The 72089-nt window shown below is 37.5% G+C and overlaps 1 protein-coding gene across 1 annotated transcript; it reads left to right on the top strand.

Annotated features, from left to right (window-relative positions):
- Positions 1–36623: 36623 nt before the first annotated feature.
- On the top strand, positions 36624–66719 carry CPO (carboxypeptidase O). The gene is made up of 9 exons (XM_007501853.3): positions 36624–36780; positions 47848–47947; positions 50130–50231; positions 52080–52184; positions 52930–53040; positions 55362–55452; positions 57442–57644; positions 64855–64939; positions 66349–66719. The coding sequence occupies exons 1-9, from the start codon at positions 36701–36703 to the stop codon at positions 66609–66611; spliced, it is 1140 nt and encodes a 379-aa protein (XP_007501915.1). The 5' UTR covers positions 36624–36700; the 3' UTR covers positions 66612–66719.
- Positions 66720–72089: the final 5370 nt, after the last annotated feature.

Below are 72089 nucleotides of genomic sequence, written 5' to 3'. Positions count from 1 at the left end.
CCATAGGCAAAATAAGAATTTAAAGTCTTTATTTGTGCTCTCCTGTGCCTTTTTTAATTTCTAGCTCCCTTCTCCCAACCTTCTTTACCTCTCTTTTTTCCTTTCTTTTTTCTTTTCTTTTTTCCTTCTTTCTCTCTCCCTCTCTCCTTCCATCCTTCCTTATCTACACATGTAAGCTGAGCACTGCATTGGTAGTCAAAAATATCAGACATTAATCCCACACTTGCCAATAACTAACCCACCATTTTCTCTCTCTTGACCTCAGTTTCTTCATCTGTAGAATAAGGAAGTTGGACTAGATAATTTCTCAGAAGCCTTCTAGTTCTAAGATTCTGTGAGTTTGGGCTCATATTTTTGTCATAGGTCAACAGATTCATATGTTTGCTGCCAGTCTAAAGGAAATGGATTTGAGAACAAGATAGATCATTTTTATTGATTAAAAACCTCAATGGTCATTCTAACCTCTTACCTCACTCAGTGTGAGAAGTAGTAACTGACATTTCTAAACCATTTGGACAATATTTGGTAATGCCTTCCCCGAGGACCCAAAGTGTGATTTTAGAGTAATCCTTGTTATTTTTACATGATTGTGTTTGGGGGAAAGGATGTGGAAGACTCTAGGAAAGGGTAAAAGCTTTCACCGGTGATAACTATCCTCTCACAGAGTTTTCTCCCCTTTAAAGGAAATACAAAGTATTTTAGCATCAGTTCCTCTAATAGCCTGAGCAAGTTGTGGCAGGAAGAAGGGTTGTAGAACTGTTCATTTCAATTGGGTCTTTCACCCACCTAGAACTGTGGCAACTTGTGCTGCCTGAAGACACCCAGGATGCAGAGGCTCCACCTTACAGTTTCAGGTTCTCCATTTATGAAGAAGAAAGGTAACTTAGAAGAGTTCTGCATCCACTCTAAATAGATGCCCATTTTCTTATGTGAATGAACTTGAGAAACCTAGTGTTCCCTTTTCTCTAAAAAACAACCTTGATGTCCCTGAAGGTAAACACTGGATGGATCTTTACAATACTTAGTGGGGAGTCTGGCTCCCAATGGGGGCTTGATTGCATAGCAATTGGATGAATGGAAGGATGAGATTTCAATATACATACCAGCTTCCTTCAGTCCCTGATGTAACTCATACCTCCATACTAGGACCTGCAGAAATATATTATTTTTATTTCAAGTTTTTCTTTTAAGAGACTTTTAATGTAATTCCTCTAACTTCAAAGAGTCTTTATAAAATTCTAGACAGCACCCCCAAACAAGGAGAGCTGGAAATCACTCAAGGAGATTGAGAAATGATAACTATCCTAGATATCACATTTTGGAATTGGTGAGAGGTAATTTAGGTTAGCTTACAGATTTCTGAAAGGCTTGGTTTCTGAGCTTTTGCAAACACTGGGATTGGTAGCAGAGGGAGGGTTTAAAGCCTTTGCCCCCTTAACAAGAAGTAACTGTAAATGATAGGGAAACAAGATTTACAATTCCTTTTTGTGAGAAGTTACTCATGGAAGGTTATAGAGGATGAAACTGCATGAAAGAAGAGTTGGTGGTAGGTTGGGAAGTTAGTTCTCTAATTTGCTAGGTTTAGGGAGAGGATAGTTATTTACACTGAAAGTAGTCCTATGTTTCCAGTGGCTTTTACAGGAAATTGGACTAAATTGGTTAATCTAATAGGAAAGGGAAGGAGCCTTATGGGTTGGGTCTCCTGGGTTATAGTCAGGGATGCACCAATCTGCTAGGAAACGGGAAATTGCTCTCCATAACATTCTAGATAGAGACATATCAATATAAAGGGATTTTAGGATAGCAGGGCAGAAGACGAGGGGGTATGAGTCAAGAAGAAGGGATGCGATTGAGAAATAGACAAAATATTGGTCAAAGAAGACAAGTATATTTGTTCTGGACTAGAAAGCAAGAATAAATTCCATATTTCTGAATCAGCTACTCGAGACTTCTAAACTTTTTCATGAGAGGCTAGGAATCATTAAGAACTGATACAGAGGGCATTAGCCAGGAAGCTTCTGATGCTATGTTGCTACCGTAGGGAATCTCAAATAGTTAAAGTTAGACTAAGGAGTATTCTAGTCCGTTATATTTCAGCATCAATGTTACTAGTGCATGCTGCTGAAATTATGAGAAATCTGATGTGATTTAATTTTATATTTCATTTACAGCTTTCAAATTTATCTTTTAGAGGCATATCTTCCTCCAGCCTCAAGATTACATATTTTTATTTAAGCAATGACACATCTCAAATCAATGGTGTGTATGAAGTAGGGGAAATTCTTTGCTTATATCAATAGCTCTTTATGGCAATTTCACATCAATAAGTGCAATGAGCCAGAGAAGAGAGAAGTACTGATAAGTGGTAAGATGGCATTTTGTAGGCATGACCTCTATATGAGATAAAGTGAGTGCATTCTTTAAAGATGAGGAAGGCAAAGGGAGAGAGTTGTCCTCGTAATGAAGGTTGCATAACCTTCCCTCAGAGACACATGAAAAAATTCTTGGCTGATTATCTAAAATCACTTGTCTTCTTGTCAATGAATTAACTTGCAATACATTTAGGGACATTTTAAATAACAAGCTTCATAACAACTTTCACTTCCACAGACAGTATCACTACCAAGGTATAAATACTAAATAATTTTTTCAGACTCTAATAGCACCACATATATTAATAATTAATTCATTTTAAATATTTTTCCATGGTTACATGAATCATGTTCTTTCCCTCTCCTCCTCCCACCCCCATCCTGTAGCCAACAAGCAATTCCACTGTGTTTTATAACCACATATAATTCTGCTTATTTGAACAGAAACAAAGAGGGAGGAAATAATAGATTAAGGTTTAAAATTTGGATATGGATAAAAAAAGAGATTGAGGTTTTTATATATTTTTTCCAGGTGAAATATAAATAATTTCTCACAAGTGCTAATTCCAAGATTAAAGAACTCTTTTTGTTCATTCTTATTTACTTTGCTTAAAAAATGGAAATAGTTTTCAAATATTTACTCAAAAATATTTGTTAAAACTCCATTTTGAAAGCAGTATGGTATATTGAAAAAACAGTAAAGCTTTATCCTGCTTCTAAATCACCAAGCTTCAGTTTTTCTTATCAGTAGAAAATGTGAATAGTAATTGCAATGCTAGAAACATCAAATCCTAGAGTTAGAAGGGACCTCAGATAGATAGATAGAAGCTATCTAGCCTAGACGATACCAGATATGGAATTTCATCTCCAACATCTGCAACAAGAAGCCATTCAGTCTACACTAAAATGACCTCTAGAGATGGAAAACTCATTTCCTCCCTAGATAACCCATTCCACTTTTCAATAGTTCTTATTTTTAGTAAACTTTTCCTCACATTGAGATTCTCTAATTTTCATCCTTTGATTCTATTTCTGTTCTCTAGAACTAAACAAACAAAATGTCCTCTCCATTTTCTACATGATTGTTCCTTAAATGAACTAGGACTAATAAACACCACCATTTACCAAATAATTGTGCTTTCAAGTCCCATCACCATTCTGATTGCATTCCTTTAGACAGGTTTCTGCTTAAAGATGTTCTTTACTGATGGATTGATTAAGTGAAACAAAGTACTTTATATATTCACTGTAATTCAGGAACCTGTATAATGGGGATATAATTTTTTTATTCCAAATATTATGCTTCTTAATGCAATTTAAGAAAAAAAAATCTTATTTTCCTACTATGTTAGCACACCAAACAGCTCAGTTCCCAGGGGAACCTATCCACATAAACTTTTGTCTGGCCATCAATTCTATATCTTGCATTTATGCCGTCGATATTTTGAATCCTAGTATAGTACTTTACATTTACCTTATTAAATTTCATCTTATTCAGTTTGATGCACTGTTTCAGTGCACTGAATGTAAATTCAGCACATAATATTTTGGGACGTTAGTTCTATTCTGCTGAATTTCATGCCATCTGAGAAAGCATATCAGCTATGTCTAAGTAATTGGTTACTGAGTAAAATAGGGCACAGTGGAAATACATATATATATATATATATATAATCATATATTTAAAGCTAGAACCATAGAGAACCATAGAGGTTATTAAAATTCCAAAACCTGCATTTTATAGGTGAAGAAACTTAGACTGTTGAGAGATTAAGTGACTTACTTTATGTCCCACAGCTAGTAAATGTCTAAGGCAATGTTCGAACCCAGATTATGTTGCTTCCAAAGACAGCATTCTATCCATTTCACCACCTAGTTACCCAACTTGAGTTGAAGGAATGGAGTTTAAATCCTACCTCTGATGTTTGCTAGCTCTATGGTCTTGGACAATTTACTTACTTTCCTTATGTCTAGGTTTCCTCAATGAGGGGCATGGACTAGATGGCCTGCAATGCCCCTTCCCATTCTAGTGTGGTTCTTTAATAAAGATCTTCTAAGTTGATGTCAAACTATTGCTTTCTGGTTCTTGTCATTCAATCTATTCTGAATCTACCTAAACGGAATCATACCATGCATCCATATTTCTTTATCTTCCACACAAGAATGCAATGAATAGATTTGTCAAATGCCTCTATTATAGCATACTGTACTTTGACATTCTGGAAATGCTATCAATAAAAAAGTGAGGTAAGACTGAAATGACTTATTGTGGATGAATGCTTGTGTTTATTGTAATTACCACTTCTCCTTTCAAGAACTCACAAATCATGCCTTTAATAATATACTTGAGAATTTAGCCAGGAATTAGGATTGTTTGTTGGCCTTGAGTTTGAAGAATTTAATTCATTTTTTTTTGAAAGTCAGAAAAATATTTTCCCTTTTAAGTCCTGCAAAATTATTCCATTCTCTATGACTGTTTAGGGATCATTGACAGCATCTCACAATTCACAACCATCAGTATTTTTAGTACTTTAATACATAATTTAGAATTTGTTGTAGATAGACAATATCTCCTCAGTTCTTCTGGGTTTCAATTACCATTTAACTATTTTTGTTTCATTCTTCCAAGCCTTATTGATTCAAGTTTTGAGTAGTTCTACCTTCTTCCTTTCAGCTGCTATTTTGGTTCCAGCTACTCCAAGCAGCATGTTCTATTGCTTATCTCCAGCAACATCAATTTAAAAAGTCCTTTTTTATTGTTCCTATGTTTGACCTGTAGCCTCAGCTCATTCTTGCCTTTACTCTTCCTGGTCAACCTGAGAGATGACCTATTTAGCAACCTAACTTAGTTCTTTGTGTTGTTGTGAAGATCAAACCAGATAATGCTTAAGAAAATGAATGGGAAAATTATATATATATATGGTAGGATTTATTTCTTTTTTCAATGAAAAATGAAAGCTTTGTCAATGTCATCTTGATTAACCCACAGATTTAGGGGAACTACTGATGAAACTAGAAGTTAGTGCTATTCTAGTCAGTACTATTGGCCCACATCCAACCCTACTTGGAAGCTCACTGTGGTGTATCAATGACTTTGGGTTCTTGAAAGCTATGCCAGGATAATAAAAGCTCTGGTAGTCTGAACCAAGTTAGAAAGACTTTAAGTATAGCCCAGTAACAAACTGGCAGTTAGATGGCTTAGTAGACAGAGTACCTGTCCTGGAGTGGAGAAGACCTGAGTTTAAATTGGGTTTCAGACACTTACTAGCAGTGTGACCTTGGAGAAGTCATTAAACCCTGTTTGCTTCAGTTTCCTCATCTGTAAAATGAACTGAAGAAGAAGAGGGCAAACTGCCATAGTATCTTTGCTGAGAAAATCCCAAATGAGGTCATGCAGAATCAGACATGACTGAAATGACTAAACAACAATGACAGAGTGTATACCTGTTATCTGAGAGAGTCTAGGAAGATTTAGAAAGGATCTCCCAAAGAAGGTTGGAAACCAGAGAATGATTTTTTGGCTGTAGTTCCTCATGAGGAACTTCCATTAAGGTGCTGAGTTAAATGTGATCTTTACAAGAAGACTTAATAGTCACTCAAATCAAACCATTGTTTCTCGAAGTTTAGAGGCAGTGAGGTGGCATAGTAGACAAGCCACTGACCTAAGTAAGAGTCAGGAAGGTTTGAGTTCAAGTTCATTTATTAGATGTGTGACTTTGAGTAGGTCACTTAACCTCTGGCTACCTTAGTTTCCTCCCATGTAAACTGGGGATAACAATAGCATCACAAGATTGTTGTGAGGACCAAATGAGATAATACTTATAAGGGGTCTGCTATGCAGCAGATAGTAAATGTTTGCTTTCTATATTAAAGTACTTAAAGAGAATGCTGTAAGCCACCACAAATTTCTTGGTCCTTTACAGAGTTGAATTTTTTTAATCATCTTCTTTCCCTTTTGACACTTCCCATCACAGACTATAGATATTTGTAGTTTCTCTCCTTACTCTTAACTGTTTCCTAGAATCTAGTTGTAAGACCTGGTTGGCAACTTCACTTTCCTGGGCTTTCCTTTTTTAATCTATAAAAAGAGAAAGTTGTTCTGGATGACCTGTAAAACCCTTTCTAGATCTAATGATTTATTATATTCCAGGCACTCTACTAAGGGCTGGGGGGGGGGGCAGAGGAAGGTACAAGGCAATCCCTCCTCTGAGGGAGCTTAAGGTCTTATGGGGGAGACAACCTGAAAGCAATGTACAAACAAACTATATACAGGATAAAATTGGAAATACGCAGCAAAGAGAAAGAATAAGGGGGTCAGAAAAGGTTTTCCATAGATGAGATTTTAGCTTGAAGGAAGGACTTGAAGGAAGCTAGGGATACCAGGAGGCAGTAATGGAGTGCAGGTGTTCCCTCCAGGCTTGGGGAAACAACCAGTCAAATGCCTGCATTCTAGGAGTAGAGTGTTTGATTAGAACATTAAGCATACCAGTGTCAATAGAGTAGCATTTTATGAGGGTAAGAAAGGTGGGAGGGAAGGAAGTTAAGAGTAAGAAACCTGGAAAGGTAGGAGGAGACCAAGGTCAAGTTTTTTTTCTCCTGTATCATGGACCCCCATTGTTTTTCAGGAGAATACTATGAACTCCTTCTCAATTTAATATTTTTAAATGCATAAAGTAAATCAATTAGGATTACAAAGGAAGCCAATCAAAATGTCATTAGCAAATGATTTTTTTTAAGTTTCTAGATTCTAGGTTAAGAACCCCTTTTATAAAGGGTATTTTTATTCAGGAATAGGCTGGACTAGATGACTGCTAAGGTCCCTCCCAACTCTGACTTTCTATGATTTTATCATTCTTTCCCTATTTAAATATTAACCATTGTGGACCTTCTCCCCACCCTATTTTTTAAAAACCCTTTCCTTCTGCCTTAGAATGGATACCAAGTAATGATTCCAAGGCAGAAGAGTGGTAAGGTTTACACAACTGAGGTTAAGTGACTTGCCTAGAGTCAAACAGCTAGGAAGAGTCTGAGGACAGATTTGAACCCAGGACTTTCCATTTCTAGGCCTGACTCTCTGTCCACTAAGCCACTGAGCTGCTCCTTGGACCCTTTCTTTTTATCCCTTTTGGAGGCAGATTTTTTGGTTTTACATTCATCTCTGATCAATCCCTTAGAAAACCCTGTAGTTTCTCTTGAAAGAGCATCGCCTTTTTTTTTCCCCCTAGATCTTAAGATTGAACTATTTCCTCAAGTTTCTAGCTCCTAAACTTTGGGAAGATCTTTAACACCTTGATCTTTTTCTCAGTTTAAATGGTTGTCAAATCCTCGTCATTGCTGCTAAACACCATCCCTTCCATATTCATAAAACCTCCTTCTTATTCCATTCATCACAAATATGGTTTATTGTTATGCCTTCCTTTTCATCATTAGGCTACTAGCTTCTCTCAGTTTGGTTTGTCCAGATCTGAGCAACCTGAACCATTTAATTTTTTTTCTGCTTGGATCATACCATTGCTTTCCTAAAAGCACTTTTCTTGTTCTCTTTTTCAATTATGTACACAGATAGCTGCATTTATATGAAGTTACTTTCTTTCTTGGTGTCCCTATGGTCACACTCCACCATGAATTCCTTGGAAGACACTGACCATCTATTCTATTCCTTATGTCTCCAATAATATGTAATTTGGGGGTTCTTTATCTAGTATAAGATTTATTAGGTTGGGGTCAACAACCTTCACCCCCTCCCCACATAATGACTCCATGCATGGGTTTCAGAGGTCCACAAATTTGTTTGATATGTTGATAATTGCATTTCAACATAATTGGTTTCCTTTGTAATATTATATGCTTTCTTTTATACAGCTAAGAAATTTATTCTGAGAATCTGTGGAAAAGAAAACAGTGAATCAAGCTTTGGCATTTCTGCCCACTGAGGTGGAGCAGACAGAGGTTGGAATGTGATGGGAGGGGGAGTGACAGTTGGAGTGAAAGAAGAGGATTGTGGGAAAAACTGCTAACAGAAGAGTCTTTGCCCTCTGAACTCAGCTGAGTGTGGACCATAGACCAGGAGCTATGTATCCCAAGCTGTGGAATACTTTGCCTCCATTCCCTTACCTTGGAGAAGAAGATTCCCATATGTGTGAGAGCATCCATTAGAGGAAGAACAAGACAAAATAAGCTGCTGAAAGGGGTTGATCCCTTAACTTCAGGGGGTCACCCTGAAGATCCTTTCCATCCCTTGACCTTCCCAAGAAAGACACTTGCCTTTATTTTAGTAGGATAGAGATAGTGATTAGTTAGGAAGAAGATAGATAAGCAGAAGCCGAGCCAACTTGACTTAGCTGAAGAAGAAGCAAGGGTTTCCTATTCCCACTTACCTATCCCCTTTCTAGATTACTCAGATTATTAAACCATATTTAACCCACAGTCAGATAAGAGGAGGACTGTCATTTCAGGGAGACATAGAGGGAAAAGAAACTACGGACAGCCATTCAACCATACACAGTCCTTATCGGACCCCTGCCAGGTGACCTTGATGGGGGAAGGCTTGTCCCTCTGGAGGGTCAGTGTTTACCTGCCCTGGGATATCTTCAGCATCAATAAACAGAGATGACATTCCCTCAGGCTATTATAGTTGGCCCATTTCTTGGGAACTTCATCTTTTCTGAGAATTTACCCTCTTGTCCCAGCCCTTTTGAGGTGCTGAGGGAGAGACCTGGGAAACCGTCAACTCCTCCATTTCTGATTACCAGCCCTTCCTTATCCCCTGAACTTCTTCAATCCTGTCAATACCTTCAATATTATAAATCCCAGCACTTAGCACAATTCTAATACATTATTCTTTTCAGCATGTTTTTACTTTATTTTAAAATTTCCTAAAAACTTAATAGTGAACATCAATTTGCTAAACTTGCTTTCTAACTTCTTGCATGAGATAAAATTATATTTAAATTGTCAATTTATATGATATTGTTTAATCTAATTAAAGCACTTTTACATTCAGCATGGATTAGATTTTCTCTTTTTCCCCTGTTTTAAAATTTTAGAATATTTCCCCATGGTTATATGGTTCATGATTCCTCCTCACCTCCTGCTTTTTCCTACCCCCTCCCAGAGCTGACAAGCAGTTCCACTGATACATGTATCATTGTTCAAAACTTATTTCTCTGTTACTCATATTTGAAGGAGAGTGATCTTTTAACTTCAAAACATGGATTTGATTTTCAAACCAGCCTTGTGAAGGACAGGCAGCAAAGATGTCAATATTTCTATTTCATGTGAGAACAAATAGAGGGATAGAGAAGGTAAGGCACTTGTCCAAAATTATACATCTAGCTAGTGGTGAGATCATGACTCGATGAAGATTTTCTGAGCCCTAATAGTAGTCTTTATATTTCCTTCCCACCTTCTACTCCACCCTTGCCACCTCCTGACCCAGGAACACTTTGTAGAATACTACAAAGATCATGTCATCGACTAAATGGAAAAGCAGTCATTTTGATTTAGATAATTTGGGAGTGAGATGACTCATTAGAACCTACAAATATAGGCTGAGAATCTTGGGGAAGAGGGAGAAAGAGGAATGATATGACTATCATCATTGGTTATAAGGCTCAAAGATCCTTAATTAGATATTCCATTCTATTGAATATCCGGTTACAGTAACCATCATTAGTTTCATGACCATACAAACTTTCCCATTAAATCACATGAAAGATTTGTTTTGTTTGGGTCCTGAAAGCAGAACTGAGAACAGGGAGTAGAGGATAAATGTAGAATGGCAGGAAAAAATTTCTAATGATTAGAGCTGTTCCAAAGTAGAATGGTTTGTCTTTGAAGGAAGTAGGTTTCCTTTTTCTGGAAGGCTTTCTTTTGAGGGCTAGAATAGCTTGGAACCATTTGAGAGACAACTCTTCTTCCTACACTAATTGAGAAAGGTGACTTATAAGGTCCCTTCCAAGTCCTAGAGTCTGAGACCCTCTTTTTCTTTTATTCTCCCCTCTTTCTCACTCTTCTTTGGGGAGATCAATTGCCTTTCTGACCTCATGAATTTCCTTTCTAAAATACAATAAACATTCTGGATGGAGAAGTAGAACTTAATAGAAAAGGAGTGTTCTGAAGAACTTTGGTATTGATTGTGACACATGGGAGACACTGGCACAGGACCATCCAGTATGGCATGCCTGCCTCAAAGAATGCTCTGTTGTCTATGAGCAAAGCAGAACTGCAGTAGCTCAAAAGAAATATGAGAAGCACAATTTAGAGACACCTCCATCCCAAGTGTTCATACCACGATTTGTGTCTGACCTGTGGCAGAGCCCTCTGAGATCCTATAGGTCTGATCAGCTATAATTGGACACATGGTACATTGACCACTACAGAGTGATGCCATTTTGGTCCTCTTTGAGTAGGAAGGACAACAACGCAGCAATATATTTATATGTACAAATGTATGTACTAATCTTGGAGGAATATAGACCTGTGATTTCATCATTCATTCATTTAGGTAATTTTCGACACAGAAAGTATCTCTACCTTTGCAGATTAGTGGCTTCTCTAATATCTGTTGTTTAGATAGTTACCTAGCATCCTGAAAAATTAAAGGACCTGCACTCATCTTCATAGAACTAGTAGGTATCAGAGACAGTACTTAAACTCAGATTTTCCTGACTTCTCTATCCATTAAAACAAATTATCTCTCATGTGAATTATTGTTATTGTTTTTTCCCCTTTGGCATGATGCATTATATATTTTTTTCATTAATGAGTTGTATAAAAAGGATACTTCAAGTCTTAGTAGGTATCTACATGAACCCCAGTAAGTAATTCCCTTTCTATAAAATTAGAGAATTGGCTTAGAGAATCATGAAGGTAATTTAATTGGGATGGCATTAAATAAATAGATTAGTTTAGATAGAATTCATTATTTGGTAAAAATTATCAGGAAAACTGGGAAGCAGTCTGGTAGAAACTAGATATAGGCCAATATCTTAAATCATTTATCAAGATAAGATCAAAATGGATATTATGACCTAAATATAAAAGAGTTTATATCATAAGCAAATTAAAAGAGCAGGGAACACATTACCTATCAGATTTGTGGATAGAAGAATTTATGAATTAATAAGAGATAGAAAACATTATGAGATGTAAAATGGATGATTTTGAAATTATTAAATTAAACAAATAAAATGAATGTATCTAAGATTAGAAGGAAAGCAGAAAGTTGTGAAAAATATTTGAAGACATTTTCTCAGATAGAGGTCTCATATCTAAAATATATAGAGAACTTTGTCAGTTTTACAAGACCATGAGCCATTCCCTTAAAATGATGAAAAGATAAGAACAGATAGGTTTTGGATGAAGAAATCAAAGCCATATAGAACTATATGAAAAAATGCTCTAAATCATTATTGATTAGAGAAATGCAAATCAAAGCAACTCTGAGATATCTCATACCTACCAGATTGGCTAAAATGATAAAAGGGCAAATGTTCAAAGGGAATATGGAAAAATGGGGACACTAATATACTGTTGGCATAACTATGAATAGATCCAAACCATTTTGGAGAGCAATCTGGAATTATTTCCAAAGAGTTATAAAACTGTGTACTTTTTGAGTTTATTTCCTAAGGCATTTGGGGTGGGGGGAAGGAAAATAATCTGTATGTTGTAAAATATTTATAGCATCTCTTGTGGTGGCAACGAACTAGAAATTGAGGGTATGACCATTAATTGGGGAATAGCTAAACAAATTGTAGTGTATGATTGTGACGGGATACTACTGTGCTGTAAGGAATGATGAGGAAATTAATTTTTTTAAATGTAAAGATCTACATGGGATTATGAAGAGTGAAACAAACAGAATGAACCTTACATACAGCAACAGAAATATTGTTGAAAAATGACTTGTGCATGTCTACCTTCAGAGAAAGAACTGATAAATAGAAATAAGCAAGACAAAGTAGTTTTATGTATACATATATCTTTTTGTTAAATGATGTCTTCTCTCATGCAGAGGAAGTAAGAGATCGTGAGAGTTACCTGGAAATTTTAATATAATCAAAAACTAATTAATTAAAAATAGAGAGTATCAAAGTTCTCTTCCATCTCTAGCACTCTGTACTTCTGAAATCTGACAGGAGCTAGAACATTCAAACTCTATCATCACACTACCTCACAATCAGTGGTTAAAAATCAGTCAACTGTATTTTATCATTAGAAAAGTGCTTTTTATTTTCCAATGGAAAAAATGTCAAAATGGTTAGTGAAAAGCTAACATATGGCAGTTTCAGTAACAAGAGAACTAAAAGATTTTTCACACTTCCCCTCAGTGGGAGACAGATATTGTTCTTCCCCCACTCCCAGAATCAAGGAATGTGTTATAATGAATAGTGGGTACTTGTTAGTGTAACTAGTAATTATATCAGGCAAGTTTTCACAACAATTCAGGAACAAACAACCATTTACTGAACACCTACTAAATGTAAGCCTTTGTGTTAAGTGCTGGGCATGACACAGAACTTCTCTCAGAGAGCTTACAATTTAACTTGGGGGGATGGATTCAAGTAATTCCAAAGGACAGAGAAGGAGATATGGACAAAGGAGACATCCAGGAAGAGTGGAAAGAGAAATTTGGGGAAAGAATTGATTTTATCTAGTGGGTTAGGTAGGGAAGAAATGGGAGAAGAATGAGATTTCCTCAAGGGGAGATTGGTACAGGAAGGCAGAATTTTTCCTAGTTGTCTGTACTTATCTAAGCCAAAATACAGAGAAAGGAAACGTCAGGAGAAAAATACAGGTTGAAAAGGACTGATTTGTATGGAATTTGGAGTACATGAAGGACAATAGTATGATATTAGTTTAGAAATACATATTGGAAGGGGATTCTGGGAAATTTAAAACACAAGGTAAAGACTATGCTTTTGCTTAGAAAGCAGGGAGGAGATGTTTGAGAAGAACGACATCACAAGAGCAGTGTATTAGAAGGATAACAGGAGAGTGGAGGAGAAAGAAGAGTAAAAACTGTCACCATCTAATACCAAAAATATGTCAGGGAATGATGGTACCAATAATAGAAATGGAGAAATTAGGGGAAAGAAGAGTTTGGGGTTGAAGTTTGATAAGTTCTGGAATTCTGGCAGAATGACTGCCAGATAGAAATAACAATATCAATATGTATGTAGCTATCTATCACCCATCTAGTGTGAAGATTAAAATTAACTCTCCCCTGACTGTGAAGCTTAAAATTGTAATCCCTGCCCATTTTTAGAACACTCTACTTAAAGTTGAGTGGGAAGATCTGCCCATTTTTTAGATCTAATCACCAAAAGTGTAAACATCCCACTTAATCATTAAGTGGGAGGTCTGTGACCCACATGTGCAACTGTGGGTGATGAATCAGAATCGACTGACTACCTCCTGGGTTGTCCTAAGCAAGGTTTTAGACTATGATTTGTCCATGTAAAAAGTGGAGGAAGACACAGGAAGTGACACAAAAGAAGCATCTTTAAAAGAAGTGGGGGATTTCTTCATTCTTTGGAGTGGAGGCTGAAGGAGAAAATCTGCTCACTGAACCTTAGACCCTGTTCCTGATGATACTGTTGGACGGACATGTGGTGAGTGAAAGAGCTGACTCCTTTCCTGGATATTTTCTGAAGAAACTAGCCTCAGGAGAGACTAGCCTGTTGAGTCTTTGCCCAAGTCCTTGGCTTTGCCAAGGCCAGCTAAGAACTAACTCTCCCTGCCCTGGTTAGCCTAGGGGCTGGGAGTAAATTAGTGCTTAAGCTAGATATCTTACCCTATCCTCTCTCCGATTTTCTTATTTCACTCTTTCTACATTTTTGTAAATAAATTGTAAATAAATCTCTTTGGAATAAATTAAATTCCTGGTGACCACACTCTTAAATAATGTAGTCCAACCCTTTCAAAAATAACCTCTTCTCCCCCTTACACGCTCTATCTTTCCATCTCTATCTATCTATCTATCTATCTATCTATCTATCTATCTATCTATCTATCTATCTATCTATAACAGAGACAGAGATTCCGAAAGGAAGATAGAGAGACTGAGATACAGAAGATAAAAGGAATAAGGACAAACCCTTGAGCAGGGAAAACAAATATTTAAGGGGCAGGAGAAAAAATGAAAAGCTAGAAAGAGACATGAAGAAGGAACAGCTGGAAAGGTAAGGGGAAACTTTTGAGAATAAGATGTTATGGAATCCAAGGAATGAGATGGTATAATGATAGTAATAATTATATCTATTAAATTATGTTATAGTTATATAACATAATTTCATATATTATAATGATCCTTCTGTAATTCACAATAGAGCTTTAAAGTCATATACTTCTTTTTAAAATATCATGGAAAAGAGCATCAATAGTCCCAAATGCTACAAAAAAAAAACAAGGAAAAAAGAAGACATAAAGAATAAGTGCATCTGACAAAGATGACAAAGATAAATCTTTATAAAAGGCTTTAACATATAGGTCTCATGATCCTTGAAACAACCCTATGAAATAGATAATAAGACTATTATTATCTCTATCCCAAAATTATTCTTTTCATCATAAATGAAGAAAATAAAATTCAAAGAAATTAAGTGATTTGTCCAGTGGCATAACTAACATAACTAATTAGAATTGAAGGTATAATTCAAGCCTAGGTCTTCTCTGATTCCAGGACCATTGTTTTTTTCTCCCTATGTCATATTGGATCCAATTCATATTTGATTTAGTCATAAGGATGTTGTTAGTGATGAGATAGTTCTGGATTCAGTAGATTTATGGAGACAAAAGGCAAACTTGTAAAAAATTGAAGAATGAGTATGAAGTGACAAAAAAGTGATGTTGAGTGGAATATAGAAATTTGCCAGTGAAAATGGGAGAAAGAGCAATAGTTTTAGGAAGTGATAAGGTCAAGCAAAGACGTTCTTCTAGTAGAGATGATGAGAAGTTTGAAGATTGTGTAAGAATTTAGTAAAGGGTATGAGGTCCATGAGAGAGGGAATAAGTTTATGAATTAAGGTCATGAAGTTAAGATTGGATGAGTAAGGAAGTTATAAGATTAAGGGGAATGAAATTGAAGAAGTTCATGCAGGAAGGCCAAGTCTTTTCAATAAAGTAGGTGGTAAGATTTGCTGAAAATGAAAGGGTTAAAGGGATATGGGGATTTATGGGGGAAATCTGTCTGAAACAGCCATATTGGAGAATAGAGAATATGATAGTCAATAAAAAAAATGTGGTTAAGTAACCTGGCCGGGATGGAAAGTCTTATATAAACTGATGTTGAAGGGTGTAAGCATAGTCAAGAAAACAATATACACAATGACCACACAATAAATGGAAAAAGCAACCACCACAAAAGAGAAACAATTGAATCTTACAAAATTACAAATAAAAAGTTTGTCCCCCAAAACAAAATATTTAGGAGACATTTCTAGAAACTTTTTTTTTTTGTAGAGACGAGGAGTCTCAGGGTATGAAACATTGTGATATATTGGTTGATTTAAAAAATTAATTGACTGATTTTGCTGATTTGTTCTCTTCTTCCAATTTTCCTTTAAAAAATTTCTGTATGAATGCCTGCCCTTTGACCCAGCTATACCACTGCTGGGTTTGTACCCCAAAGAGATAATAAGGAAAAAAACCTCGTACAAGAATATTCATAGCTGCGCTCCTTGTGGTGGCAAAAAATTGGAAAAAGAGGGGATGCCCTTCAATTGGTAAATGGCTGAACAAATTGTGATATCTGTTGGTGATAGAATACTATTGTGCTCAAAGGAATAATAAAGAAATGGTGAAATTCCATGTGAAATGCAACAACCTCCAGGAATTGATGCAGAGTGAAGGGAACAGAACCATGAGAACATTATGCACAGAGACTGATACACTGTGGCACAATTGAACTTTTCTAATAGTAGCAATGCAATGATCCAGGGCAACACAGAGGAACCTGTGAGAAAGAACTGTGGAACCAGAAATGCATTAGAAAAACATGCGCTTGATCACATAGTGTGATAGGGATGTGATTAGGGTTTTGATGTTAAAGGATCACTCTACTGCAAATATGAATAACATAGAAATATGTTTTGAACAATGATGCATCTATAACCCAGTGAAATTTCTTGTTGACTTTGGTAGGAGGCAGGAGGGAGCAGGGGAGGGGGAGATTATGAATCATGTAGCCATGGGAAAATACTCTAAATAAAATAAAAAAATAAAAATAATCTCTTGTTACATGGGATCAATTTCTTTAGAGAGTAGAGGTAAAACTACAGAGGAAAATTTAAACTATGTAAAAAGAAAAGTTATGAATAAAATTAATTTTTAAAAATCTCTTGAATTGACTATAGAATTCATATAAGATAATGGGTCGCCCCAGTTTTCTGCCAGTGGGTTGTGAAAGAAGACAGTTTTGCCACTATGAAAGAACTCAGTGCTGAGCTGTTCTAATCTATACAATAACATATATAGAAATGCTTGGACATAATTATAGACTTTTCCTTTATAACTGGGATACCTACCAAGTGTTTTTGGATGAAGCTGAATATGAATTTTTTTCTCTCTCCATAGGTATCAGCAGAAAATGGACCTTTACAGCTTCCATGTCCTTCTGTTGTTTATAAGTGGGATGCTTACCAAGGATTTAGGGATGAACTGAGGCTGAAAAAATGCAGTAGTATTTAGGTTGCTGCTAAAAACCACATTCTTTCCCCTGAAGGAAGTAATATTTCTATTTCTCATTCCATAGTTCCTTAAAGATAAATATATTCTTAATCCATGTTCACTTCCTTTCACGTACCCTTGTCAGAGCCAGAGAGTCATGAATAACTTCCTTTTATGGCAAATGCATGAAAGTAGTTAGTCATTGATACTTAACTTTTCATGGAGACTAGTAACTCTGGCTTTTCTTTTAAAATTATTCTAAGCTCTCAAAGGTCAAGTTACTTTTAGATCTTAGTTTGAGGAGAGAATGGGAAGATCTGCTTACTTTCCTGAGTGGGTGATCTTTACTGGAAAACTTGTAAGGAAATGACCACATAGCATTGGTAGGGACTGGCTAATCATATTATGCTATGGTAGATGTCCCTTGAGGCATAGTTTGGCCTTACAGAACTAAACATATTTTTTCTGGGGAAGACATGGAGGGAGAGAAATACCTGAGAATTTTAATGTGACCAACAATCAAATTAATTTTAAAAAGCTAATTAGTTCACAAACATCTATTAAATGCTTAGCAACATGGTACAACTGACTCTAAAATTAGAGGATCTGGGTTCAAAACCTATATTTGACATATACTATCTTTCTAATGTTGGGCAAGGCACATAATTTGAACCTCATTTTCCTCATATATAAAACAAGGAAGATGGACTAGATTAGGGGCTCTTTACCTTTTTTTTATATCATGGATGCCTTTGGAAGTGTGGGATCCTTTCTTGAGTAATGTTTTGAAATGCACAAAATAAAATATGTAGGATTACTATGGGGAATCAGGAAAGGTGTCTTGAAAGAGGTAGCATGAAACATATGATGATTATGTAGAATTATACAACTGTTGATTATTTCTTTTCCCCTCCTGGGCAATGTTTTGGCTGTGCTCCAAATAGACGTATGAGGTGGGCTAGATTCAAGACCACCAGAGGTTCTGTGAATTTTTAAATATCTTGAAAACCACAAATGCTCTATGCTTTCTAAAAATATCTTGAAAACAAATGTTCTATTACCCATTTCTCCCAGTTCTCAAAGCATCTATGAGTGAGGATGTTTCAACTGTATCCCATTCTCTTAACAGCAATAAGATGAAATCATGACTGGAAGGATCAAATGATCAAGGGGTCAAAGAAAGGAAGTCAGAATAGGAGTAGGGATTCAAGCACAACAAGGAGGAAATAGATATGAAGTGGACAGAGTCAGCTTAAGAATCCAAGAGATCAGCACAGTTATTGGGGGACAATTGGATTTGTGCAAGGAGGTCCACATGGGTCAAAATCATGAGAGATCAGGAATGTAGGCTCGGAGTCTGAAGAACACAGAGCCAAGGACACAAGTTCTAGAGTATACAAAGTTGAAGACTTGAATTTGAGCACTAAGAGGCTGGAAACCAAATAAATCATGGCAACTCAATTTGATTCAAATTAAAAAAAAAGCAACAGTTTACTAAGTACCTGTTATGTTCAGAGCACCATGTTAGGTCCCAGGGTACAAAGATAAATTAGCGATTATGCTTGCTCTCATAGAGCTTATGATTTAGAAAGACATTGACAAGTAATTGATATAAAAATGAAACATGTTGTATATGAGGGTGGTATGGATAAAGATCATTCCAGCTGACTGGATGAGAGGAGGCGCAATAGGACTGGTTTTAACTAATCCATAAATTCAATGCAGCAAAAAGGAACAGGTTGACAAAGGATTGTCACTATTATTTCTATGGTAGAGGCTATTTGTTTCCTTAACTTAGTTTTGAGCTTTCTGTTTTAATGCAAGGTACTGTGATGTGATGGGACAAAAAAAATTGCTGATTTTTGAGGAAGATCTAGATTCAAATCCTGTCCCTACCACCTATTGTCTTCATGACCCCATTGATTAGACAAAAGTTTCACTTCTTTCATCTGTAAAATGAGAATTTGGATGTGGATTTCCTATTTAATAGGAAATAATTTAATTTCCCAACAGATAGATAATCAAATTATATGAATATATATATTTTTAAGGAAGATGGTGTTGCTATTGTTCAGTCATTTCTGACTTTTGCTGACCCTGTGGCCATGGGGGTTTGCTTGGCAAAGATACTGGAATGGACTGTTACTGCTGGTTCAAAATCTATGATTTTAAGAGAAAAACAAGGGCTGTGTGTGGGTGTGTACAGACAAAAAGGCAGAACTCTTCAGGGGATTTTTTCTCCTGTTGCTACTGATATACAGAACTGGTCTTCTGAGCTAGATGTGTCAAATATTCAACCCCTTGATGGCATTCACAGCATACCCAATTGTAGTATAAAATAGATTTTAAAATAATTGAGAAATATTTAACAAGATAAGAATACAATCAAACACAATGTTAATAATTGATTTATGAAGTTAATATGTGACCACAGTGATTCTTCTGTATGGTTTAGTGGACCCCATTTCTCTTTGATTTTGACAGAATTGTTCTGGGTTCTAATATCCTAGTACCACACTGGTTCCTGATCTGAACACCAAAACTTATTTTGGAGAATCTTGAAAGTGATCAGCTCATGTTCTCCATTGATATCCACATTGTTCTAAGGCAGTATTGGCAAACCTCTTAGAGGTCACATGCCCAAACTCTACCTTCAAGCTGCCTGTGAGCCCACAGGTTACCCCACATAGTGAAGGGAGGACATGCTCACATTAGGCAGCTGAGCAGAGTGATGGGACATGCAAAAATGTTTTCAGGCATGATGAACATGGGGAACAGTGACCCCCTCAAGCATGCTGGTACACATGTGCCACATCCTTGCCAACACAGTTCTAAGACATTGCTGGGAAAACCTGATCAAATCAGGTGCACCATATCTGAAGGATTATGAAAAGATAAATAGGGACAGAATTCACCCAGAATAAAAAGGAATAGTGGATGATTTGTGATCTACTCCATCAGAATACCTACATCAATGAGATCCTGCATCACTAAAATATGCAATGTGTATAAAGTTCTGTTTCCACTAATGTTATGGTCTTTCCATAACTGTGTACTTCATATTGATTATTTTAAAACATTCCATATATCATCATTTATTTATTAATATTGGACATATAAGTTCTTTCCACATTTTTTTTGCTAATTTATTTGCCAGAGATTGTTTTGTGTGTGTGTGTGTGTGGTGTGTGTGTGTGTGTGTGTGTGTGTGTGTGTGTGTGTGTGTGTGAGAGAGAGAGAGAGAGAGAGAGAGAGAGAGAGAGAGAGAGAGAGAGAGAGAGAGAGAGAGATTTTTGACAAAAAGTATCAGGAGCTTTGTGATTCTAATTGTATATAGTCAAGTCACATTTTTCTCTAAAATGTTTCCACTAGTCTACAATGCTACCAACAATATAAACATTTCTCTTTCCTCAACTTTACCGCTTCAGGCCTTTTTTCACTACATTGCTGTTAAAGTATATATCCTCTATTCTTTACTTGTACAGCTGATTTTTTTAACTGGATTATATGATTTTATATTTATCTCATTTAAATGAAAGTGATCTTGTTTGATAAATATATAGGAGAAATGAAAACAAGAATATTTCAGACACACTTGATATATATCCAAATTAAAAATGAATATTATAACATACTACTCTAAAACCTTCTTTATATCACTGCTTAAATCAGAAAGCTTTATTGATTATATCAATTTCCAAAAAAGTCTAAGTATTTTCAAGTGTGGTTATTAGTAGGCCACAGGAGGTAGAACAGAGTATTGAATTTAAATTAAAAATGCTTAAGATAATTATTATGTTGCATCTATTTAAAATGAGATATTAGGAATTGATATTCCTAATTCCTTGATAGTCATGCTAGACTTTGGAACTACAACCTAAATCTTATTTTAAAAAACCTTGTTTATAGGTCAGGCATGTCTTCTAGCAGTCAGATGAGTTTGCAAAATGTTTTTCTTTCTACAATTTTTAGTGTTACAATGACAAAAAGAAAATATAATATCCAGGATGTTTAGGACATAATGAAATACAAACTTGATATGAAAAACCAGTAGAATCCATTCCCCAACAGATAAATGGTCAAATGATATGAATAATCAGTTTTCTAAGGAAGAAGATATTGTTATTATTCAGTAATTTCTGATGTTTGGTAACCCTTTGGACCATATAATCCATGGATTTTTCTTGGCAAAGATACTGGAATGTATTTCCTTCTCTAGTGGATTAAGGCAAACAGAAATTAAGTGACTTCCCTAGGGTCACACAGCTATCTAGTAAGTGTCTGAGGTCAGATTTTTAACTCAGATCTTCCTTTCTTCAAGTCAGTGTTCTAACCTCTGAGCCATTTAGTTGCCTTTAAGGGAGAAGTCCAAGCTATCAGCAATATGTACATATATATACATATATATATGTATATATATATATATATATATATTTAAAGTTCCAACTCCAGTACAGAATTGTATATTAAAGCACTTCTAAAATTCCACTTCTTGTCTATCAGATTGACAAAGCTGAGAGAAAAGGAACATGACAAATATTAGAGGAGCTACAAGAAAATAATTCTAAGATTAATGTACCGTTGGTCAAGCTGTAAATTCATATGCAATTCCAGCAATTTGGAATTATGCCTTAAAAGTTAGTAACCTGTGAAAGTGACTCAGCAATACCACTAGTATTAACTTAAATCTGAAATATTAATAGTGACATTATAATGCCATGATCAGTGAGGATATTAAAAAGATCCAAGAAAGAGGAAAATACTCAATGAACCTTCAGAAACATTTATTCCATAAAAACCCCCTCTGGAAACTAAGGGGGTGCCCATCAACTGGGGTATGTCTAAACAGTGTATGACATATGAATATAATGGAATACTATTATGCTGTAAGAAATAATGAAAAGTAAAGTTTCCAGGAAATCTGGGAAAATTTATATGAACTGACACAAAATGAAGTGAGAAGAAGCAGGAGGACAATTTCTAAAACAATGTTTTATGTAAAGACAAATAACTAAGAAGAACATTCTGATCAATGCAATGACTGATGATAATTCCAGAAGATTGATACTGAAACATGCTGCACACTTCCTGGCAGAGAGGTCATGGATTCAGGATGTAGAATGGAGCATTTTTAAAAATATGGCCAAGGTGGGAATTTACTTTGCTTGACTATGCAATTTTTTATATTTGTATGCTTATACTTTTCAGTTTGATGAGAGACATGGGAGAGAAAATAGATTTTTTAAATAAAAAAATTATCGAGAAAGAAATAAAATCTAATTTCATACTTGGTTTACAGTTCAATATTACACAAGAGCTGACAGCTCCAGCAAGGTAAACTGAGTCAGAAGGAAGCTTAGCAGAGTCCAACCAGGACTGTGCTGGCACATAGATGCCAACCATGAACAGGAAACATCTGTAGCTTTGAAGTTTGGGGGGTTGAGGTGTAGGAATCAGTTACTTCCCTTGCACTCCCCATAGTTTGATACTGACTTTCCAAATATGAATTTCTCCTTTGGCACCCTATTTTCCATTTGTGTCGTCCTCTTGGATTGCAACCCTTTAGAAACTGATACTAACCCAACCTATATTTTCAGTTCATATTTGCTCTCCTTCAAGCTAAGATCTTTACCTGTTCCTCTCACTCACCCACAAAGTGAGAATACTTCTAATGATTTTATCATTGATATATGCCCACTTGACCCTTGATGAGGTATAAAGCTTAGGATCTTAGAGAGAGATGGATAATTTGCATGAAAAGGTTTTACATCTACCAAGATGAGGGCAAAGATTGAATGATTTATTTTCTTTTATAAAATAACTTATCTTCCTCTTAGAATCAATACTATGTATTGCTTCCACAGCAGAATAGCAGTAAAGACTAGGCAATGGGGGTTAAGTGACTTGCCCAGGGTCACACATCTGAGAAGTGCCTGAAGCCAGCCTCCCATATCTAAGTCTGGCTCTGAATCCACTGAGTCATCTAGCTAACATTGAATGATCTCTTAACAATCTATCTAGCCTTGAAAAATTGCAAAATAGGCAAAATTTGCCTTGAGGATCACAAATCTTCCTTTTTTGATCACATGTTTTTTCTTAGTAGTGATTGCTATCCACAAGCATCCTGTCAAGGAAGAATCTTACAAACCAATTCACACTGCAGTGTATATGACAGCTAAGTTTTATGTTATATCTCTCAGAGATATAAGCAATTAACAGGACCAAAAGTCAAAAGTCTGTTTGGAGGAGCAAATCAATCAGAGACTTTTTTCCTTTTTGCAGAAGAATTCTTGTGTGTTCTGAAATCATACTAAAGGGTAGCTATCTACTGCACTTAGCCTTAAGGCTAGTCCTATCTAGTACAGATCTCCTTCTCTGTTGGAAAATAAATCATTCAATCTTTGCCCTCATCTTTGTATATAGTCAATAGTGTCCCCTGAAGGTCTAGATTTCTGGATTCCTGATTCATTCAGTTCCTAATCAACAGGAATGATTTAGGGGTTTCTGCTGGTTTGAAAGGAAGGTTTTTTTGATAGTTATTGCTGCTTTCTTACTTCCCTTGATGCTATAAAATGCTTTGAAGATTTCTGGGAGACACTATTTTGTGGAACAGGACCTGTGTCTAAATCCCAGATAAGAACTATAGCTGGCTTTCTTGTAGAAATAAGGAAGGCTGAAATGTAATCTCCAAGCAGAGAGTTCTCTGTACCAACTCCTAACATGCAGAAGCTCCCAAGCTATCATTATGGATTGGCAAGGTGATGGCTCTGATGCACCACTCCATCATGATTAGAAATGCTCCATTTTTCTCCCTTTAGGGTGTTTTTTGGAGTTTACTTCACTCTTTTTCTCTGTCTCTTGTACACGTCTCCTTCTGTCATTTATTGATCTCTCCAGTTCCAAAGTTGGGTGCACTCCCAAGGAAGCTCAGACTTAATCCCTTTTTACATCCAGCAAATTCTTTTAAGTATTTGGAAGGAAGTCTGGAAAGTCCATCACTAACAGGTAACTTGATCATATTTCTTAAAGAGAGAAAGTCCTCACCCAAGCCTGAATCACATTACTTAGGTTGAAATAGATTTAAGGCTCAAAAACAGATTGCTCATTTGGACAAGGACCTTGGTTTTCAGCACTCATCTTTCATGTAAATGTGATTGATGAGCCAAAGTTTTTTTTTTTTAGGGGTATTCTTTTATTTACAAAATGAAAAATACCAACTCAAACACAGAAGGTTTTTGGTATTTGAACCTGGAGGCATTCATTAAGAATAGCAAAATGTATATATACAATATATTGGAAGGAGTGTAGAGGAAAGACTAATATACTACTTCTTTTTAAACCTGTTTTGCCTTCTATAAAAAAAAAGTCAAAAAAGCCTTTGCTCTTAAAGAACTCACATTCTTAAGGAGAAAGACAACATGCAAACAACTTTGTACCTGCAAAGTATATGGAGTATAAATGGGGAATAAATCTCAGAGAGGTGGCACTGCCAGTTGGGGTGACTTGAAGAAGGTGAGATTTAAGTGTAGTCTCTAAAAAACTAAGAAAGTGAAATTTATTTGTCATCTTTTCATTCATCTGACAGAATTGCAAGTAATAGTTAGTGGGGCAGTAAAATAACACAGACGATCACCAACTTTGGAGTTGGGAAGACCTGGGTTCAAATTTGGCCTTAGACATTTATTAGCTGTGTGACCTAGGCAAGTCACATAACCTTATTTGCCTCAGTTTCCTCATCTGTAAAATGAACTGGGAAAAAATGGCAAACCACTCCAGCATCTTTTCCTCCACAAAATAAAAACCATAAATGGGATTATGAAGTGTTGGGTATTACTAAAAATCACTAAACAACCACAACCACAACCACAACAACAACAACATTTACAATGAAGGATAAGAGTGGGTGATTTCTAAAATCCCAAAATCTATATGCCTCTGAATACTGCCTTTATAAAATATAAAAGCTCATGCTTTTTCTTGTAGTCCTAAATAGCAAATAGCTATTTAAAGCTTGGCAACTCTGGTTACTGTGACCCCCTTGCTACTTCTTGAAAATATTTCCTAGAGTTCTTCCTTCCCCTCATCTTCTAAAAAAACCTGCCTCTTTTAAAAACATGTTTTGCATAGAGTAAGTGCTTAATATAAATTCTTGTTGAATGAATAAATAGATCACCATAGAAGAAATATATATTTTTTATAAATGAAGATTCAGGTTCACTGACATGAGTAAAAAAGATTTATGATCAATCTTTAACACTATATACGTTGAATCTAGTAGAAAAAGTAGGAAGGGGACAAAAGTCACAAGAAATGGTAGAGCTGGTTAGTTCATAGAATTTCAAGCTATAAGGGACCTTAGAGGACACCTAGTCTAACCCATTCATTTTACAGATGTGGAACCTGAGGCTAAGAGGGCATGAAATGGCTTTCTCAAAGTAACACAAAGAACACATAGCAGAACTGGGTTTCATGACCAGATTTTCACCCTTAAAATTCAAGACTCTCTCCCTTATACCATCTTATGCCTCATGGATTTCTGGATGATGAAAAAAAAAGCTTCTATAATGTACTGAGTCAATTTGTATCATTTATCTTATTTCAAGGCAATTTGAATTAGTCTCATTAAAAACTAACTCCTAACAATTCCGTGGGATTCGATAATACAGTATTACCCTCCTCAATGAGGAAAGTGAGACCAAAGAAGCTCAGTGACTTTCTCATAGTTTTGTTGTTGAATCATTTTCAGTCATGTCTGACTGTGACTTGACCCCATGTCACAAAGCATGTTAGCAAAGATACTGGGAATGTTGGCCATTTCTTTCTCCAGCTCATTTTACATATGAAGAAATGGAGGCAAACAAGGTTAAGCGACTGTCCCAGGATCACACAACTAGTAAATATCTGAGGTCAGATTTGAACTCAGGAAGACGAGTCTTTGTGATGTCAGGTCTGGTGACGTAAACCTAGGTATTTCAAAGTCAAGGTTAGGGCATTTCCTACTATACCACACATTCTTCCCCATTCTTCTTAGCCTTAATATGTAAAAAAAAAAAAAAAACAAAAACCAACATTTCATTTGAAGTAGCTAGGTAGCCTGGGAGATAGAGCACCAGGTCCAGAGTAAAGAGGACCTGGGTTCACTTAGCCCCAGTTGCTTAGCCCTTGCAGCTCTTCTGCCTTGGAACCAGAACTTAGTATCAATTTTAAGACAGAAGATGAGGGTTTTTAAAAGCCAAAAAAAAAACAAAAAATAAAAACAAAACAAAAACAAAAACAACCCCAACCTTTTGCAGGACTAATGCAATACAAAAATTAATTAATCTAATTTTTCTCAAATTTGAAAAATATATCATCTATTCCATGGGTCCATGTCATCGATAGAAGTGTTAAATAATATGTATGTATAGTTTATATATATATATATATATATATATATATATATATATATATACATTTTGTGTGTGTGTATAATCAATGGTCAACATCTGGGCATTTATCTTTCGTGACTTCAATAACTCATGTAATTTGATTAGTGGCCTCATTTTCACTGTCATGTTAGCAATTATGCATATTTGTGGCTATAAACTCAATAGAGAAAAAAAAAAGAGAGATTCAATGCATGCAAATCTGTGGAGTGACTGTTGTACTCTACAGTCACGAAGAGCTCCCCATGCAATCATTGCTTGCCTTTAAAATTAAGTTTTCTTCTGTTTCTGTTGTTTGTTCAAATTCGCCCCTTCTTTCCTCCCCGTATTTGTTTGTGCTCTTGTTCCTCTCATTTTTTTTTTGTTTTTAAGGGACTTCTATCAGTCTCCCCTCTTGGAGCTTTAACAGAGGATCTCTTGGTGTAATCTCTGAGGGAGGGTTGTTGGGGGTTTGAGCTTTCCTGTCCTCTGGAGGCTTTTGATTGGCTTAAAGTCCAGCAGTCAATGAGGATGGATGGGGAGCCTGGGTTTCCCTGTGTTCTGGAGACTTAATGGGATTGAGTTCAGCTTAGTTGGGCTGGGTTTACTCTGAATTTTAAACTTCCTGGATGGCTGGAGCAGATATGGAGGATCTCTAAAGCTCTGGCCAGGCTGCCAGGTCTATGCTCCTTCTAGGCTGCCATCTTGACTTCGCCTCTATGTTTCTGTTTTTTCAGAAGACCCAGCTCTCTAAGGGGAGGAGGGGTTGTGGCTTGCCTGGGCTCTGAGGGCTCCTGATGGGATTAGGTTCAGGTGGTATGGGCAGAATGATCCCGGAGCCAAAAAAAGGAAGAAAAAAAAAGCAGCAACCTCCTCTTCCACAGTCTGTGTTGAGTGCCCAGAAACTGGCCCGGGTTACTTTTAAGGTAAGCTCTTCGGAGCAACCCTTTTGCCAGCCCTGAGTTTTCTGTCCTTTCAGTAGCTCTGAGGGCTCCTGATGGGATTGGGTTCAGCTGGTGCCCTAAAGCTGGGACCTCCCTTGAGACTCAGATGGAAGGGCCCAGCCAGGGGTCTAAAGGCTTCCCCCTCCTCTCTATGTTTCCCTGCTGTCTGTGTTGGGCGCCCCGGAGACTGGCTCAGGTTGCTTTCAAGGTGAGCCCTCAGAGCCCTGAGGTTCCCACTGCTGCTGTGGGCTCAGCACTCTGGGTTGAGGGGGATGGGTCCTGGGACCTTCCTTCTGTCTACCCCTTAGATCCGAGTGATCTAGGGTTCTGGCTTTTGGGGTGTGGTACCTTTTGATCCAGGTCCAGGAGGAGGTTTCCCCAGGTCTATCCTGTTGTTCAGCTTGAATTTCAGTGGCCTAGGAGCACTCTGTTTGCGATCGGTAAGGAAGGGTTTCTGAGGTCTGAACTTTCGCTGCTTCTACACCGCCATCTTGACCGGAAGTCTCAGTAGCCTTATTTGAAAGGGGCATGCAATCAGCCTGTGCTGAATAAAGTTTTCTTAATGTGGCTAAGTGATGTATTTAATGAAGACTCAGCAGAATAATGATTCTAATAATATCTGTGTCTGTACATATGTAATTACACTGCATACTCAACTTAATCTCAGAACCCAAAATGGCCTATGTAGCGGTCTTTTGTTTAGAAGCTGTCATAGGAATTACCCTTGAAATCGAGGAGCAACTCATAAATTAGTAGATATTGGTATGCAACAATGTAATTTTTTTAAGTCATAAAATTTGAAGACTGTATCTTTTTCAAACAATCATATGGCCTTAGGCACGACTTTTAGGCTCTTTAGGCCTCAGTTTCCTCTTATGTAAAAAGAAAGAGTTGAATGACATGACCTCTATGGTCCCTTCCAGAGATAAATCTAGAATCCTTTGATCTTTTATCTGAGGCAGCTAAGTGGCACAATGGATAGAATGCTTTGCATGGAGTAAGGAAGACCTGAAATCAAATTTAGTCACAGATATTTACTAGCTATGAGATCTTGAACAAGTCACAACTTCTGTCTCAGTTGTATAACAGAGATAATAATAGCCCTTACCTTTCATGTTGTTATGAAAATCAAATAAAATATTTGTAAAACACACAGCAAACTTTAAGGCATGATATAAATGCTTGCTATCATTATTATTATTTGATATAAGATAACATTTAAGTAGACTAGGTATAGCTCACTTTAGGCAGATGTATCTTTGAGAAGTTGTACAGAAATTTAATTTTTATCAAATCAAGCCCATTTTACACACAGCAGGAACCCCCCTTATTTAAAGGGATCCCATGGTGAATCTTCCTTGAAAGGAAAAATCCTCTTGTAAGGCAGATAATTACTCCCTAATTTATCTGTTTGGTAAGTTTAGATTTTTGCATAATGGGCTCCTTTTCAGCAATTCACCCTCAGCACAGAACAATATTATAAATACAACTAAATTAGGAAAATCTCTTATATTCTAAAGGCTCTCTTGGGTAAATGTGTCAAAAAAATGAGAGTGACAAATAGAGTAGGATATGGTTGTCCATCATCTGGTAGTCAAAACTTTATTCTTATATATGTCCATGTTTCCTTCTTCCCCTGATAAAGATGTAAGACCCTTCAAGGCAGGCATTGCTTTTGTTTTTGTCATTGTATTCTCAGTTGCTCAGTGTCTAATATGCAGTAGGTGCTTAACAACTGATTGTGGACTGATTATTTAAGTCTGTAATCATCCTAATGGGCTCACACAAATATAGGAGAGGAGGATTGGGACAGAGATTGAGGGACTAAACTAGGACCCAGATTGAGAAGACACTAATGAAAGTGATGGTCATATTAGAATGGTCTGCAGAAAAAAACAATCCATTTGCAAAAGGGAATTCCTCTACCTCAGTTTCCCAAAGCCTCTCTTGTTGTCCTCTTCAGTGTACTTCATCAGTTTCAGACTTGTGTCACATTCATTGGTGAACATATTTTTGCCACAGTCCCCTAAACTGAGGGGTAGTTGGAAGGTAGGACCTGTGCTGGAAAGCAGTCGTGGCATGATGCAAAGAATTCTGGACTTGGAGTCAATAGACTCTCACACTTATTAGCTAGAGGTGCTGGGGTAATCCAGTTTACCTCTGTAATGTTGACTTTCTTACTCTTCAAAACTGAGAAAAGAATATTAATCTCCTTATATCAGGGATGACTTTTTGTAAGCCCTAAAGAGTAGGCACCGTAACTGTGATTTTATTGTTATAGGGAACTCCTGGAGGAGGAAATTCCTTCTATTGTTGGAGGTCAGTACTTTTTCTTTAACCTAGAATCTTAAAAAGTTGCCTAGAGAACTGAGAGGTGTGGCAATTTCTATAGGGTCAAATGACTAGTAGTGTTACAGATGGGACTTTAACCCATGGGTCTTCCTGATTGCCAGTCTGGCTCTCTAGTCTCTATATTTGGCTTTCTAGCCTTAAAGAACTTTTAAAACCCCTCTTACTTTCTGTCCCAGTAACAATTCCAAAACAGAAGAGCAAGGGCTAGGCAGACAGGATTAAATTACTTGCCAGGGTCATACAGTTAAGTGTCTGAAGACAGATTTGAACTCAGGTCCTCCTGACTCCAAACTTGGCACTTTATCCAGTGAACCACTTAGTTGCTCCCCTTTGTATGATTGCTACAGGGTTCACACACTCAGAAATGTCAGAAACTCAGAAACTCTTAAAAGAATCCAAAAGTTTCTGGCTGTTTGAATTAGAAAAAAGGGTGGAACTCTTCTAGGATCTTGCTGGCTTCTCATCTAGCACTAGATAGGCTATGAATTCACTAAGTGGTTTGTGAGCTCCTCCACCTAGTTCAAGCTTCTGTTGATTCAATCAAAAAGAAGACAAAAGAGAGTTAATCCTGTCTTCACAATCTAGTGGGTACTTAAATTAGTGTTAACCAGAGCTTCAACTCCAACTAGGCAAAGAGAACAAAGGATTCTCTTTTCACAAGTGCGAACTCAGAATAGACAAAGAGAACCAAGAATTTCCTTTCATACATTAAAACTCTTTTTAAGAGTCATTGCTAATCTAGTGCCTTGCCTTGCACACATCATAGGTACTTTATAGATGGGTCTTGAATTGTAAAATTAAGTCAAGTAAAATATAAACAGGCTAAATATGAAGTTGGAGAAAACTACAGAGGAAGACATTGACATAGACACAGAGAGGGACAGAGACAGAAAGAAACAGAGAAGGAAATAGAGACAGAGAAGAAGGAAAGACAAAAATGGAGATAGAGAGAGAGAAAAGAGATGGAGACATAGAGAGATAGTAGTAAAACAGTATGTGAGGGTCTCCAAATAAGAGTGCTACTGAGACTTGTAAATGTTACCAGGTAGGTATTATATGGGACCCAATTAATAAGATTTAAAAGGGCTATGCAAAATCTTCTCCATTTTGTCCAGAAATTCCATCTCAGATGAGCCCTATGTCTAGTCACTGAACTCAGGAAATAAAAATTCCCAAGTTTAGAAATTCTGAGTTCTGATGCATAAAGTGAGAAACATAATAGAAGCTACCATGCCCAAGGCAGCTGTAGTTTATTCCCCCCAAATCCTTCCTCTCTTGTCTGAGAACAGCATTCCTGATGCAGTCGGTGGTGTAGTGGATAGAATGTAGAACTTGTGAATCTGGAAGAAACGAGTTGCAATTGTTCCTCAGATACTTACAAGTAATGTGATCCTGGGTAAGTCACAATCTCTCATCCTTGGTTTCCTTATCTGTAAAATGGGGACAATAATAGGATTTACCTCTCCAGAACTGGTATGAGAATAAAATAAGATATTATTTGAACAGTACTTTTATAAACCTTAAAGTGATGCATAAATGTGAGTTATTATTATCATTATTATCTGTAAAATGGGGGCAACATTAGCTCCTCCCTCCCCGATTGTCCTGGAGACAAATGATAATGTATGTGATGTTCTTTTCCAATCTTAAAGAACTATACACATACTAGCTGTTACTATGATGCTTTTAATTAGGAAACATGTCATTCTCTTGAATGATTTTTATAGCAGAATGCTGTATACTGGCTATGTTTCTCATGCCCCATTTTGCTATTCAACTATGTAGCAAAAGCCATTCCCTGCGAAAGTTGAAGCTGCTCTCAGCAAGCAGCTTCCTAGTGCGCTGATAAATCCTTTCCTCTTTAGTCCAACTTCTCAATTTATTTGATGTCTAGCCTCCCCAGGGATCTCCTTAGTTGAGAAATTTCCCAATAGTATCTTCAAGGATATTCTTTTTATGGATTCTGCACCTGCCCCCTTTCCCTGTTTCTTCCCATTTCACCAACCAATCAATCAATCAATACGCCAACAAAACTGGATGAATAAATGAAAGCATGAATACACAAAAAATAAATGAACTAATAAATAAATAAGCTCTTAAATGAGACCATATGTCAGGATGAAACATTTTGTTCCACAGGTGACTTGAGCTGCTGATGCATAGCTTTTGATCATCAAACAGGAATATATTATTGTTTTATTGCCCTAAATGAAGTCCCTTGCTCATGAACCTCAGAGCCTTTAATTCCATAACCTATGCGAGAGCATTTCCTCTGACTCTTTCCCCCCAGAAGTTCCTCAGGACAATAAAAGGCAAATGAGTTCAACTGGGATTTGGGTCCTTTGCTTCTTTCTGCTCTAGGCTGATAATTTAGATGCAGGTGGCTTTACTGCTGAGCAAATGATAAGTTTTCTCCTCTGTTCCAATTTTACCTAAGTAAACCAACTAAAGGCTGACAGTCTGAAGCACAGGATTGGAGAGCCTAGATAGATCTAAATAGTGACTAAGCCAGGTTACTTTCCCCAAACCCAATGATCCTTGCTCCCCTAGAATAAAGTTCCCAATCAGAGCAGAAGAAAAGATGACTTCACCAAATCATTTCTCTGAGGGAAAGGGATACAAGACTCAATTCTTTCCCACCTCCTAGGTGAACTCTCCTCTTTTCATCAATGGTTGCACTTTCACTCATATCCCAACTCAGTAATGATGGTGGGAGTTGGAATACTCCTTGCTTACTACTGCCATTTCCAGGTTCTTCCTGTATCACCTATATTCACTAGCCTTTCCTCCTTTGAGATTCATTCAATATCAATATTCAATATCCATACTTATTACCTAACTAAGATTCTGGTAGGTGACCCCCAGGATATTCTCCATCCTTCCCTAGGTACCCAGATCACAGTATTTCCTCTTCAACTCTTGTTCTCATATTAAGAGAGTTCAAGATGCATATTGCTGCTCCCTCAAATACCTTAAACTCCCAAATCATTTACTTACTCATTTTCCATGATCTACTCTATCATATGTTAGCTATACACAGAGATGATCATATCTCCAATCTTGCCATAACCCCATATGTTTTACGTTCATGCTCATGAACTCTAAACTTCCTTTATAATGTCATATGCTTCCTTGAAATCCCTAACACTACTCTTTGTTCTTCCTATGACCTCTGATTCCTTTCTCTCTCCTCTTTCCCACACAAAAGGGACTACTCTTTCCTCCATGCCACATCTTGACCTCTACACTCTCCTCATCTCTGAAGTTTCTTGTACCCTTATCCCATTACCAATCTAGTTCAGCTAAATCTTAGCCTTGAATTGATACTATCATCTGCTGCCTTCACTCTTATTGCTATGTTGCTAAATGAAGCTGGTGAAAATCACAAAACTATGCTAACTAGGTCCAAATCAATTCACTACATAAGTTTATCTGGGACAAGGTTATATCCCCTTAATCAGTTCACTATTCCACAGACCATATTGGTTTTCCCAAACCTTTTAATCTCTGCTCAAATTTTTTATGACTTTATCTCCCTCGTCTCTCTCAGCTAAGAACCTTTCCTCATATTTCATTGAAAAGATTGAAGCCATTCACTGTCCTTTCTTCTGCTGTCCTCTTCATTCCACGTCATTTAGATGCCTCCCAGCATTATCTTTACTTACATCTCACTTGAAGAGGTAGCTTTCTTCTTTTCAAGGCAAACCCCTCTATACACACAAGGATTACCATGCCATTCCATCTCTAGTAGACTGAAGCTTCTATTGTCCCTACTATTTCACTCATCTCCAGTCTCTCCTTGTCTACTTGCTGCTTCACTACTACCAACAAACATGTCCATTTCTCCCCTATCCTAAAAGAGTCACTTGATCCATCTCTCCCTTTTAGCTATGATCTTATATCTCTTCTCCCTATTGTGACTAAACTTCTTGAGTTCATCTCAAATAAGTGACTCCTTTTTTTCCTTTTCACTGTTTTCTTGACTCTTTAATTGGGCTTCCACCGTCATCATTCATCTGAAAGTACTCCCTCCAAAGTTAATTTCCAAATCTATTGGTTCATTCTTCATCCTTTGTGACCTCATTGAAATCTTAGATATTAACAGTCATCTTCTCCTTGATACTCTAATCTTTCTAGGTTTTCATGCCTCTTTATTTTCTTGGTTCTCTTCTTATCTGTCTAACTACTCTCAGTGTCTTTTGCCAGATCTTCATCTAGATTGCCCTTTGTAACTATAGGTTAATTAACTTGAAGGTAAGGTTCTCTCTTGGGCTCTTCTCATATCTATACTGTTTCAGTAGGTGCCCTCATCTGCTGAAATCCCTGCTTTTTTAAAAAAAAAACTTTTAAATATTATTTTTATTTGGTCAATTTCAAACATTATTCATTGGATACAGAAATCATTTTCTCTTCCTCCCTCTCCTCCCACCACCTCTCCCATAGCCAATGTGTGATTCTACTGGGTATCACATGTGTCCTTGATTTGAACACATTTCCATGTTGTTGGTATTTGTACTAGGATGTTCATTTAGAGTCTACATCCCCAATCATATCCCCTCAGCCCCTGTAGTCAAGCAGTTGCCTTTCCTCTGTGTTTTCACTCCCACAGTTTGTCCTCTACTTGTGGATAGTGTTTTTTCTCATAGATCCCTGCAGATTGTTCAGGGACACACTAATGGAGAAGTCCATTATGTTTGATTGTACCACAGTGTATCAGTCTCTGTGTACAATGTTCTCCTGGTTCTGCTCCTCTCACTCTGCATCACTTCCTGGAGGTTGTTCCAGTCTCCATGGAATTCCTCTACTTTATTGTTCCTTTTAGCACAATAGTATTTCATCACCAACATATACCACAATTTGTTCAGTCATTCCCCAATTGATGGGCATCCCCTCATTTTCCCATTTTTTGCCACCACAAAGAGCGCAGCTATGAATATTCTTGTACAAGTTTTTTCCGTATTATCTCTTTGGGGTACAAGCCCAGCAGTGCTATGGCTGGATCAAAGGGCAGACAGTCTTTTATCACCCTTTGGGCATAGTTCCAAATTGCCCTCCAGAATGGTTGGATCAATTCACAACTCCACCAGCGCAGAAAAAGCTTTTGACAAAATACACACTCATTCCTATTGAAAACACTTGAAATCCCTCCTTCTACAAGAAACTTTTCCTAGATATCCTTAAATTACTGCTTTCCTTCTGTAATTCTCTTTAGTTTATCATGAATATACTTTGTTTGCATGTACTTGTTTGTTCCTTGTGACTTTCCATTAGATTGTGAGCTCTTTGAGCGTAGTAGCTATCTCTATTTTCTTTTTTTTCATATGTGTTCTCAAATTTATTTATCTTTTAGTCACTTCCTTCCTGCCCACCCTCCACCATAGAAGCTATCATATGGCAAAGTATATAGATTCTGTCTTCTTATGTTTCCACTTCTCAGTTCATTCATTGGAGGTGAACATTCACTAGTTCTTCAAATATTACATCTGTAGCTGCATATAATGTTCTCTTGGTTCTACTTGTTTAATTAATCATTATCTCATGTAGTAATTTTCAAGTTTTTTTATTCTTTTTATATCCCACAATGCCTGACACATAGAAATCAATTAAGAAATGCTTGTCAATTTGAGTTGACACACTAGTTTATACAAAAGGTACTATCATTGTCCAATCTAGATATAAATGGTTTAGGAATAAATTGGGGGTCCCAGCCTCAAGAGACCCTTTCTTTGACCTAGAAGAACCATCTCTGGAGTGGGTGGATTAGAAAAGACCTTAGCTACTCTAGATAAAAGGGAACAAGGATCAAGTCTCACAGGAATTACTCTACTTTATTACCAAGATGACTTTGGAGAAGTTTCTGAACTTTTCTGCATCTCATTGTTATCATATGATTTAGACTTTGTGCTATGATAAAGTTAGCATCTAAACACAACTATCACATTAATGCCTGGGATGTGGGAGGGAAGGGAAGGAAACTACTCACCATAGGTAGGTCACCAAAGCAAAGAGAATAGTCACAGATGGTCATCAGTATGCAAGTTTCATGGAAATACGAGGAGCAATCAACTGGATGCTGATGTCCAATAAAGGAACCAAGATAGAAGCCAGTGTGATCAAAAGACAATCAGGATGCAGGAAGTTGGAAGACCTGGTGGTTGAGAGGAAAACAAGTTGCAATGAGATAAGAATTTCCTCTTTTTCCTAATTTCCTATAATGTCTATTCTGGGATATTGCTTTCCCCTACCCCACCCCGCACCCTCTCCCTTGTCTTTAAAGGAATGAACCACTGAATGGACTAGTGTCTGTTTTAAGCTCCAATGGGAAGAGAACCATTTTATCATTTTATCCATGACCAAGCCTTTATATTCAATCATAACCCTGTTTTGACTATCAAAACACTCTTTTTTTTTCATTCCCATACAAGAAGAGTTCTACCTGTCCTACATTCTCTTTCAACATCTCCTTTAGGTTCAAATCCCACTTACTAATCATGTGACCATTAGCAAGTCACTCAAGTTCTCTGACCACCCATTTCCTCATCTGTAAAATGGGGATAATGCTGGGTTGTAGGGAAGCTCAAATGAGATATTCTATGAAAAGTTCTTTGCAAACTTTAAAGTAGATCCACCAGCTCAGCTACTTTATTTTGTTTAAAAACTGCCTTGTTCCTCTACTGATCAGTAGGAAGGAGATCAGTAAAGGAATTATAAGAGATGGGGGGAAGGGGAATGTAACTAACAACCATGAATTTGTGCAAATATTTATATGGACCAAGCCTCACATCTGCTTGATTTATTTGACCTTAGACTTGCTCACTTACGTTAGTCATAAAAACCTGAGGGCCTAGCTCTGCTTTATCTTATCTTCATTTGTGTCAGCACTCTTTTCCTGTTTTCTGTGAGACATTTTTCCCTGCGAGTGGTATCTAGACAGCTATAACATCTCTGCAGAAGAATGAAGAAGTTGCTTTGGACTGTTTGTCTCTTGGGGTTTCTTGTCCCTCAAAATTTTGGACTGCAAGTGCAGTATGATGGGTGAGTATGACATGAAAAGGGGAATTGAGAAGCTTGGAGTTATATAGTGTTAGGGTTGGAAGTAACCTTAGACCAGGGTATCTAGTTTAACTTCTTCATTATGTAGAAGAAGAAACTATTGCATAAAGCTTCAGTAGAAAACTTATAGTAATGTAAAAGGGGAGAGGGATAGTCCAATGGGGTCCAGTCCTGGCCATTATAGCATGCTCAAGATCCAATCCAATGAGCAATTACTCTAAGTGAGATGCTCTGCCAGGCTCCGGCGATACAAAGACAAAATGAAAACCAGCCTTGACCTAAAGAACTGAGAGTCTCTTGGAGCAAAGAGCTGCTATAACATTTAGTTGCCTGCTTATTTGAGGATGGCGAGAGTACTAACAACTCAGGGAACTGGAAAAGACTTCCAGGAAGAGTTGATTCACCAGCTGAACCTTGAAGGAAACATTCCAAGATAAACACTTTTCCCCACATTAGCAATAAAAACATTAGAGATTCTGGAATTTTTATCAGCTAAATTTATTTAGAAAAAGGGAAATAGTATCTAACGTCAGACATTATCATAGCACGGGTGAGTTCTTGGAAGTAGTTTTCTTTATTCAATAAAGGGTGAATATTAAAGACAAAAGAAAAGAAATCCATATTCCATGTTTTCATCATCTCTCAGTTTGTTTGCTCTGGTTCCCTTATCTAGTCTATTTGACATGCAACTCTCAGGCTGCTTTTTGTTGCCAACATGGATTTATACCACATGACTGAGTAGACTAAGCAAATAGACTTAGTCTTAGATTATCCTAAATTCCATTCTCCTCCCTGCCCCCGAAATGTGCTGTGACTGGGGACAAGTTCTTCAGATACACAGACTGAATTCCGTCCAACTGCTGAAGTCTGGCTTCCCTGTGTTACCAAATTATATGTTGGAATATTTTTTTTTCACTCTCAGGGTCATTTTTGCTATTGTTCAATTGTTTCAATCATGTCTGACTCTTTAAGATTCCATTTGGGGTTTTCTTGGCAAAGATACTGGCATGGTTTGCCCTTTCCTACTCCAACTCATTTTACAGATGAGCAAACTGAAGCTAACGGGGTGGAGTGACTTACCAGAAACATTTCAGGTTTTCTTGGCTAAGATATTGGAGTTGTTTGCCATTTCCTTCTCCAGCTCATTTTACAGATGAGGAAACTGAGGCAGAGTGAAGTGACTTACTTACCCAGAAATATGTAAGCAGGGTTAAGGAATTTGTGTGCGTACTTGCTCAGCCAGTAAGTGTCTAAAGTCAATGATTTCTTCTTTTTTTTTTTTTAAACTTAGGAAGATGAGTCTTCTTGATTTTGGGCCTGGGCACCCTGTCCACTGAATCGTCTAGCTGCCCTATAGGCATCATAGCTCTAGAATTAGAAGGGATTGCAGAGGTCATTGAAATGAGAACCATGAAGATAGGGAGTTGTTATAACTTGCCATAAGGTCACATTAGTAGTAAGAATTAGAGGTAGGATGGGAATCCATGTTCTTGGCCTGTAGAGGTAATATTCTTCCCACTATGCCACATGATATAGTTAAAAGCATGAAGATGGGGGCAGGCAGCTGGGTGGCTCAGTGGATTGAGAGTCAGGTCCAGAGCTGGGAGGTCCTGGGTTCAAATCTGGCCTCAGACACTTCTTGGCTGTGTGACCTGGGTAAGTCACTTAAACCCCATTGCCTAGCCCTTACCACTCTTCTGTCTTAGAATCAATGCCCAGTATTAATTCTAAGACAGAAGGTAAGGGTTTTAAAAAAAGCATGAAGATGAGATTTTGAACCCCAACTTCAAACTATATAGCCATAGGAAAAGTTACTGAACTTCTCTTAATTTCAGTTTCCTAATCTATAAAAGGGGATCATAATACTTGTACTACTTACCTCCTAGGGTTACTTTGAGGACATTATGTTCATTAACTTTAAGGCACTATGTAAATATGAATTACTCTTAGAACTGTAAGACCATTGACTTAGAACTAGAGGGCAACTTCATAGGCCATCTAGTCTGATCTAGACTTGGGGTAGTGGAGAAATTTGGGAGAGCAATTTGTGAACTTGGATGAGAAAAAAATACATCTTTATTTTTATTACCTTCTTTTGATATTATCTAATTGAAATTTAGGACTTCCTTCAACTATGAATTAAAAAATATTCTGAGGAGTCCATAGATTTTGTCAGATTGCCAAAAATTTAAGATCTAATCCAACCACTTTTTTATATATGAGGAAACTGAGACCTAGTGTCATGAGTCCATATGCCCAAGATAACAGAGGTGATAAATTGTAAATCTGGGGCTCAAGTCCAGATCCTTTGATGATAGGCCTTCTGAACTCCAAAAACAGTGCTCCTTTCACTATAGTGTATCATCATCATTTCTAATAGTGATGATCTTTGTACTTGAGATGCCTTATCTGTAAAGCAGAGTTAAGAATATTCAACATCCTTGAAAGATAAAAATGATTTCCAAGACTTGTGCAATCCACTAAAGAGGCTGACCCCAGTCAGGGGGCTTCAAATGAGCTGGCTCCTGCTGACCACCCCCCACTATAGGACTTGAAGAAAAAAAAGCAGTTTAGAATGGGGCTATTTGTCCTTATTGATTATTTTCAGATTAATTTTCATTTAATAGCATTGAAACAAAAAATGCTTCTTATTATATGACTCCTCCCTACTCCAAAAACCAGCAATTACTGGCTATCATTTCCATTCTGGAAACTAATTAGACTTCTGTTTATTGCTTTGAAAAGAAAATACTATAAAATGCTTAAGTAGTTTCTTTTCCCCCGGAGGGCTCCCAAATATCTTATTTTTGCACCAGTATCTGTTATGTAGAAACCTCTTTGTGGATGCCTGTCAAAACTCTGACTTGGAAATCTTTGATCTGGGGAAATTTATTAATGATGAATCCCAAAGAATCATTTTCTCTGTTAAACATTTTATGAGTTCCAGTTCAAAAAGAATACACAAAATACAATAATCCTTCCATTTGATAACATGAAATAAGACGGGTGCTAATTTGGGGGATTAGCTAGCCTTCCCTCTCCTTCCCATTCCTCATGTATTATGCATCAGTCTAGAAATTGACAAGGTAAAAGCAATATCAAGTCTCTGAACAAGGGGTTTAAATATTGGCTTAAGTGTTCTATTTGACTTGGGGAGGTTAAGTATCATATTTTGGTTCGATATTAAAAGGGTAAGCTCTTTTTAATATCAAAAGCCTTCACCTGAACACTGGAGGGTCAGATTTTTCCCATCTTAGATGAACTCAGTAGAAAGAAAGAATTCTTGATCTTTCCTTGGCCCAGTTCTAGCAGGGAATCATTTCAAAAAGATAACATCTGAAAATGGTTAGTGAGGGGCATAGAGATGTGCTTACCAAGATACCAAGAAACGTTAACCCAATCATCGAGCTCTTCTGGACCCTTCATCAGTAAACTGGTAAGGGAGGGAGAGGATCTGGACAAGGTGGCATCTAAGGCATTTTTCGGCTCTAAGACTAGTGAGATAACTCGCCCTCCTGCCTCCAGCCTATGTAAACTGTAAGAGGATCGAACACCATAGGGAATGATTTCATTCAAGTGACAAATATATTCATGGATTATTACAGAACAGAAGTTTTTTGCCTATTTTGTTGTGGATACTTTTGATAGTCTGATGAAACCTTTAAGCCCCTTCTTAGAAAAATGTTTTAAAATGCCTAATGCAAAATATATAGGTTAGCAAAGGAAATGAATTATATCAAAATACAATGATCAAATATTTATTCCAAAAACTCACATTCGCAGACCTGAGATTAAGAACCCTCGTTTAGAGGAACTGACAATGATTTCAGAGCAAACAAAGGAAAAACCCTTTCACCAAATGGAATATGGAATTTTAATATGGATAAACAAATAAGTTTTAAAATAAAAAAGGGAACCGGATTAGAAATTTGCTAATAGATCACAGTTAAATTTATCGATCAAGTTCTTTGATCTACTATTCGAACTTCTTTTCTTTTCTTTTTAACTTTGAAATACAGCCTAACATTTAAAGTCCCATATTTCCTAGTCTCTGCTTATTCAACCGGTCTAATTTCATAGTCACACTTGCTGGTCTAATTGTTTCCTCCAGAAGTAATACTTCATCTCCCAAGGCTTTGGACAGACTATTTTCCATGTTTGGTTTGGGGTCTCTTCTGACTTTTGCCTAAACGAATCCCTCAAAGGACATCTCAGGTGCCCCTCTTATAGGAAGTCTCATTATTCCTCTAAGATTACATTGTATTCCATTATGGATACATTATGTTTACATATCTGTGTACAAATTGTATCTCCTTAGTAGAATGTAAGCTTCTGGAATGCGAAGAATCTTATTTTTGTCTCTGTATCTCTAGCTCTTAGCTCAGAATCTTGCATATAGTAGGCACTTAATAGATTTTTAAAAATTGAATCCACGTTGAGTAGTTTCCAGATTGTCCAGATCGGCAGAAAAGCCCAGTTCTGAAAAGTTTTGTTAAAATACAGGCATAATAATGGTCAAAGGCTGTCATTTTTGTTTTCTCACTTGCATAAATAAGTTAACAGTTGCAAAGAGATTTGCAAAAAAGCTACTTTTTTTTGTATCCTCATTCATACAAATGAGTTAACAATTGCAAAGAGTTTTGCAAACCTTAAGGCTTTAGAGAGTTTATGGAGCAATGAATTTTTGCATTTCTGAAACCAACTATAACCCCATTTCTGTCATAAAACTTCCTACATGACTCTAGTTTGGAAAGTGGATGGACGATCAATCCCATCTCTGAACTTATAGTTAATAGGTCCTGTATTATTTCTTTGGGCAATTATTTCTTTTTTAAAGACATTATTTAGCACTGGAAGTGAACTTCATTATCATCTAATCTAGTCCCTTCATTTTACAGAGGAGGAATATGAGACATACAGAAGTTATGTGACTTGCCCAAAGTCAGCCAGAGAGCACATAGGAATCAGAATTCCAACCCAGGTCCTCCAATCAAATCTAATGCTTTTTCCAATACATCATAAATGTTAAAGGAGAAAAAAGTTGTATGTAAGTTTAACGATTGTAAATTATAACTCCACCAGGGGAGATACCTATTTCACTTTATTGGGGAATCTTTTAAAAGCAGAGTATCTTTTTAAAAAGTAAATTCCCCAATTTATCATTCTCAGAACTATGTTGAACTTGATTAAAATGGATGCAATACAACATCTCTGAATCTCATTTTCCCCACCTATGAAATGAGGACACCAATGTTTGCACTGCCTCTGGAACCATGCCCAAAGGGCCATCAAATTGGGCATACCCTTTGACCCAGCAATACCACTACGAGGGTTGTATCCCAAAGAGCTCAAAGAGAGGACAAAAGGACCTGCTTGTATAGAAACATTTATAGCAGCTTTTTTTTTTTTTTTGTAGTAGCAAAAACCAAGAAATTGAAGGGATGCCCATCAACAGGGGAATGGCTGAACAAGTTGTGGTATATGCCTGTAATAAAATAGTATTGTTCCATGAGAAATGGCAAACAAAATAGTGACCAAAAAAAAACCTAGAAAGATTTTCTATGAAGTGATGCAAAGTGAAGTAAATGGAACCAGGAGAACATTTTATACACTAACAGCAATAAAGCAAAATAATCAGCTGTGAATGACAACCATTATCAGCAATGCACGGATCCAGGACAACTCCAAGAGACTCCACAAAGAAAGGCTATCCATCACCTTAGAAAGAACTGATAGAATCTGAATGCAGATAGAAACATACCATTCTTCACTTTATTTCCTCCGAGAATTTTTCTCTAGTATAAGTGTCATATGTCTTCTTTCACATTATGATGAACATGGAAATAAGTATTATATGATAACATATGTCCCACCTTATAATCTTACTTGCCATCTATGGGAAAGGAGAGCAGTAGGAGAGAGGGAGGGAAAGAACATGGATCACAAAATGTCAGAAAATGATTTTTAAAAATTGTGTCGATATGCAAACTAGGGAAAAAAACCAACAAAAAGAAGTGAGCTTTCTCTAAGCCAAAGCCTATCTTTTCTCTGCCCCCATCTCTTCCTATTTCCTCTGAGAGCTTGCTCCTTCAGTCAGCTTCTCTGCTTATAATTTTCTATCTTTACCCATTGGCTTCTCTCCTCCCTAAAAACATGCCTTCCCTTTGCTCAAGAATATAAACTCCTCTTTTTGCATTTTAAACCCTTCACAATGTAACTTCAACATATCTTCCCAAGCTAATTGCACATGAGTTCCCCTCATGCACTCTTCATGGTAACCAGACTGACCTTGTTTCTTGAACACATTCTTTCGCCTACCTCAGTGAGGCACAGATTATGCCCCTTGTCTTCAAAAGCTCTCCTTACCTGCTCTCAATTCTCAAACACTGGGTGCAAAGGCTCTGGAATCAAATCACATAAATCCGGGAATTCTTCCCAGTAATGCAGATCACAACCTATACTTGCCTACCTAACATGTGTGACTCTTGTTCATGTTTTCCCCATGGTGTCCACCAAGACTACTCAACAACTTCCTTGAGTTTTTCCAATTTCAGGAAAAGTGTGCCAGAAGAGCTTTGTGGCTGTCCTCATGGCATTCCTTGCTTTTGCCATGTGACTAGCCCACTGGCTCTTCCTCCCAGACAATTCCTTCATGTTGTTCTTTTCTCTTATTCTTTTTAGAAGTTCCTCCTCAGTTCTGTATTGCCACTTGTCCATCTCTACCATGCACTCCCCATTATTCTTTGTGTGGTACCCATTGTGGTTTTTTAGGGGCAGTCATGTTCACTCAATGTTTCACTGCCATAGAGCAACAATTTGTGTGACTGTTCAGTCATTTCACTCATGTCCCACTCTTCCTGACTCCATTTTGGGTTTGTTGGCAAAAATACTGGAGTGGTTTGCCATTTCCTTCTCCAGCTCATTTTACAGAAGAGGAAACTGAAGCAAACAGGATTAAGTGACACATCTAGTAAGTGTCTGAGGCCAGATTTAAACTCAGGTTTTCTTCACTCCAGAGCTGGTTTTCTATCCATTTTACAACCTCGATTCCTTATATAGCAATAACAGTATTCTTTCTTTTTTTAACCCTTTCCTTCAATCAATACTACGTATTGGTTCCAAGGCAGAAGAGTGCTAAGGACTGGGCAGTGAGGGTTAAGTGACTTGCCCAGGGTCACAGAGCTAGGAAATGTCTGAGGCCAGTTTTGACCTCTCATCTCTAGGCCTGGCTCTCAATTCACTGAGCCACCTAGTTGCTCCCCCCTTCCCCATTGTATTTCAATATTAATACTGAAAAAAATGAAATTTTCCTTTCTGGGGACCTTGGGGTCATTAAAAGAGCATTTCTTCTTCTGACATTTGACATTGCCACAGACCTTTCTGAGTTTTCAACAGGTTTCTGCTGTGTTTCCAGCATAATCTCCCAAATAATCTTTTTTCTGATGCTACAATTGAAACTGTTGATCAATTGTTCTGGCAAAGGAATCGAACTGACCTTGCTCTGTCCTATAAAAATCACATGAATTTCTGGACTGATTTCTGTTAATGTCATCTGGCCTTACTTCCCTGCAGAAAGTTAGTTACGAAAGACATACTCTAAAATAATGAGGGGAAAGGGAAGAAAAACAGTGAAACATGTAAAAAAGTGAGCGGGAGGAAGTTTGAAGAAGATAACAATAAGCTTTTGTCAGTTTTAACATATTAGTTTATGTATACTTTAAAAGTTAGCTATACAAGACTGAGTCATGGTTAAATATGTAATCTTTTTTTCTGTCCTTTACATATAGAAATATTCATGCAGTCACAATGATCAAAACTCCAAAAACAAGATGTTCAGGGACAGAAATAATAATAAACCATAGTTACACAGGACTGTGAATTTCCCAAAGCACTTTAAATACCTTATCTCATTTGATTTTCACAACAGACCTATGTGACTCATCCTATTAGTATTATCCCCATTTTACTGATGAGGAAACCGAGGCTCAGAGTAACACAGTTAATATGGATTTGGATTTAGTTGGATTTGAATGTGGGTTTTTTTAGTTTCTGTTCCAGAGCTTTATACGATGCCACAGTGTTTCTCAGAAAAAAAATCAGGGAGCAAGGTTGTCCTTCTAGGGCTATTTCCCATACTTGGGCTCTAATTACCTTTGCCTCTCCTTTTGTGCTTTCTCCCTTCTGACAGCAATTATACAGGCAACAGAACCACCCTTAATGAGGTAGGTGAAAGTTCAGAAGTCCATGTTTTTCCCTGGTTTAAGAACTTAACTCACATGGATCTTGTTTGGAAATGTAAACTTTCTTCATACCTTCATAATAATTTTTAACTCTACCTGATTTTTGGTCTCTGTAAGGTCCCTTTCAGCCTCTGCGTCTTCAAGACTTATTGGGATTACTTGGGAAATAGCTATGCCAATGGCTAAAATTGTCAAGTTATAATGAATTCCTGTTTGGAGACTTTCTTGCTTAGTTAACAAGTAGACATACTGGTGTTAATCAGGAAGATACATGTTTGTTCACAAGCAAGAGATTTGGAGCTGGATTACTGGTGCATGGCCATTCCTAGTTGGCTGAGCAATTTGTCTAGTTAATTCCAATAACAAATGAGACTCTGGCATGCTAATTAGTTGCACAATATTCAGTCTCCTAACTTCTTAGAAGGACAAGGGGCATTTACCTACCAGAGACTGAGGAATAATAGGTCTGTGATGCTTTTAGATGTCTGGGGCCATAAACATGCTACACCAACTGGCTCAGTATGTGCCTTCTCTATGATAGCAGGCACAAGCACCCCACTGAAGACCATTCATGATGAGGATTGCACATTGTACTACTCATACATATGCGTGATATTAGATATTATGTATAACACTATATGTAATATATATAATAAAATAATATACATATAAACTCCACAAATAAGAATTATAGTGACTATGAATAATAACCTTGTCATTGATTAGGTACTTGCCCTTTGCTTACGCCTCCCATCAGTACTATCAACTGGATGGTTGATTTCATTTTCTTTCCAGCTGGAAATGACCTTAGAAAATCTTAGGATTCAACCCATTCATTTTACAAATGGGAAAATTGAGGTCCAATGAGTTTAAATGACTTGTCTGAAGTCTTATAAGAACAGTCCAACCTTGACACGATACTTTCAGAACTTGTTAAATTTGGCATTTGATGCATTTTGATGAGAAAAAAATTGTCACTGTATTCAGTGTTTACTTGGCACTTGATGAGTTTGCTAGAACTTGTTGTCCTTGACATCTCAGGAAGTGCAGGCCTACTCCAGACAAGACAAAGGATCATGTGTTAGTTCAGGGGCTTGAAGAAAAGTTCAACCCTGATTGGCTGCAGGAATTTCAAAGTGAGTAGCAGTGGCTAGTGGGTGCATGTGTGGAGTTTTCTTCAGGTTAGGAGGAGGCAAAGGAAGATGTCCCCATTTCATTAATCAAGAACATGTAAGTGCCAAACTTGTTGAAAAAGAGTGCCCTGAGAAAGTTTGATCAAGCAGAATTGTAAATTTGCTAAATGCCCAGACCATTTCCCACTTTAGAGGAATTTTGAAATGCAGACAAAAACAAACATCATTGGTTAGATTTCTTGTGAAGCTTATACTGGTTAATCTCCAGCAGGGTTCAGTGACGATAAGGGGCAGAAAAGAGAAAGAGAAAGAACTCCAGAAGGGCAAGTGCCTTATGGAAGGTGACTTTTCTTCTAGACAATACTCCTCCCCACCATCCCCTTAGGTCACGAACTCCTCTCAGCCCAGGCAAAGTTAAGTTCAATTTTTTTTTATTTAAACTAATTACTGTTTTTACATTTTGTCTATGTATACTGACATTTATTTAGTAAGATCCTATTCCATTAATGCAATAATGCCTTACAAAATCTGGGTTTTCTGGATGTCTGGAACAGATTAATTCAATTCAATTCACATTATTCCTTATGGAAAACATTCACTTCATACTCAATATTTTTGGTACTCAACCTGCCTTCTGGAATGAATGAATGATGGATGAGTACCAAGGTACTACTGTGGTTAGTAGCACCTTTTGGTTTGAAGCCCAGGTTCTTGACTCCAAATCTAGGCTATAAACGTAGCTCCTCATCTTCATATGGATGTCTTTCTTCTTGGAAGTTGTAGGTTGTGGGTATTTTTACTACTTACTTGGTACTTAGCATAAATAATCTTGTCACACCTCTTGTGTTTTTGCATTTATGTTGTTAATTTTTTCATGTTTCTGTTTGATCTTCCTAAATGAATTATACCTTCCTTAAGATCAGGGATTTTGTCAAATTTTTTTGTGATCTCTGAAGTGCCTAACATATTAAGTATACAAAAGATTCTCAATACATTTTGCTGAATGAATGGAGAAAGGAGGGGAACAGTGAAATATTAAAACTTGGCATATTAGAGTGATGCTCAATAAAGATAAATGATTGTGATCCTTAAAAAAAGTCTATAGGTTTATGGGGGCAGATTGGTGGCTCAATGGTTCAATGGTTTTAGAGACAGGCCTAGAGATGAGAGGTCCTGGGTTCAAATTTGACCTCAGGTGCTTTCTAGTTGTCTGACCCTGAGAAAGTCACTTAACCCCCCTTATTTAGCCCTTATTGCTCTTTAGCCTTAGAACCAATACCCAGTATTGATTCTAAGACAGAAGGTAAGGGTTAAAAAATGCCACCTATGAAGGTGCATTGGGTAATGTGGCAAAGGAAGCCTTTTATAAACTCCAAATAAAGCAATAATATTCATACAGTTGTTTAGAACTGTTACACTTTCTCCACTCAGGGTAGCATGGTACAATAGATAAAATAAGTGTCAGAAAAAGAAAACAAAAATTTTCACAAAGGGGAAATTTTCAATTGATATAATGTATCCAATTAATGTAGAGCACTGTCAGAGCACTGTCTCTGTGGATCTCAGTTTCCCCTTTTGTAAAAGCAGAAGGGGTTGGGCTAGATAGCCTCTAAGGTCCTAGAGCTCTAGAGCTCTGATGCCATTGATTTTGGGATTTTCATGGCTACCCTTCACAGAACCCTGACAAACAATGGACATGGAGAACTGGAGGAGAAGGAGGATCCCAGGAGCTACTTGGAGAACTATGACTACAAGAAGTATCACCCCATTGAGGAGGTGAGCAAAGTCCCATAGAAGGCACAGCTCTCTTTAGAGAGAGACAATTGGAGTCTCTTCTAAAGGAGCTGGCTTAAAGGACCCCTGGAAGGCAGAGATGTGGGACATTGGAAGGACGATCATATAGAAATGAAAATGGATCCATGTATGTTGGGGATTGGGGGAACCAAAGGCATGGATCTTTTGAGTCTCCTCCAAACCTTTGTGATATTAGAAAAACGAGTACAAAACTAGAACAAGTTTATACTTGTTTCTCAATCCCTGACAGGTTTAAGTAGAGAGCATGAGGTTGAAGTTGTACACGTGTGCCTGAACCTGTGCCCTGAGAATGGGGGCAGAGGGGGAATGAATGACTCTTTGTTCCAAGCATTCTTAGATGAAAACAGTATTTGTAGGAGAGGAGGCCTTAACTGTTTTTCGATTCAGAGACAGTCTGGTAAAACTTATGAGCCTCTTCTCAGAAAAGATATGTATAAATGCAAGAAATAAAGTACAGGATTACAAAGGGAATGAATTATAATGAAATATAGTTGTCAAAAAAATTTTAAGCTTATGGATTAAGAATCCTTCTTCTAAAAGATGAAGAAGGACTGTGTTCAGGTAGGAAAGCATTAAAATTGTGTTTCCAAACTAGTTTTGGTAATGATAAAACGGATTTGAATTTTTCCCAGAGAAATCACATATAGTTATATACATGCATATATGTATGTGTATACATGTTTATATGTTCACATATGTATATACACACAATATGTTTTTCATGTTTCCTAGGAATTCTACACAGATACACATATAAAATGTACATTGTACTTAATATGTATTAAGTATATGTATGTGTGTATCCCATGAGGTTCACCATATTCAATATAATAACTTTATAATATATAAAATGTCTGTATGTGTGCTTATATGTATGCATGTATACATTTATGTACTTCATATTTATTAAGTATACATCTGAGTGTGTGTTTGTATTTGTGTAAATGTATCATTCCGGCATCTGGAATTCTTATCCAGCCCAAATAATCTCCATTTGCCTAATTTTCCTTTCTTTTCTCCTGTAGTGTCTGATTACTGAACTGTGCAGAAAAGACCCAATCCTCTTTATTTCTATTGTTATGATAATTCTTATATTATGATTCTATTTAACAGCAGCTCCCACAAGCAGGAACGAAAGCTAATCGCATTGTAATCGTCTTGAAATAGATCCCTGGCGTACCTAATGAGCAACTCTAGTTCCTTTCATTCAAGACTTCCAAATATTTTGTGTCTTAGATGCCAGAATGACTCAGTGATGTTCTGATGGCGCCATCTTTGAATTGCTGACTTTTCTGCATTCTCTTATTGATCCTCACAGAACTGGAATTTACTGTGCCCTAGCCCTCCATTCTCCCTGTTCTTCCCTTCATTATCAAATTCAGCCCCACACAAACTACCAAACTGAAAAGAGAAGCAGTCATAATTTGATTCAGTTGCTTTGGACTCCATGCTCCAGCACCTAGCTACTGATCTTTCACCACCTGCAGTCCATCAAAGTGTGGATGAGTGTTGTTTAGTGTCTCTCCTAGTTAACGTGGCTTTCAATTTTCCTATGACTTCATGTCCCTTTGAAATTATGGTTGACCAGTATTTTGACAGATGTACTCATTGATTTTTTTTTGTTTTAGAGTGATGTTCAATGATTGCTATTAAAAAAAAAAACTATGAAGGTGCCAAGAAAGCCTTTTATAAAATCCAGTAAGGTAGTAGTATTTATACATTGGTTTAGAGATGTTTGACTTTCTCCTTGAGAGGTAGCATAGGGTAGTACATGAAATAAATGACAGAAAAAGAAAAAAAGGCCCAGATTTGAATCCTGCTTCTTTTTATTCATTTACTTGGATGATCATGAGCAGAATCCTTCTTCCCAGTGCCACAGGCAAATCTCTACAACCATAAATTGAATCGAAGCTGCTAATCTCCACTGGAGGAGGGAATTTCCAAACAGATTCAAGCTGCATGGTTGAAATCATAGGTCTGGATTAAAAAAAATGTTTTCCATAGAGATGCTGAAACCTATGTATTACACATTCTACAGAGTTCAGTGTGTTCTCTTTGTATCTGAGAAATAAACTGTTATCTTCAGCTGATTCAGGGAGATGACAATCAGATTGATACTAACCCTTCTCGATGACTATTTCAGATCTATAAATGGATGAGTCAGATAAGAGAGAGCTACAACAAAGTGGTGACACAGCACTTTCTAGGCATGACCTATGAGGCCCGACCGATGAATTACTTAAAGGTGAGTGAAAGGGCTGAAGATGCTTTCAAGATTTAAAAGGGGGCATCTAGATGATGTAGTGGGTAGAGAGCAGAGCCTGAAGTCAAGACAACTCATCTTCCTGAGTTCAAATCTGGCCTGAGACACTTACTAGTTGCATGACCCTGAGCAAGTCACTTAACCCTATTGGCCTCAATTTCCTCAGCTGTAAAATGAGCTGGGGAGGGAAATGGCAAACCATTCCAGTATCTCTGCCAAGAAAGTCCCAAATACGGTCAAAAGAGTTAGATATAAATGAACAGCAACATCTTTCTAAGCATATTCATCTGATAGAGCACAAGATTAAGAACCACTGTGGAGAAGAGCAAAGGGTGATGGGAAAGAGACATCAATTCAGAAGATTTTTGCTGTATTTGGTCCTATGAGACATGATGGTATAGTATGGGAGCTAGGTAGTGCAGTGGAGAGAATGCTGGACTTGGAGACAGGAAGAATTGTGTGCAAATTCGCCTCAGTATCTCATTAGCAGTAATCTGTTCCTCATCTAATAAAATGAGCATAAATTAAAGCACCAACGACATAGGTGTGTTGTGAGGATCAACTAAAATAACATTTAAAGTGCTATGAAAACTTTAAAGTTTTTTCAAAGTACTGGCTAGTCTAATGGGAAGAGCACCGACTTTTAGAGTCAGAGGACCTGGGTTTGAATCTTGTCTCTGTTACTGTCTGTATGACTTGTGTGACTCCATGTGTAGACATGGAGCATAGGTCTATTTTCTCAGGTTCAGAGCTTGCGGGTCCTGAGATGAAGAAAGATAATTAAGCAGGAGAATTCCCTTGTGAAGTTCTCTTGGTGTGGATGTGGTGACTTTTCCAGCAAACAGTTGTGTGCAGAATCTTCAGAGTTTGGCAGGACTTCATGCAGAGTCCTGTTGGCCCTGGAGCAAAGCCTTCTCAGGGTTGTCCCTGGGAAACCTGCCCATCTGGTTTGGACCTTTTCATCAACAGCAGAACTGATCTGCCCAAACCAGACCATCTGGCCCCCTCATAATGGGAGATGATGGAAATGAAGAGATGGGACCCAGGCAAGGAAATGGCTCAAATGAGGAGGTAATCAAGATAGGCTAGTCATTAACGTAAACATCCTCATAAATACTGTAATTATCAGAGTGAGAAGAGGTCAAAGGTGGTTCAGGGATTGTGTTGGCAGGTTAAAAAATGAGTGAGGTTAAGTGAACTGAAAAATCTCATCCCATCGTGAGGTCTCTCTTAAATCATAAGCTCTTTATGAGGAGGCAACGGGCCCTTAGAAATAGCAAAAGCTCAAGTGCTTCTCAGCCCCTCTCCACTTTGAGACAGAATAAAACCTTTTTGGGGGTGAATTTTTTGAAATATTTAAATTATAAATGCATTGTCCTCCTCTGCTACTCCCAGGGAGCCATTCTCTCTAGCAAAAACCTCCCCACTCCCCAAAAGTGGGAGGGTTAAACTAACCAGAGTATCAAGAACACTGATATATTCAGTGTTTTATGCCTATTGTTCCCACCTCTGCAAAGGAGAGGGATAAATTAAGTCCTTAGTGTTTGCAAGGCTTGTGTGCTTTATTCTGTGACTACTAAAATGCCTCCCATTTACTGCCCCTTGAGTTATACTTTCAGCAGGGGTTCCACAGTTGCAGGGAGAGGTTCATATTGCATGAAGGATCTGTCCAAATCCTCATTCCTGCTTCCAACCATAAAGGAGGCCTCTTCAAGTGCCAATAGGGTTTCAATCTTAGCCTTAGATTGGCTCTCTATCCCAAAGGTATGGCGGCATATTTTCCAGTAATAGAGGGTTGTTTTCAAACTGAGGTGTGTGTGTCCCCTCTAGATCAGTGAACCAGCAAGTACTCAGAAGAAGATCATTTGGATGGACTGCGGGATTCATGCCAGAGAGTGGATTGCACCTGCCTTTTGCCAGTGGTTTGTGAAAGAAGTGAGTGCCTTTATCATAAATGTATCCCAATTGATGAGATGAGCTATGTAAAGCAGTCGGTGAACTCAACAACCCTTTGAAGGAGGTCAGTGATGAAGAAGCTGATGACAGTGACAACTGTACTTCTCCTTTGCACATCAACAGGATCATCATTACTTCCAAGAGAACTAGATGTATCAATAGGATGGAAACAAAACTGAATTGCAGAATCGAGTGGCAAAGATTCACTTTTAATGGAATTTAGTGGAGAGACAATGTAGTATAGTAGTTAGAAGGTTATCTTTGGACTTAGGAGGTCCTAGATTTAAGCCTTCCTCTGATACATACTAAAGGAGCATTAATAACCATTTAGTGCTCCAGCCAATTCAGCAACAATCTAAGTTATGTTAAAGTTCCTTACAGGAATGAACTCAAAGCTAAAGGGACAAAAAAATGAACAAAGGTATTGGTTAGGTGAGAAGATACTTTTTCCAAGATATTTTTAAGAGGAAATCTGCATATTAAATCTATTAAACAGAGTTTATATAACCCTTCAGGTGAAGATAGCAAGGGAGTTATGAAATTTTAAAAATGAGTAGTAGCTATCATATTTTGCCAATCTTGGTAACATATGCAGTCATGGAAAGTAGAAGACTTAAGGAAAAAATGTTTTGATCTCTTGTGACCAAATTGGGGAGATGAGGCAAGCGAGAAGAGAAACAAATCTCTCTAAAATCTTCCAAGTGTTTCTATTTTTTATTCATAGATTCTACAAAACTACAAAACAGATTCAAGGATAAGCAGATTTCTTAGGAAGCTGGACTTCTACATTCTCCCAGTTCTTAATATTGATGGCTATGTCTACACCTGGACACATGTAAGCAAACTGATCCCCTTTTACTGTATGGGAGTTGAGTGCATGAATATAGAACCTGAGAGGCAGGAAGGACCTCAGAGGTCACCTGTCCAACCTCAATGTTGTACCTCCTGCCTCTCATCAACAACTTCATAAAGTAGCTCCCAGAGGGCTTACTATTACAATTGACCTGAACTCTTCTTTTAAACAAAGATTATTTAAAATTATAAAAATTTGATTTTTATTTTTAAAATTTTATTGAATTTTTATTCATTAAAATTTTTTTATTTTATTAATTTTAAATTGATTTTATTTATTTTATTATCAGTATTGTTTTTTATAAATTTTTAATTGCTTTTTATTAATTGATCAATAATTACTTCTGAAGTGCCTATTGTATATCTGACAGTATGCTAGCTGCTGGGGATAAAAAGGCAAATATGAAACAGTCCCTGCCCACCAGGAGGTTACACTTGCCTTTATTGGACCTTAACCTCAAATTCTAAGAATTTTTGTTTTTGCAACTGTGATGTCTGCATAATGGCAAAATTCTAGATACATTCTTTTTTTTTTTTTAAAGTACATAACTTAAATCTTTAAATGTTCCTCAATGTTTAAATGTTTAAAAGTTCCATCACTTTGTTCTTCATTCACATCCCTAAAGGAGCTTATGGTTTCCCAATGTATCAAAGCCAAATTCTCAATCATGCAACAGAAATCCTTTTATTAGCCTACCTAAAAGTCCTTGGTTTTCTAACATTCTCTCAAATAATTCCTCTATTCTGAACAGACAAAGCCTTCTCAATTGCCCTTACTTCTCCTTGTCTTTCTCCATGGCCAAACACTTGCATAGGTCATACCTTAGAAGAAGGCCTTGGACAAGTCACTTAACTCTACCTCACTTCTTCATCTATAAAATGAGCTAGAGAAGGAAATGGCAAATTACTCCAGTATCTTTGCCAAGAATATCCCAAATGGGATCACAAGCAGTCAAACATCACTGAAAACAACTGAACAACAACATCTTAAAAGATTTATTTCTTTCCATTTATTTTGTCAATTCTTTTTCATCCTTTAACTCCCTGCCTAAAGCAATTTGGGGAAGCTTTCTTTGATTAATTAGTTAATTAAGTTTTCTTTGAGGCAGCTAGGTGATGTAGTGAACAGAACACTGAACCTAGAGTCAGGAAGACAGATTTAAATGTGGCCCCAACTCTTACTTACTCTGTGGCTTTGAACAAGTCACTTAACCCCTATATGCCTCAGTTTCCTCATCTGTAAAATGAAGATAATGATAACACTTACCTCTCAAGGAAAAGATAAAATGAGATAATATTTATAAAGTACATTACAAACTTTAAAGGGTTATATAAATACTATCATTTTTAGCAAGTAAAATGTGATTGTAAACCCCACATGCTTTCCTTCTCTCCTTTTTAGCTTTTGGCTCTAGTATATACTATTTGTAATCTCTTTTGGATGAATTACCAAACTTCTCTCTGCTTTAGTTTCCTCATTTGTAATAAAAGAAACTTGAGCTACATCAGAGATACTTAATCTTCATATAAATATTTTATATACATATATATCATAACTTTGGCCTCCTGGGAGAACCTATAGACCCCTTTTCAGAAGAATGTTCCTTTTTGTTGGTTTAAGACTGGTTCTTCCTATTGCCCATGACCAGTTCACTATGTTAGCATGAGAGATTTGAACTACTGTATTCCTTTCTGACCTAAAATAGTTTGCCCATAGGCAAGTAGGTAGCCCTTTGAATCTTCAGGCTCCCCAAAGTGTTGCCAGACTTAATTTGGTCACCCAATTAACTTAGCCTGCTTTAGCTTGGCATTTCCAACCTCAAAAGAGCTGCCCAGTTCAATCTTCCTGATAGAAAAGATTATAGGCATATACCACCATAACTGGTAGAATATTTTTAATTAAACAAAAAAATATGGAATTGTACAAGGAACCAATAATGTTGAACTGTAGTTATCATAAAAATATTTTTAAAGTCAAGTTCATGAATTCTAGGTTAAGAACCTCTTTAATGGTCTCTGAGGTCCCTTTCAGGCTTTAAATGTACTGTCTAATGATTGTATTTTCACTTAAAGAATTAATCTTTGGAGGTATGTAAAAGTACTTGTTTCTTATATTTTAGAGCCATATGATATGTCCAACAGGATGACTGAAAATTACTCTCGAATACTCAAAATTGTTGTTGACAATTTTCCCCAGTAGGCCAAATTGGGATGATCAACCTCATGGTCAAGAATCAAAAATATCACTACTGACATTGTGATTTATTTTGTGATATTTAACAACATCTCTATGTTTCCATTTAGGATCGTCTCTGGAGAAAATCTCGTTCATCCCATAATAATGGCACCTGCTTTGGGACTGACCTCAACAGAAATTTCAATGTGTCATGGTGTAGTAAGTGCAAGTTTGATACATAAGTTGATAGATTCATAGGAGGCACAGAAGTAACAAGGAAGGTGTGAGTTCTAGACATATCATTAAAAATGTACTCAGGATCACTTGTCTTCACAAATTCCTTTCCTCATCTTCTCCCTCCCAGTTGGATGGTCATTATCCATCCGTGAGAAACATTAGACTTCTTATCTTCTATTCTACTTGGGTCAGCTGAGATTAAGAAGTTCAAGGTGGACTTTGAGACTGATCTGGCAATACTTGAAATCCAGCACTCATCGTCTAAAACCCTTCTCATATCTCAGGTAAAAGATGTAAACATTCAAAGGACAGTAATGATTTTTTAAAATTATACTACAGGACATTAACAAAAGTCCTGCTCTATTGCTTCAATCTGTCAGGAAGGGCACTATGGATTCTTGAAAGGACACTATGGATTCTAAGCTATTCTAGTTAACCATCAATTCTGGCAGGTCCCACCAATCTGAAAATTAGCCTATCAAATGGATCAAGGCATAGTTCAAATGTCAACTTAACTAAATTAGGAAAGGTTCATTAAGCGAGAAAATTTTGGACCACAACAATAATGATGATCTACTAAGGAGAACACTGTTGTAAGTTCATCTGCATTGGTGGAGGGAATAGCTACCCAAATGAAATCACAGATATTTGAAATATTGAAGTAAGTATTCAAGAGGAAATAAGTCAGTGGGTCTTTTTGCTTTTTAACTCAAGCTATAATAATCTGTGCTCCAAGGATCCTAAAGAACAGATTTCGTTTTGATGGAGTTGGAGGGTTCTAAGGCATCAATGTTCCATTCTATACATCAAAGATGTCAGATGTTAGAAATGTCGGTTGGTTCTTGAGAGCCAATTATTAAGGTGCTTTTTTAAAACCCTTACCTTCCACCTTAAAAATCAATACTGTGAATTGGTCCCAAGGCAGAAGGGTGATAAGAGCTGGGCAATGTGGGTTAAGTGACTTACCCAGGATCAAACAGCTAGGAAATGTCTGAGGCCGGATTTAAATCCAGGACCTCCATTTCTAGGCCTAGCTTTCAATCCACTGAGTCACCTAGCTGTTTCCAGTTGTTAAGTTTTTAATATGTGTATTTATATCTTTGAAATCAGGAAATGCTATGAAGTAAGCTCAACTTAATTTATAGATTTAAGAAAGTAATGGGAAAATGTTAGTAATGCACATTAATATTAAACGCATGTCCTGGGTTCATATTTTTGGAAGAGCTTGTTGTTAATCATTTACTAGCATTCCTCCTATGATGCATTCTTCTATGAACTGGAAATGCCTGAGGAGAGGAAACATTTTGACTAAACACAAAAGGGCTCTTGGTAGAAATTGCCCAATGACATAGAATTAGAGGAATGGATGGAATCTGAAATTCTTGATTTCAGTCACTTAAATGAGTACCCAATATAAGCTTGAAAATGCAGTTTTGCCAATGAAGAACTCAGGTGTGCGAACAACCTCCAACTATTATAGGGATTCTTATTCCTTTTTTTGTGGCATGGACCCTTTTGCCAGTCAGATAAAACCTATGAACCCTTTCTCAGAATAATTTTAAATGGGTAAGATAAAAGAGATAGAATTGCAAAGGAAACCAATTGTATTGAAATGCAGTTATTAAAGTGATATTTTAAAACTAGTTCATTGATTTAAGATTAAACATTTGATCTACTAGATTCAGGAACATTCTTTATTCCTCCATCCCCCAGATCAACAACCCTTCTCTAATTTAGGAGACAAATTTTCTGGAGTTGTCTGGGGGTACTTAACTTTAGACATTACCCATTCTAGTCCAACCATTATATAGACAGGGAAACTGAGGCCAAGAAATGAGAAGCGACCCTCCCCCTCTCCCCACCATGCCTGGCTAGTAAGTAGCAAAGCTGGGAGCCCAACACCTTGTTCTTATACCTCAATCACTTCAGAGATCAGGTTTTAATAGTCTTTGTCTATTTCCTTCCTTACAGATACTGGAGCCTCTAAAAACTGCCCAGACTTAACGTTCTGTGGAACAGGACCAGTTTCTGAGCCTGAAACAAAAGCCGTCTCTAGTTTTATTGAAAGCAAGAAGGACGACATCCTATGCTACCTGACAATGCATTCTTATGGCCAGCTCATCCTCACTCCCTATGGCTATACTCAAAACAGACCCAGTACCTATGATGAATTGGTAAGAGAGAAGCCCCTCTGGTCCACCCCTGGTTAGACCAGGCACCTTTTCTCTACTTCTTAAACTTCAAGGCTGTTGAGTTATTGACATTGATCACATCTATTCCTCCTTCTCTTCCATTTTCTCTCCATTTTGTTTTCTTATCCTCCATTTACACCACTTTCCTCAATCCCTGTTGTGTTGTCTTTGGGCATGAGTGGTATTACTCTTCATTAAATAAGTACCACATTGTTTCTTTAAGTGTCAAATTGAGAAGCACCTTCCATTTTCCTGAATATAAGGAAAATAAGATAAGTATATTAAACATTTGAAATGATAATCTTTCATCTTTACAAATTCTCTTTTAGCATGATAGCCCCAGAGAGCACTTGAATGTCTGCTGAGAAGTTACCAGCTGTGAGTTCTCAAAAGTGGAATATGTATTCTCTAAAAACAAACAAACCAATGACAATAAGAAATAACCTCACAAAATCCCGAAGTAATCAAGATTTCTTTTCTTCCAAACACAATGCTTCTTTTTGTTCCCCCACTCTGTACTCTTCTATTTTGTCAGGGATCCTTGTAAGGAGAAAGAGCAAATGAAAATGCAAATCTACATCATGGAGTGGCTTTTTATCTTTCAATAGACCTAAGCAGGAACAAGTATTGGCAATGGAAAATGATTCTGATTTGTAGTCTTTTGGGAGTGATCAGGGGCAATGAAACACTGATGGCCCATTTGGAATTATTAGAGCCAGAATCAGTTAAAAATGTGTAGTAAGTACCTACTATGTCTAAGCCACTGTATATTGTACAACTGTGAATGTTCCCACAGCAAATAAAGGAAGAGCATTAAGTTCCTTTCAAGGCTCAACTTAAGTGTCTTTTACTACAAGAGGTCTTTCCTGATTCCTCCATTGCAATGTCCCCCTGCATTTATTTGTATTTATTTTGTATGTATTTTTGTATTTAGATGGTATAGTGAATAAAGTACTTGAGCCAGAGTCAGGAACACCTAAGTCCAAATATGGTTTCTGATACTTACTGGCTTTGTGACAGCTCTCTCTTGTTTTCTAGGGTAATATAAATTTCTTGAAATTAGGCATGAGGTTCATGTGTGCATGTGTCTTTATATCCGCAGTTCTTGGCATGGCATCTAGTACACAGTCAGCACTTAATCCCTATTGATGTGGTTGAAATGAATTTACAAAACCCTATCATTTCAATAACTTCATGAAGGGTACAGCACAAGTATTTATTCCCATCTTACAAGTGAGTAAACTGAGGGTTAGGAAAGTAATAAGGGGCAGGGACTGAACCTCTGATTTCATTCAAATAGGGAACTCCTGAATGGAAGATCTCCCTCTAACAACTTACGTGAGAGGCTACACAAGCTGCTACAGGTAGTTTGGAATGCTCCTAAGTATGACCCAGGTTAAAATGCTATTGAGAAATATTAACAAAAATAAATACAAATACAGTAAAACATAGGTGATGTTCCTGTGTGGTTTTCTACGTCAACAGGTGACCTTAAGAGATCTTTTGCATATTTTAGTAGCCCCTGTTTCTATAGGAGTTTGACACGACTGTCTTACAGTCTTCTTGTGAATAAGTGGAAAGATATGGGCTAGGTGATAGGTTAGGAAGATTCAGAACTGGCTGAATGACTGGAAGCAAAGATTAGTTCTTGGTCAGTGTCAATGGGGAAAGAAGTATCTAGTAGGGCTCCCTTTGCCCTTTTCCTTGAGCTGTTCCACATTCTTACTGATGCCACAATAAACCATACTTACTCAATCTGCACATGACATGAACCTGAAACATTAGGTAAAAAGGCTCAGGTAAGAACCAGAACCTGGCCTATAGCAGGCCCTTAATAAATGCATCTTTGTTAATTAATGACTAGATGTAGAAACATCTTAACAAGTTTGAAACTAAGATGAAATTTTATAGTGATAAATATAAACTAATTGGATTTTAAATACACATTTCCAAGCACAGAATGGAGAAAGTATGGCTATATTCATGGGGGGAAAGTCTGGGTGTTTTAGTGAACTAGGAGGGCTCAGAATCATGGAATCTTTAGGTAAGAATCTCTTCTACAACATATATCTATCCTTTGCTTGAAGACCTTAAATGAAGGTCAACTCTTTACTCTCTAAGGGGAGACCTGGTCCACATCTGTATAGTTCTTCTTAGAGAGCTCTTCTTTATTTCAAACCTAAAATTATCTTATAATACTTTTTAAAAGCCCTTACCTTCTGTCTTAGAATTAAAAGTAAGTATCAATCCAAGACGGAAGAGCGGCAAGGGCTTGGCATTTGGGTTAAGTGACTTGCCCTGGGTTGCCCCACTAGGAAGTATCTTCAGTCATGTTTGAATCTAGCACCGCCCTCATCTCCAGGGCTGATGCTCTATACACTGTACTACCACTGTACTATCCACTGTTGCTCCCTTATAGTAGCTTCTAGTCATTCTTCTGAGTTCTGCCCTCTGCGACAAGTAGTTAGGAAGACAATTATATCCTCCCTGAGTCTCTCCAGCTAAACATTCCTAGTTATTTCCAACTAATGCATAACATGCTCCCATGGTTCTTCAGCATCTTATTTGTCTTATCAGCATCAAGCCTAAAATATGATGTCAAGAGCTGAAAACAGCAGAGTACCAATGTTGAACTTGAGTTTTTGTTCAACTGGAGAGTCTCCACTAGGGGGAGGAAGGACACTTTGATTCGCCCAAGACTTCTGCTCTGCCAAGAAAATTTCTGCTAAGGGGAAGAAATGCACTGATGCTAAGGGGGTCAGAGCAGGACGGGGGAAGAAGGGGAGCTGGTGGACCAGGCCACCATCACTAACTGGTCAGTGGAAGTTGAAGTGCTATCATGCCCCTTCCCTCAAGGTACTGTTGTTCAGTTATTTCAGTTGACTTCTATTCTCCATGACCCCATTTGGGGTTTTCTTGATGAAGAAACCAGGGTGATTGACATTTCTTTCTCCAGTTTATTTTACAGATGAGGAAACTGGGGCAAAATGGGTCACGTGACTTGCTCAGGGTTACAAAGCTATTAAGTGCCTGAGGTCAGATTTGAACTCACAAAGATGAGTCTTCCTGACTCTAGGTCCAGTACTCTATCCACTGATCCACCTAACTGCTCCTAAGGTACTGTTAGCGCCTTCTAAATTTCCTGGCCTGGAACAGAGCCCTGCCTGCCTCACTAGAGTTATAACTCTCGTTTCAAGCATGTGAAGACCCTGAAGGCTAGTTGAATTGCTGAAAAGTAGGAATTTGAGGTCCTTGTTCTAAATCTGGCTTTACTAGCTGTGTACCCTTGGAGAAATTACTTCACTTCTCAAGGCTTCAAATCCTTCCTCCTGGTGATGCAGTTGAATGAGATAATTTCTTTTAATTCATTCTCCGAGTCTCAAAGCCAATGAGTCATGAAGAGAAGGTGGGGAAAGGTGTCCAGGTAGGCTGCTGATGTGTATATTTGATTACATTACAATGGGCCCAGAGAGTGTGGCTGGATTGCTGTACTTCTGTCATCATTACCAAAAGCAACAAAGAGCAGACCCTAAAAAGAATTGGCTAGTAGCATCTCTGATCTAAGTGAAAGTGAGCAGCACATCCTCAGAGTGGCTCATCTATCTAAATGGAAAAGATTGCTTCATTTCTAAATCTTTTAGTCTCTCAGATACTGAGCGATGGATAGAAACATTAAAGATAGAACAGTTACTGGCCATATACAGCATTGTAAGGGTTGCAAAACACTTAATACACATTACCTCATTTTAATAGCTAGCATGAAAAAGTACTCTAAAGCTGGCAAAGTGCTTTACAAATATTAGTTCATGATAATGTAGGTTTTGGAACTGAGGTGCTGTTATTATGCCTAATTTATTGATGAGCAAACTGAGGCAGACAAAGGTTAAGTGACTTGTCCAGAGTCACATAGCTAATATGTATCTGAGGCCAGATTTGAATTCAGAGCCTCCTAATTCTAGTACCAGTGCTCTCTACACTGTATTATTTACCTGCCTCTTGATGACTTCTTTGAGGCAGAAACTTTGGAGAATTTGATCATGGATTCACATTAACTATAAGAAGTGTGATGTAAATATAGATCTCCCTCCAGTTTCAATGCTCTATTCACTAAGGCATCTGCCCTTTTCAAAACAAAGATAATTAATTGATCCCATGTTCAAAATAGGATTGATGGAAAATTTTTCAGAAATTATTCACATACCCATTGCTAACTTTTATATATTCACATTGACCCTCACATACAGATATTTTGCAGGGGTTGGGGATGATCAGATACTTACAATGATTCAAATAGATCTGTGATCTTAATGATTTGGAAGCTCCATCTAATAAGCAACCAATCCATGCCTATCTCTCTTGTGAAACTGTTGTCTATATCCCCTAGTAGTTTTGCCCCAGAGGTCACTCAACTTGTTGGAGGTCTCCTCTCTCTTCTGATATTTCAAGGATACCATTTAGACATGGAGTGCACTAGCTATTTCTTCTTCTTGCCATGCAACCAGATCATCTCATTTTAAAGCCTTGTGTTTATCGATGCCCATTCTTTTACTCTTGGATTGTGTGTATGTATGTATGTGCTGTATATTTATTATTCAGTTCCTGTACCTACCATAATTGCCTTTTAAGTGATCCTCACTTTATTTTTAGTCTTAAAAACAGTTTATTTAATTAATTAATTTGGAATATTTTTCCGTGGTTACATGATTCATGTTCTTTCTCTCCCCTTCTCCCGCCTTCCCCTCATGTAGCCAACACATAATTTCACCAGGTTTTACACGTGTCATTGTGATCTTCACTTTTAATTTACTGGCGACAGTAATGTTCCATGACTCACAATCACACAATAACTATTGACATTAAAAAGGTGGGCTTTTATTTCTGGAAGAAGTTTAAGATCATTAAAAGAGTTTCATGATTTCCTAAGGGCAATCCAGCTTGTTCCCTTCATCTTGTTTAATTATGGGTCCAACTCATTGTCCATTTCACCATCTGCCCAAGACATATAGACAGATGGACAAGCTCTATGAGCTATCCATCTAACTGCATGTTATAATCTGGACAACAGGCATTCCTTATCCACGTGTCTTTTCCTACATAGATGGTTAGACAAAATTAATAAAGAGATTATATGTAAATTATATGACATATGCCATACAATACACACTGAATATAATATAATATAAATCTTATGGTCAAGCTTCAAAAATCTAGAATTTAATCAAGATGGGTGCCTCCTTCTTTCACTGTTTGCCTTTGACAAATGGTCTTTATGGATTGATCTGGCCAATTTTAAAAAATAGCACTTAGAAGAAAACTCCCTGGAATTAACCTCTTTTAATGTAGTTTGGTCTTTGGACAATAGAACTCTTTTGCTAGACATATAAGGAAAATTTCTAGAGCCTGGTAGAACCTTTCTGAGTTCTTAGTGACCTTAGCGTGTAGGAGCTAATTTCTAGATGATGAGGAGGCATCAGAGTAAAATTTGGTGTGTGTGTTTGTGTATGTATGTATATATATGTGTATATATATATACATATGTTAGTACACACATTCATATTTGTATTAAAACAGACGTGTTCAAATTGTTTCAAATATATCAACTAGTAGTAGTCTCTGGGTGACCGAGAATGACAATTGTCTTTGTGCAGTTTCATCTATGGTGTACCCTCATATGGCTTTGAAGTCCAAAGACTGAGGCACAAAGTTTGTGGCACATGGGGCATGGGACGCCAGTTTTTACGGGAGGTGCGGTTATCCTTTAATTCATTGATTCTGGAATTTCTTCTAGATACAGTTTGTAAGTCATTCGTGCTTGTCCACCCTATACAACTCATGCCCATATCCAACCAAAGAGTTTCCACCAATGCTTTACCCAATATGCTGGGGACCATCTTCATTTTCTTCCAATAATCACTAGACACATAATTAAGTATAGTAGCTCAAGATCTTAACATCTGTAAAAATCAGTTTTAGAATAAAAATGATAATATTTAAGCTTGTAGACTTGTAACTAGTTATTGTTTTCCCAAGGCAAACACCATGAGATGTATCTGAAACATGTGGGAGAAAAGGTTTCCTTAAATCAATTTTTAAGACAAAGTAATTTGACTGGTGAGGGTGGAGAGGACATAGTGGGAAAAATTCTTACAAATAGACTTCAAGAAAAAAGGGGCAGTGCAAGGGAGGAATAGCAAGATACTTCCCTATGAGGAAAGGTAGAGTGACAATTAGCCCACAACACTATGAGGCTGCCCCTGGTGAGGTGATGGCTGGGAGGAGGGAACTAAGAAGAGCTTACGTAGGACAGAATCACTAGAAGGAGAGGAGACTATTATATCTCCCCGTTTTAACTCATTCTTGGTAATTGAATTCTAAGTTGTTCCCGTGTGTTAAAGCAATACACTTTCTAAATTTTGACCCCTTGGGGAAAACCTCTGTTGCACCATCTAAGTTATACACCCCAGCTTACATTCCTTCTGCAGAATCCTTTCCCTTCCATCATTATCATCTTTTCTCAGCAGATGTCAACCATAGCTGATACCTGTTCTATCCTCCCTTCTCATTAATATCTCAACTCATCAATTTCTGTCTTCTTTTTACCATCTGTGTCTTCTTTGCCCCATCATCTATCCTTAGGGACCCATTTTTCATGTAGTCATAATATCTTGATTAAAATGGGCTTAAATACATGGATTGGCAAGCTAAATTTGAGAGGGAACTTTGGTTTTAACAATGGCTTTCAGGGAATATATGGCTGATAGGGTGATTTTTTTAGCATAAAAATTCCAACTCTGTCATATCCTGAAATCTTTTGCCCAGTTGCTCCTAAGGACAATTAGGGATAATAAAACTCTAAGACAATGCTCCTTAGGGATGCAAGGAGAGAAAGAGAGAGAGAGTGAGGGAGAGAGAGAGAGACAGAGAGACAGAGACAGAGACAGAGAGACAGAGACAGAGAGACAGAGACAGAGAGAAGAGAAGAAAGAGAGACAGACAGAAGAGAAGAGAAGAGAGAAGAGAGAGAGAGAGAGAGAGAGAGAGAGAGAGAGAGAGAGAGAGAGAGAGAGAGAGAAGAGAAGAGAAAGATTCTTGCATTATTTTTTCTAGTTTCTAAAAAATAAAATGCAAAACTCCATGGGTTGTTGTTCCTGTTTTAACACCAGGCATCTTTTTCTGCATTTCCCACTAACAGATTCGAGTTGGACAGAAGGCAGCAGAAGCATTGAAAGCAAAGCATGGAAACAATTATAGAGTTGGATCAAGCTCAGAAATTTTATGTAAGTGTCTGTTTGGCTTCTTTGACATTATCCAAGTCATGGAGGAAGTTGCTGGACTTCAAGGAGGAAAGAAAGGATCCCAGGCTTAGCAGCTGGAGGGAAGGGAGTTTGCTGTACACAGTCTGAACTGTGATCTCTAGGGACAAGGTGTGAACCAGAAGAAAGAATGAGCTCACAGGCTCAACCCAGGCTGTCTTCTGGAAGTCAGGGAAAGGATGATGTCCAGTGGCAGTTGATCTGTCGACTCAGCTCCCAGAGGGCATATCAGGCAACCAGAACAAGATAGGGTGAGGCTAGGAAGATAGATCTAAAAGCAAAAAAAAAAAAATCTCAGAGGAGAGATTTGACTTGTTTTTTTCTTCTTTACTCCTCCAGAGCCCACCCAGATAACATTAACATGTAAATCATTTGAATTCTGGTCATTGATCTGAATAATTTTCTATTTTTAAATTAGTAAGGAGGTACTTCTTAATTTCTTAAAAGAGAATGATAAAGGAACCCCAAATATTGTCTTGTGAGGATTGACCAAAGAGCCTGGGATTGTACTGCAAAGGAAAAAGAAGATTTAGGGTGGGCTTGATCTTGACTTTTAGTATTTGAAAAAGTGCCATGAAAAACATGATAATCTCAGTCTGCTTAGGGTTAGAAGTAGAAATGACTGAAAGTCAGATGTTAGATAAATATAAAAACTAAATATTAGCTAGGAGAAGTGATATGGCAGAGTAGGTAAAGAACTGGTCTCTGTCAGAAAGACCTAGGTTTGAATCCTATCTCTGATATACTAGTTGTATGATCTTGAGCAAGAAGCAGGTGCTCTTGAGTGCTCTAAGACTTTAAGGTGTGAAGCAGGTGCCAGTCTGGGTTGATAGAGTTTCTTGAATAAGAGTCTCCTTGTGGCATCAGAGGCTAGATTAAAAAAAAATAGAGGGGCAGCTAGGTGGCTTAGTGAATAGAGAGAGAGTCAGGCCTGGATATGGGAGATGCTAAGTTCAGTTGACATTTCCTAGCTGGGTGACCCTGGGCAAGTCACTTAATTGCAATTGCCTAGCCATTACTACTCTTCTGCCTTGGAATAGAGAGATTTAGTATCAATTCTAAGGCCGAAAGGAAGAATTAAAAAAAATATAACTTTGTGAATTTGAAATGGGCTGCTTCATGAATCCCTTCTTGTAGGGGTATTCAGACAAAAGCCATAAAGGCACTTATTTTGTTATAAATAAAAAAAAGGGGGAGGAACTTTGCATGAAGGCTGTCCTGGATACTTCTTAGAATCTATAATGCTAGAATTTGTTTCATCAGAACGTGCATTTTACATCTTTGAAGTCGTGCCTTCCCTGCCATCAAGTTCAGGTCATTGACAGAGATTGGTATTCATGTTATTTATTCTGCCTTCTTGTTTTAATCCATAGATTCCACATCTGGTTCCTCACGAGATTGGGCTTATGATATTGGGATTCCCTTCTCTTACACATTTGAGTTGAGAGACAATGGTACCTATGGATTCCTGCTTCCAGAAGACCAGATCCAGCCCACTTGTGAGGAGACCATGGCGGCTGTCCTGTCCATCCTTGATGATATCTTTGAGAAGGAATGGAGCACAGACAGAGCAGTGATGCTTGCCCCAGCTACCATGGGGCTCAGTGTTTTCTTGACCTTCATGCTTTTCTTTTAAAAACATTTATCATAGCTCCATTAGGAACCCCCAACCTTATAGATGTGATTTAAATCAACTCAATGCAATAAAAGTACTCAACACTGAACTTTCAAAATGTTTGTTGTACAGAAAACAAAGGATTTAACCATGAAGAAAGCTTGTGGCAATGAATAAAAGTTGTACCTAGACATTTTAGTGCATAGGAGATAAGGGAAACACATAAAATGAAGAATTTGATTAATAGTTAATAGTCATCTGGCCTCAGATACTTCATAGTGTTGTGACCCTGGGCAAGTCATCTAACCCCAACTGCCTACCACTTACTGCTCTTCTGCATTGGAGCTGATACTTAATATCAATTTTAAGGGAGAAAATAAGGGTTTAAGAAAATAATAATCAATAATCAATTGAGTACCTGCTGGGTTCAAAGCATTGTGCTAGGTGCTAGAGATAGAGATACAGAAATAAGGTTTTGTAAACTTTGGAACAAAAAAAAGACAAAAACAAGAGTTCCTCTCTTTGGAGACCTTATATTTTACCAGGGAACACAATATGTACATACATATATATATATATAAATATATATGTACAGAATAAAGACAAGTTGGTTTTGGGAGGGAGGGCAGGCACAAGTAGTAGGAGAAATCAGGAAAAGTTTTATCTAGATCAGGAGTTCTTACCATCTATTTTGGTTATGTCCTCCATTTGGCAGTCTGGTGAAACTCAAGGGCTCATTCTCAGAATGTTTTTAAATATATAAAATATATAGGATCATAAAGAAAACCAATTATATTTAAATAAGAGAGATATATTTTTAAAAATATTTATCTAGATCACCTAGGTTTTCATGGACTCTAGATTAAGGATGCTTGATCTAGTAAGTGGTGCTCAAGCTCAAGTGGCAGATGCCGAAAGGGTGTGGATCCCAGGTATAGTAGGTAGCCAGTACAAAGGCATAGAGAGCAAGACAACTAATGTGACTGGAGCAAAGGGTATGGGAAAGGAAATTATATATAATAAGTGTGGAAAGGCTAGTTAGGTCTTGATTTTCAAAGGCCTTAAAAACCAATCAATATGTATATCTTAGTCTAGAGACATTGGAAGCCACCATTGAGTAGATAAATAACTAAAACCATCATTACCTATTGGGACTCAAATCTCAAAGAATGATTATGATTGATTTTAGAAAGAAAAATTTCCCAATGGAACTCTCTCAACTTCTCCAGCATCCCATAAACTCATATGCCTAGCTTAAACAATGTAGGCTCATTTGACCCACGGAGTAACAGAGGCAGCAGGAAAACTATTGTTCAAAAGAGATTGTGTCTACAGAGAAATACATAAATGGCAGAAAAGAACAGAACATTGATGAGTAATTTGCAAATATAAATAAGAGAGGAAAAGAAAATGCAGAATGGGACTCAGACAAGCAACGTGTTATTGGGAATGCCATGTTAAGTTTGTAATCTATATGTTCTAAAAGCTATTTTAAAAAGAATGAAATGACTGCTAAGTGGAGAGGCTCTATAGTGTAGTAGAAAAATTATTGGATGGTAAGTCAAGATGACCTGCTGGTTCAAAGCCTTCTTCTGACTCTTATCAACTGTGTGACCATAGTCAAGACCTTTACCCCTCTGAGCCTCATTATTTTTTAATTTGTAAAATGAGGATTAAAAAACTGGTACATATTGCTCAGGGTGGTTCTGAGGCATTAGTGAGTTGAGATTTGTAAAATACTCTGGGATCTTTAAAGACATTTATTGTTGTTCAATCATTTCAATCATGTATGACTCATCATGACCCCATTTGGGATTTTCTTAGTTAGATACTAGAGTAGCTTGCTATTTCATTCTCCAGATCATTTTACAGATTAAGAAATTGAGGCAAATAGGGTAGGTGATTTGCTGGAGTCAAATATCTAGTAAGTGTCTGAAGTCAGATTTGAACTCAGGAAGAATACTCTTTCTGACTACAGGCCAGGCACTCTGTCCACTGTACCACCTAACTGTGTTAGAAATGCATTATTATGTAAATATTTTTGTAAACTAGAAAATCCTGTGCAACCTAAAGCTCTAATTATCCTTATACATTGGGCAAGAATTCTCTCTCCCTCTTCCTTTCTTCTTTTTATTTTCCCCCAAATTTAGCTTGTAGTTAGGACCAGGGACATTACAAATGACTCTCGCTCCCTTCCCTTCTTTCCCCACTCCTCGAGATCTGAATAGACTTTAAATCCAGACAGAACACTCAAGGTCTGGACCTGTGGCTTTCAACCCTGAACAAGAGGAGTGGATCTCTGAGTAAGCATTAAAAAGGAGAGAATGCCATTTGGGCCACTTAAAGGAGATTAAAATGTGCATTTCCACTTGCACACAAATTTAGGAACAGACCAAAGACAGTCCAATTTTTCCAGGATAAGAGAGCATTACAAGCATGGCTAGGCAAGGCTAGAAAGAGTGCTATTGCAGCTTGGTTTCAGAAGTCCAGAGTTCCTTTGTGTTAACCTCTACATTGACTTGTGAGGCAGCTTGTCTGACCCCCTGGGAAAGGCAGTCAGGTGTCCATGTGGCATGTCTGTTGTCCCTGACTATTTGAGTGTAGGTCCATGGCTTGGGCATCTGCTGCTTTAAACTCCAGATGCCAGGCAGCTCTGACAACAAGGATCAGATGTCTAGTTCTAGGCTTAATCTGTAACAAATGTCATCCATTAATCTCCTTTCCACAGAGAAGAAGTGCCTAGTAACTGAGAATAGGATGTGGCAACAGTTTTCTCACCAATATGACCAATTAGATCTCTAGGTTTCTAATCCAGTGGATCTTGAAAGATAGATTTTTTCTTTAATGTTTGTGTTACGATGAAATATTTTATTACCTTTAATTATGATTTGAGAAGAAAAAGTTGCTGTGATGAAGAAATAAATGTCAGACTGAGTGATTCATTTTCCCTGCACTTTGTCACTTTGGAATGAGGATAAATAAAACACAAACACATAGTTATTAAACACCTGCTGTGTGCTAGGCACTGGGGATGGAAAGATAAGGAATGAAACAAGCTCTACTCTCAAGGAGTTTATCTTCTAATAGAACAATGATGAAGATGTATAGAAGCATTTATAGCATAAATATAAATTGCAAAATGTTTTAAAAAACTTATTCTTTTGATATTTAACATTTAAAAATCAAAAGTACGTGAAATATGTATTTACCTTTTGAGTTAACTTAAGAGGTAAGGTGGCTCAAGAAAGAATTGAAGCAGAAAGGAAGAACTTGATCCTACTAGGAGGGGGCAAAGGAGTCCATTTTAGGATGGGGTTGATCATGGCACATGTATAGAGATCAGTGATAGAGTGTCATGTTGTAGGAATAGGAAGAGGGCCAGTTTGACTGGACTGAAGAATGTATGAGAGGGAATAATGTCCAGTGAGGCTGGAAAGACAGATTGGGGCCAGGTTCAGTGGGGTTTTAAAAGCTAAATAGAAGAGTTCATATTTTTTCCTCAAGGCAATAGGAAACCACTAGAGTTGATTGAGTCAGTGAGGTATACAGAGAGTTCGGTGCTTAAGGAAAATTACCTTGGCAGCAGTGTAAAGGATGAACTGGATTGATGAGAGACTTGAGGCAGTCAGACCAATTAGGAGGCTATTGTAATAATCCAGGCAACAGGTGATGAAAGGCTGAAATAAAGTACTACCTATGTTGTGGGGAGAATGGGTCAAAGGGGAGACATGTGAAGATAAAACAGCAAGAGAGGGGAACTGATTTATACATGGGGTGAGGAGTAAGAACCTCAAGAAGATTCTGAAATACAAACCTGGGTGGCTGGAAGGGTGAGTCTATGTCACATAGACTTTATTATACTTGTATTTCCCCTGTCAGATCTGGGACTTCCTAAAGGAGTCCAGTTTTCCTTCTTTTTCATTGTGAACTTGACAAACATCAACAAAAACATTTCCATATACAAAGAACCAAAAGCTCATGTATGAAACTGTAAATATCTATTACTGTTTTATTATGGGGAAATGTTTTACATGATTACAAATGTAAAATCTAGATCCAATGGTTTATCATCTCGGAGGGCAGAGGGCCAGAAGGGAGTGAGTGAGGAGGGTCATAAGAAGAGAGAGAATGTGGAAATCAATCCTTTAAAAACTGACTGTTAAAATAGTTTTTACATGCAAGAAGGGAAAAATAAAATATTTAAAAATAAGTCGACTTCCGGTTAAGATGGCGGCTTAGAGAAAGCTAAAGCTCAGATCTCCGGAAAACCCTTCCCGACCGATCTCAAACTATAAGCTCCTAAGGCGCCGACATTCAAAACGATCAACAGCACAGACCCTGGGAACCCTCCTCCTGGACCTGGACCCGGTTCAAAAGGTACGGCTCCCCTCAAAAGCCAGAACCCGAGATCACTCGGACCTCAGGGGTAGGAGCGCAGAGTCCAAGGCTCCTGGAAGCCGCAGCCCCGCCGGGCTCAGAGAGCAGGGTCCTCGGAACAACAACCCTCAGGGCCTTCTACCCGAGTCCCGGGGAAAGTTACTGCCTGGGGCTTCCGCTGCAGAGAGCTGGTCGAAACAACACCAACCCTCAGTGCGGGCAAGACAGCCTCACGGGCTGGATCCTGCTATCCAAGTCTCAGTGAAAGTCCTTGCCCTCAGAGCTTGGGGAAGCTGAAGCCCATCCCCCCCGCAGGCCAACGAAACAGCCTCACGGCCAGCAATTCTGAAGGCAACTTCCGGAAAGCGAGCCGGGGGGAGAGTGTGGCCTCGTGGTCCGACCCTTCCATTCCAGCTCCAGTGAGGCATATTCAGTTTAACCCAGGGAAAGCTCATAGAACCAACATCTGCCCAGGACTAAAGCCTCTGATCACCAGACAGAGATAAGAAAAGCTAATCCTCCACATTCAGAGATGACAAACTCCACAGAAGCACAGAAGCCCCAAAATACCAAGAAAAATAAGAAGAAAGGGGCGACTTTGGACACATTCTATGGAGCCAAAATACAAAATACAGAGCAGATAGAAGAAGATATACAAGAAAATTCTCCAAAATCTTCCAAAGGAAATAGAAACTCTCCACAAACCCATGAAGAATTTGAATCAGAAATGACCAAAAAGATGGAAGCCCTCTGGGAGGAAAAGTGGGAAATAATGCAAAAGAAATTCACGCATCTACAAAACCAGTTTGACCAAACTGTAAAAGAAAACCAGGCTTTAAAGCAAGAACTAATAAAGCAAAGCCAAAACACCAAGAAATTAGAAGAGAACATAAACTATCTCACCGACAAGGTGATAGATCTGGAAAATAGAGGGAGAAGAGAAAATTTAAGAATAATTGGACTCCCAGAAAAGCCAGAAATAAACACCAAACTGGACATGGTGATACAAGATATAATCAAAGAAAATTGCCCAGAGATTCTAGAACAAGGGGGCAATACAGCCACTGACAGAGCTCACAGAACACCTTCTACACTAAAACCCCAAAAGACAACTCCCAGGAA

The sequence above is a fragment of the Monodelphis domestica genome, chromosome 8 (assembly GCF_027887165.1).
Source record: "Monodelphis domestica isolate mMonDom1 chromosome 8, mMonDom1.pri, whole genome shotgun sequence".
NCBI lineage: Eukaryota > Metazoa > Chordata > Mammalia > Didelphimorphia > Didelphidae > Monodelphis > Monodelphis domestica.
This window is presented reverse-complemented; position numbering and strand designations above follow the sequence as displayed.

Bases quoted from the DNA above. Each gene is read 5' to 3' on its own strand.
- CPO (XM_007501853.3), top strand. From the start codon at position 36,701: ATGAAGAAGTTGCTTTGGACTGTTTGTCTCTTGGGGTTTCTTGTCCCT. The intron at 36,781-47,847 runs GTGAGTATGACA...TACCCTTCACAG, and splicing joins CTGCAAGTGCAGTATGATGG to AACCCTGACAAACAATGGAC. The intron at 57,645-64,854 runs GTAAGAGAGAAG...TCCCACTAACAG, and splicing joins CCAGTACCTATGATGAATTG to ATTCGAGTTGGACAGAAGGC.